Source organism: Heloderma suspectum, chromosome 1, assembly GCF_057233095.1.
Source record: "Heloderma suspectum isolate Gila_16-S chromosome 1, 16-S_ref, whole genome shotgun sequence".
Taxonomy (NCBI): Eukaryota; Metazoa; Chordata; class Lepidosauria; order Squamata; family Helodermatidae; genus Heloderma; species Heloderma suspectum.
The window spans coordinates 178934725-179003272 of NC_139458.1; the positions used below are offsets into that span (position 1 = coordinate 178934725).

General features: G+C 42.2%; 2 protein-coding genes and 1 long non-coding RNA gene across 26 annotated transcripts in view; 1 reads left to right on the forward strand and 2 right to left on the reverse strand.

Moving 5' to 3' along the window:
* Nucleotides 1-10873: 10873 nt before the first annotated feature.
* LOC146358445 (uncharacterized) lies at nt 10874-26000 on the reverse strand. 2 transcript variants are annotated; one of them, XR_014784536.1, is made up of 5 exons: nt 25688-25949; nt 16655-16760; nt 16441-16561; nt 12803-12868; nt 10874-12257 (listed from the first exon to the last, which is right to left on the reverse strand). It is a non-coding gene; the product is annotated as an uncharacterized LOC146358445 (long non-coding RNA). The 2 variants fall into 2 exon arrangements; XR_014784534.1 differs by lacking the exons at nt 16441-16561; nt 16655-16760 and having other exon boundaries at nt 11747-12257; nt 25688-26000.
* A 121-nt stretch (nt 26001-26121) lies between these two features.
* Nucleotides 26122-59683, forward strand: MARCHF7 (membrane associated ring-CH-type finger 7). Of its 22 annotated transcripts, none has more exons than XR_014784525.1 (12): nt 26122-26227; nt 32058-32220; nt 42050-42208; nt 45592-45766; nt 46678-46839; nt 49056-50163; nt 50785-50954; nt 52956-53065; nt 54394-54507; nt 55591-56014; nt 56592-56640; nt 58773-59638. XR_014784525.1 is itself a non-coding variant. In XM_084811371.1 (11 exons), exons 2-11 carry the CDS (start codon nt 32068-32070, stop codon nt 58832-58834), a joined length of 2262 nt encoding a protein of 753 aa, XP_084667497.1. In that variant the 5' UTR covers nt 26122-26227; nt 32058-32067; the 3' UTR covers nt 58835-59683. The 22 variants fall into 22 exon arrangements, 17 of the variants coding, with proteins under 17 accessions (XP_084667497.1, XP_084667513.1, XP_084667585.1 ...); XR_014784526.1 differs by having other exon boundaries at nt 58776-59637; XR_014784527.1 differs by lacking the exon at nt 26122-26227 and adding an exon at nt 27497-29024.
* Nucleotides 59684-61490: 1807 nt separating this feature from the next.
* CD302 (CD302 molecule) overlaps nt 61491-68548 on the reverse strand; it is a 24668-nt gene continuing 17610 nt past the window's right edge. For both annotated transcript variants that reach the window (XM_084811535.1, XM_084811544.1), the window contains 3 exons: nt 67039-67212; nt 63707-63733; nt 61491-62753 (listed from right to left, as the gene is read on the reverse strand). In XM_084811535.1, coding sequence (XP_084667661.1) covers nt 62560-62753; nt 63707-63733; nt 67039-67212 — 395 coding nt within the window. In that variant the 3' untranslated portion in view covers nt 61491-62559. The remainder of the gene's footprint in view (nt 62754-63706; nt 63734-67038; nt 67213-68548) is intronic.

The window sequence follows — 68548 nt, forward strand, 5'->3', positions numbered from 1 at the left end:
CTTTCAGATGCTAATCACCAGCAACTAAGCAAGGAAACAGCAGAGTGGCCTTTGCGCCGAGTAGGCAGTTGATCCCCGTTTGAAGGAGAGTCACTTGAAAACCCTGAACTTATGGGCTAGGGAGAGATCCTCCCTCTTTCCCTTGGGTCCACGGGAGGCGGCCGTTGCTTGCGCGTCAAATGGGCACTACACCTCCTTTCTGCGGCCTCCATCACTCGTCGCTCCCTGCATCTGTATCGAGCATCTAGCAAGCCTCGTTCCCGCACTTTCTCACTGCTAGGATCACTATCTATCTCAGGAATGCCGGCAGGAGGAAACTCTGCCAGCTGCTGTGCCTGTGAGAGATGAGCTAGCTCCTCTCTCACAAATTGCTGATCCTCCCCAGAATCAGAACTGCTCTGGGGTTCTATCGGCTCAGTTTCCACCCTGACATCAGGTATGACCTAAATCATATCCCTTATGAATATACAGTGAAGGTGAGGAATAGATTTCAGGGATTAGACCTGATAGACAGAGTGCCCGAGGAACTCTGGATGGAGGTCCGTAACATTGTTCAGGAGGCAGCAACTCAATCCATCCCAAACAAAAAGAAATGCAAGAAAGCCAAGTGGCTGTCTGAGGAGGCTTTACAAGTAGCTGAGGAAAGAAGGGAAGCGAAAAGCAAGGGAGAAAGGGGAAGATATATCCAACTGAATGCAGAGTTCCAGAGAACAGCAAGGAGAGACAAGAAGGCCTTCTTAAATGAACAATGCAAAGAAATCGAGGAAAACAATAGAATGGGAAAGACTAGAGATCTCTTCAAGAAAACTGGAGATCTCAAGGGAACGTTTTGTGCAAAGACAGGCATGATAAAGGACAAAGAAGGCAGGGACCTAACAGAAGCAGATGAGATTAAGAAGAGGTGGCAAGAATACACAGAAGAACTATACAGGAAAGATCTGAATGTCCCTGATAGCCATGATAGTGCGGTCACTGAACTTGAGCCGGACATCCTAGAGGGTGAAGTCAAGTGGGCCTTAGGAAGCATTAGTAACAACAAAGCTAGTGGAGATGACAGTCTTCCAGCTGAGCTATTTAAAATCCTAAAAGATGATGCTGTTAAAGTGCTGCACTCAATATGCCAACCAATTTGGAACACTCAACAGTGGCCACAAGACTGGAAAAGTTCAGTTTACATTCCAATTCCAAAGAAGGGCAATGCCAAAGAGTGTTCAAACTACCATACAATTGCACTCATTTCACATGCCAGCAAGGTGATGCTCAAAATCCTACAAGCTAGGCTTCAGCAGTATGTGAACTGAGAACTACTGGACGTACAAGCGGGGTTTCAAAGAGGCAGAGGAACTAGAGACCAAATCGCCAACATTCGCTGGATCATGGAGAAAGCAAGAGAATTCCAGAAAAACGTCTATTTCTGCTTCATTGACTACGCTAAAGCCTTTGATTGTGTGGATCACAACAAACTCTGGCAAATTCTGAAAGAGATGGGAGTACCAGACCACCTTACCTGTCTCCTGAGAAACCTGTACGAGGGTCAAGAAGCAACAGTAAGAACCAGAGATGGAACAACCGATTGGTTCAAAATTGGGAAAAGAGTATGACAAGGCTGCATATTGTCACCCTGCTTATTTAACTTATATGCAGAGTACATCATGAGAAACGCCGGGCTGGGTGAATCACAGGTCGGAATTAAGATTGCTGGGAGAATTATCAACAACCTCAGATACGCAGACAATACCACCCTAATGGCAGAAAGTGAAGAGAATCTAAAGAGCCTCTTGTTGAGGGTGAAAGTGGAGAGTGCAAAAGCTGGTTTGAAACTCAACTTTAAAAAAACTAAGATCATGGCATCTGGCCCCATCACTTCCTGGCATATAGAAGGGGAAGAAATGGAAGTAGTGACAGATGTTATTTTCTTGGGCTCCAAGATCACTGCAGACGGTGACTGTAGCCATGAAATTAAAAGATGCTTGCTCCTTGGGAGGAAAGCTATGGCAAACCTAGACAGCATAGTAAGAAGCAGAGACATCACCTTGCCGACAAAGGTCTGTATAATCAAACTATGGTTTTCCCAGTAGTAACGTATGGCTGTGAGAGCTGGACTATAATGAAGGCTGAGCACCAAAGAATTGATGCTTTCAAACTGTGGTGCTGGAGAAGACTCTTACGAGTCCCCTGGACTGCAAGGAGGTCAAATCAGTCATTCCTAAAGGAAATCAACCCTGAGTGCTCATTGGAAGGACAGATACTGAAGCTGAAGCTCAAATATTTTGGCCACCTAATGCGAAGAGAAAACTCCCTGGAAAAGACCCTGATGCTGGGAAGGATTGAAAGCAAAAGGAGAAGGGGACGGCAGAGGATGAGATGGCTAGATAGCATCACCGATGCAATGAATATGGACTTGAGCACGCTCCAGGAGAGAGCGGAGGACAGGAAGGCTTGGCGTGCTGTGGTCCATGGGGTCACGAAGAGTCGGACACGACTGAACAACAACAACAAAAGGGATGTATTATCCATTTTAGAACAAAAGAGTCAAACTTCAAGTAACATTTAGTGTTTGGACAAGATTCACCTTCTGGGTTTTTTTTATGGTTCTTCTCTTCTTTCTCTTTTCCTATTTCCCCCCCTCTCTTTCCACCCCATGTGTGTGTGTGTGTGTGTGTGTGTGTGCGCGCGCACACACATGTGCACAGTTGCAGGTGGGCAGAGTGTATGCCCGGGCCGTGGGCTGCTAAGGTTTGGAGGTGCCGAGATAATGATAAGCCAGATCCAGGTTTGCTTACAAGGAGCCTTTATTGAGTACTTACAGCGCTCACAGGCATACCCAATGGTTGGATTAGACAGCTTCTCTGAACACAGAGCCAAGGGGTATGGGTTTTATACCATACACGTTAGCAGTGAGGCAGCATGACAGCAGCAAGCATTAATTAGTGTTCATCTGCAACTTTCCCAGCGTAGACTAACAGTACTTGTTCAGAGGGAAAACAATCAGAACTTTCACAGCACAGCCACCTGTAAAGATAGCCTAAACAGAGCCTCACTTCTCAGGTGCTTCCTAGGCCCTGATAAGATAAACTGTAGTTCGTTAGCATCTTAATGTGCTGAAGCAGCGATATCGACCTTTGACTCATCTTACCAATCAAGAGGCCTACTAGAAGGAAAACTGCAGCTGATGGACTACAGTCAGAGAGCATTATGGATCTCTAAGCCCCTCTAAAACTACAGGCCTGGGGCCAATTCACAGGGGAAGCAGCAGCAGAATTATCTGCCTCCAATAGAGACTGACTGGAAAGAGCGCTGAAGCCCTATTCGGGCATTCTCTTACTCACATGATTAGCATTGCAGGAGAGGGAGCAGGAGACTCCTTGCTTCAGATCGTCCCCTCCAATCTGTGGACAGCAGCAGAGCCAAGCCAATGGAGACATGATGGAGGAGGTGGGCCCTGCTCTCCTCCTTGTGTGAATCTATCCTGAAGAGATGGCGTTTGCACCCTACTCTGGTTTGATATTTTGGGCTAACCTTTACTGATTAGGGTTATGCATGTTTAGACAGAAAAAAAAGTCTTACAACTCCCAGCGTGTTCCAGCATCCCAACCCTGGCTAGAGCATGTTGGGAGTTTTATTTATGTATTTATTTAAAAATTTCTTGCCCGCCTTTCAGGGCAGAAGCCCTCCCAAGGTGTCTCACAACAATAAAATCCATAAAAACAGTTAAAATATTAAAAGCGATAAAATATAAACACAATGAAATAGCAATAAAAACATTAAAGCTGACAATAAAACCATCAACAACAACCACAGCAACCACAGCAGTCCTATCAAGAGAAGGCCACAGTAAAATAATATGTTTTCAGGGCCTTCTTAAAAGTCTTCAATGATGGAGCATGGTGGAACTCCAATGGCAAGTTGTTCCAGAGGTGTGGGGCCACTGCAGAGAAGTCCCTCTCACACGTGTTCACCCACCTAACTGTTTTCATGGGTGGGCAAATGAGAAGGGCCTCTCTTTCTGTTCTTAAAGTGTGTGCAGGCTGATATGGGTGAAGGCAGTCCTTCAGGTAACTTGGTCCCAAACCAGTTAAGGCTTTAAAGGTCAAAACCAGCACTTTAAATTGGGCTCGGAAATACACTGGTAACCAGTGCAGCTGGTGCAGTATAGGCATTACATGATCAAATTGCCATGCCCCCACCAATATTCAGGCAGCCGCATTTTGCACCAGCTGAAGTTTCTGAATTGTCTTCAAAGGCAGCCCCGTGTACACCACATTGCAGTAGTCCAGCCTGGACATGACTAGTGCGTGGATAACTGAGGCAAGGTCCATCCTCTCCAGATAGGGCTGCAGTTGGCATACCAGCTAAGCTGGTAAAATGTACTCCTGGACACTGCATCCATCTGGGCTTCCCCAGTTAGCCCAGAGTCCAGGAGGACTCCCAGACTGGGAACTTAGTCTTTTAGCAGAAGTGCAATGCTGTCTAAGACCAACTGTAAACCTCCATCCGAAGTAGTTGGTTTCCCAACCCACAGTACCTCTGTCTTGTCTGAATTAAGTTTCAGCTTGTTCACCCTCATCCATCCCAAAACAGCTTCCAGACACTAGTTCAAGAGTTCCACAGCCTCCCTGGGATTTGCAGATGGAAACAAGAGGTAGAGCTGTAGGACTTTTCTCTGTTGATACATGCATAGGATTGCATCCTTAATGGCTTTATTTCTCACTGTTATCTCAGGGCACCATTTGTTTCTTTCCCTAGGTCTGGCACATAGGCTGGAAATTACTGAACTAGAATGATGGATTGCCATGAAATTTTTGAGGGCAAGAGTGTGAGTCCCGGACCACAAAGGGCCCCAGGTGAGGCACATCTTCAGCACCTCTCTTCATTCATTCAACCTTTGAATGCCATATTTTTAATCGCATCTGTAGCCCATTTCATGACTTTGATGCATGATGCACATGCATGATTTATCCCTGTCATATAAGATGATAAATGTGCACACATGGATCTGATCCACATGCTCACCATTTGTTGAATGTGCTCTGATGTCGTAAGTTTTCCTGGGAATAATTAACAACAACACCCAAATGTTAACACAATGCTGACCATGCAAATAAGTGTTGCCAGCTTTGCACGTGAAGATGAACTCTTTGAATCATTTGCTTCCGTTGCTGCTGAGTTGACAACCGAGGCCTATGGTGACACAACTGAAGCCCAGTGCCCCAGGTGGTTGCCTTAGTCTCCTACATCTAATAACTAAGATTTTGATTCTGGCCTTCTTTGGAAAAGATTGAATTCATGATATAGTAGCATACTTATGTGCCCGAGGTCTCCAGTGATGGAGACAGGGCAACAAAAAAGCTACATTAGTCTGTGCCTTAATTTCTAAGAGGCCAAGGTAGCGGTACAGCACATGGGCCCAAAGATGGAGAGAAATGTCTCAGGACAAACAAAATCTAACTTTGTGTTCCAAGGGGTTCTTACAAATAAAATATTTGTTCTAGCATCCCGAGATGTTTCTCTCCATCTTTGGGTCTATTTTGGATGCTCCCCCACTTCTCACCTTGGTACAGGACATAGACTACTACCCTATGATTCTGCCCCATGCACACAAGGGAGTTCAGCTTCTCCTCCCTTTAGCTGCCTTCAGGCATATGCAGAATGAGTGGTTGCAGGCAGTGGGCCTCCTTGTGCTTAAGAGCATCAAGGACACACAAGCGTTAGGATTTACTGCTTTACTGGGGTTTGAGATACCTGCCTATTTGCTGGTGCATTTGTTTTCCACTGGTCTTAGGGAGCAATCCTATGGCCGCTAGTCAGGGGCTAGACAGCCATAGGATATGTGCTTTCCCAGGAACCAATCTCAGTGCCAGCGCTCCGAGGTCGGTTCCCGGAGAACCAATCTTCCCCGCCTTCAACACTACCCGTGAGGCAGCGCAGAATGGCCTCGTGCTCCATGCTCGTAAGAGGAGTGCAGAGCGGCCAAATTGGGGCATCCTGGGGGGCGTTCTGGGACGGGGAAGGCGGAAATGCCGGTACGACACATCCTATATGTCATCCAGCAGCCTCCTCCCCCGCTCCGCCTTCCCACAGCTAGACAGCTGAAATTGGCTGTCTAGCCGCAAATGCAGGGCGGGAGACAACATGGAGGGAACGATCCCCTCCGTGCTTCTCCTGCCTTGCATTGGATAGGCGGCTGCCTCTGAGTTTGCAGACAGCGGCCTATCCCCATAGGATTGCGCCCTTAAACCCTTATCCCCTTGTCCCAAGCCTTTCTATCTCCTTCTAGCTCTTCAGTTGCTCTCCTGTGACAGGAGCCAGGCAATTCCACTGGAGGTAGAAGAGAAGTCAGGACTCACTGAAATGTGAGCTGTTTTGGACTTGGTGAAGGGTGGGGTGGGGTGAGGGAAAACTATGACATTATATATAAAGATTTGGAACTGGCCAGGGAGGAATGAGAGTTCCAGTTTCAGGCACCTGTGGCCCCTTTAGGGATAGGATGAAGAAATTTCTGGCCACTTTCACTAGTGCCATTTTCCTTTTGTGTCTGTCAGACAACTCAAGCAAGAGGGGCACAGTAACCCTTGTACCGCTCCAAACTAGCTGCTCCAGCACACAAAAGACTTAATTCTGTGCTTGACAGATTAGGTTTTCTTCATAAATAATTGTTATTCAATAAATGTGAAATCCCATTATTTAGTGAGGCTTTACCTGGGAAATATAGTCTATTGATATTATTGTTGTAGTTGTTGTTGTATGAATATCCCATTCTTCTTGGAAGGGGCTAAGGGTGATATACACGTTTCCACCTCCATTTTATCCTCTATTTAACAACCCTGTCGGGTAGGTAAGGCTGAGAGATGCTGGCTGGTCCAAGGTTACCAAGTGCCTAGCACTGCCAATCACTGCTCTTTTACTGACAGCTAAAACTGGAATTCTTACTGATGTCCACACTTCAGGGGGCCTAGCTCTTTTTTGGTATGTGAGTCTCACTCAGGCCATTTCTACATGAGGCATTTATCATGCGCTCATGATTGGCCAGTCCTGGAAGTTTGCGGGTCCTTTACACAACGTTGTCGACCTCCAGGGTGTCTTCAGTGTTTCCCCCCGGTTATCCTGCCTTTAAAAAGACTGGAGCTCAACTGGAATATTAAAAAAAACACAAAACCCTGCAATTTCCGTCATGTGCAGTGCTGGCATACCGTGATAATTCCACTACTAGATTACCCTATTCCATTGAAAAATATAGAAAGCCCTGGCAAAGCTGCTGAGAAAGGGTGTTTTCAATTCCACATCACGTTCACCATCTAAAGGAGCCAATCTTAATCGCACCACAGAAATGGAAGCAAAATCCTTGTTTAGGGCTGCGGGATTTTCCCTTAATGTAGAGACACTCTAAATTCCATCCACACAGTGGGTGTGATACAGCCAAGTGGGCAATGTTATCCCCTCTGCTTTTCTGACACCTCAGGGTTGCTACATACTTTTTGGGTGCCCAGATGAGGCTTTTACTGTGCAATTACCCTGCTTCATTCACAACATTTTACCAGGGGTCCAGACATCATTGTCTCCCATTTATAAAACCCCCATGTTTTCACATTGCTATTTCTGACATTTTTCTCATCACACACACACACAACATTAAGGAATGATGGAATAGCTGCATGTTGCCTTTTGGTTGGTAGTGCTAGGAGACATACATCTGGAAGCACCATATTTCCATACTTTTTAAAGTGGGTGCTTCTCAGCACTGTTTCTGCATCCTGTTTTGTGTGTGTTTCGTTTAAAAAGAAAGAAAAGAGAAAAAGTGCCTGCAGCACAATGTGAGTGGATTGTAGACTTAGTTCTGAGTAAACATGGTGATGGTGGAGCTATAAATCAGGACTTATTTCTGGTCGGTTTTCCAGTCCACCTTGATTTTTCTAGTCAATTTCAAACTCACCCCTTGATTTTTCTGGCCCGTTTCACACCCAAACTAGAAAACTGCAAAATTTTGCTACATCCTCAATACTCCCCTTTCTCCCAACATTTGAAGGGGCTCCTTTGATTCATTGTTTCCAAATGGTGTTTGTTCAAGGGGAGAGGGGCGCAGTTGAAATTGACAAGCTTGGAGTCAGTTTCACCTTCTTTTTAAATAAAGGAAAACAGGCAGCTCTTGCATTATTTCAGTGTCCTCATTTCAGCACAGTTAAATTTTGAGTAAAACAAACACAACTGAGCACCGATTCTGGCCTTAGAGCCAGATCTTACATGTGTTTACTCAGAAGTTCTGCTGTGCTCAATGGGATGTCTCCTTGCTATGTAAGCTCAGAGAAACATTGGGAGAAGGGAAGGGACTTGCTTTGCAGGACACAAAATGTTTCCGCAACTGGAAATGCATGGCATTATAGTTATCATTATTATCATTATTATTTACATTCCTATAATGCCCAATAGCCAAAGCTCTCTGGTCAGTTTACAGAAGTTTAAAACCTTAAAGTATGATATACAATAATAAAGGAAGGAGGGGCATTCCCAGAATATGATCCACTTTCCCCAGGAACAATTCCTCTTTCCCTGCCTCAGGTGTACATTTTCCTACCTACTCCTGCTGGAAAACTGCACTGCTGTTCCTCTTTCCCTCCTTGCCAGACTTTTTGCAGTTAGAAAACAGATGGATACAGCAGGCTGGGTAAACACGGGCTGATTGTAATAGGATCACAATGTTGTCTAGATCCTCTGTACAATTCTGTGAATGTGGCTTCCTCTCCTGGAAGCATTGGATGCCTCCCTAGTTCTAGTCCTGTATGCTGCCTTCTCCAATGTGGCACCCTCCAGATTGTGTTGGACAACAAGTCCCATCATCCCCAGCCAGGGCATTGCTAGGCACTTAAAAGATTTGGGGCCCAATCTTTCCATTGACATCAATTAAAGTCCCCCCCCAAGCTTAATTGCCATGCAGAGGGGGGATTTTGGGGACTACAGGGAACTGTGAGTCCCCTGGAAATCCCCCCCGCACACAGCAGCTAAGCTTAGGAAGAATCACCCACTGGCACCAATGAAAGGTGCTTAATTGTGATGGTGTGTGTGTGTGTGGGGGGGTAGGATTAGGAAGGGCATTGCAGCTTGTGGGAAGGGGGGGTAACCCTTCCTTCCACAGCTGCAATCCCCCTTGAAAATTCCCCCCGGCATGGCAATTAAGCTGAGAAAAAAACCTCTATTGGCACCAATGGAACTCAGGGCTCTGGGGAATCCAGCTGGGATCATTGGAAATCCACTTGGGACTGGAGCCCCATGAGCCTTGGTCTAGCAACGCCGCTGCTCCCAGCCAATGGCCATGCTGGCTGGGGATGATAAGAATTGTAGTCTACCACATCTGGAGGGCACAACATTGGGGAAGTCTGCTCTAACTGCTACAGCTCACACACAAAATATACTTACATGGAGAGACAGGATGTCGTATGCTGGCCCTCTACAATTCATCCATCAAAATTGCAAAGAGGTTCCTTGCTCCCAGCTTCTCCTTTTGGTCTGAAGTGGTTCAATTAATGGTTATAACAAATGCAAACGTCATTTCTTACACTCTTTTTAAAAATTAAGATTGAAAGAAAGCCCAGATAGGGAGCCAGTTTTTGCGGATTTTTAGTACTAGAGTTAGACTGATGTATCCACTATGCAATTTACCAAATTAGAATGGGACCCGAGTGCTGCGTGACGGAGTGAGCTCCCGTCTTCAGTCCCAGCTCCTGCCAACCTAGCAGTTCGAAAGCGAGAAATTGCAAGTAGATAAATAGGTACCGCCTCGGCGGGAAAGGTAACAGCGTTCCGTGCACCTCGGTGTTCAGTCATGCCGGCCACATGACCACGGAAGCGTCTTCGGACAGCGCTGGCTCTTCGGCTTAGAAACGGGGATGAGCACCGCACCCTAGAGTCGGACACGACTGGTTGGGGACACCTTTACCTTTTTTTTAACAGTTGCTATATAAAAACATACCTTCAAACAACCCAGCACTTGGTTACACAGAGATTTTTAATCTCATATCAGAGTTGAAATAGATAGTTTCTTGCTCTTCTGTGTCTGTAGGTTAAGGTTTAGAAAATGATAGTGAAACTCGCAATATATAAACTTCAAATCTCTCCAGACACAGCTCGGTGGGAATTACTATTGCCATAAATCCCTTATTTTAAGTGGCCTCTATTTTATAAGGGAATGTGCTTAATTTTACAACACCAGGTTTACAGAATATAACTGATCTTTCTTATTTCAACAGACCCTAGTTCTCCAGCACTCCATAGAATTTAGTTTTACTGGAGTGTCCCTTATTATTTTTGCAAAGTAAGTTTAATCTGTCACAACTGTATTGCAACAGGATCCAGTATAACGAATCAGAATTCTAGTGCTAAGTAGAAATGGGTTAGTAATCACAAACACATTACTGCTAGGTAAAAGGATAAGTGTAGCATGCTTATGAGTTCTACTACTTATCTTTATCTTTATATTGCACAGGGATCCAACGAAACATATTATAATCTTCTAAACAGAAATGGCTTAGCAAACTACAAACACATCTGTGATTGAGCAGAAGGATAAATGTAGTGTATTTGTGTGTATGTGTCTCTGTATGTAGAGTTTGAGTTCTTTTTATGTATCTTTATCTTTAAAATAATTGATTCAAATTACCATCACAATTGCATGTTAATCCGATGTAGTATGCCTTTCTGTGAATAAATGCTAGTCTACAAAGCCTGCAAGAGAGTGCAATATCATTAGCTACATTTTTTTCTTTGTATCATGCATATGTTAAAATGTATGCTAATGAGATCTAAGAAGCTTTGGAAGTTTTATGCATGAACTTTGAAAAGGCTGTTTCCCAGCTCGCCACAGACAAAAGAACAACACACATGGTATTTAGTATTTAATATTTTCCAAGTAGAAAAACACTTCAGTTAATTATGAAAAGTAATAATTCCACTGTCACTTTGTATTTTAATTCATGCATTTAAAAAAGTTGAGCACTCTAAAGTACTCCCACAGTAAATGGGGGAAGAAAGCTGCTGTAAAAGATCTGAGCATTTAACAATCTAAAATCTATTTCAAGTGTCTACAGATATTTATGATGAGACACATGATCAAATACTTTGGGGAATCTGATGAATAATACACATGTACTACTATTGTTTTAAAGGTTCATACACCCACCAAACCCAATAAAACATATGACACTGTACAATTTGGAGCTCATTATTATGAGAGTGCTAATATTTAAGGAATGATCCATCCATCCTGCCACATCCTCCCTCTCATGTGCCGTGGTACTAAACTCCCTTCCCTGTTGGATCTGTTCCATGCAAAGAGATAAGCACTTTTGTGAGTGCTACATGGACCTAATGATGCATGTAGAGGACTGACTGGATCATCCTTAAAGTATTGATATAATGCTTTTTTCTAAAAGCACGTCACATAGATTATCTCAATAATCCTAACAACGTTCCTGTAAAGCATGACAGTATTATTGTCCCCATATTACAGACAGGGGCAGCGACTGACTGAACTCACAAGTTCTGAGTTTGTGATGGATTGAGATTTGAACAAGAAACTTCCAGTTCTTAGAACTCAGTTATGCTTGTAATTTTTACTAGTTTGATACAAGTTTGTGTTCAGCAAATTTAGATAATGATTTTGAAAAAAATTAAGCAGGCTCATGAAAGTAAGATGTTCAGTAAGTTGTTGAATAAATATAGACCCACATATTGGCTATAATTCAACAGAGACAAGCTTAGGCTCCAGTGATTTTATTGATACTTATGGGTATAACTGCACTGGATTGTGGCCACTACCAGTACATTAACATAATATTATATACAATCTCTGATGCATATAAAAGGCCAGGCTGTGGATATAACACACATACACACACACAGGTTTACTGGCAATATCAACATTCATCACATGGATGAAGGTATTGAATTACTAAGTAAAACAGGATATAGGTTTGGCTGAACATAATCAGAGCTTTGTCATCATCTTCCACCTAACTTCTATTTTTGAAAGACAGATTAATGCTGAAAGGCACAGCCTACATGTCAATTTATATAAATTTAGGAATGAGCAGAGAAATGCTAAATATGGGTTGAAATCGGACTCTAGAAATCCAATAAACTAATCCATTAGGTATGGTTTACTAACTTGAGTAAATGTTTCTAGAGCAGTTCCACTATCTCGGCAACCAGCAATATATCAAGAGTAGATTTTTCCAGTGAGGACTAGAGTGTGGTTAGGATATGAGTAGCTACATTTGGAAAAGAGAGAAACAAGAGAATAATGTCTATAATTCCTGTTAAGCTTTTCCTAAGTCTAAATAAATTTCATGGAAAATGTAGTTAAATATAAATGCAATTAAATATATCCACTTTTAATATAATCTTATAAATATGAATTTGAAGTAATGCTAATATTGAAAGCAATGAAGTAGCACTAAGCCTGCTTTATTTGTGCAAAGATTTAAAGATGAAATACATAAATTAATTTTGAGAACTGAAACATGTTCGATTAACATGCATGGCGGCACAATAGAGTTCACACCAATATTAGTAACTTCCAAGTGGTATTAAGCTAACAATATTTAGATTGTGCACAGAAAAAGAAGAAAAAAAAGCCACTGCTGCAGCAGCAGCAGTGATGCGTTACATTTCTAAATAAAAATCGATTATATCATTCTAACCCAACAGCAAGTGGACAAAAAGCGAATACCTTCTGGAACTCCTTTCTAACAGTAGCCTGTGTTTGAGATTCAAATGCATTTATATGCTGGTCTTTGTTAATAGCAGTAAATACCTCATGGTTGCCAGGAATACGTTATTTTGCATGAGTCCTGCCTAGCTTTGGCATGGTGAATTCCTTCTGTGGATAAAGGAAGTAAAAAAAAATATTGCAAATGATGGTTTGTGGAGATCCTGCTCTCTGACCTTTATCTGCATTTAACAACAGCTTAAATTCCACATTTTCTCAGCATAGCAATCACACAAAAGTCTACTAAATAGGCCCCTAGAAGCTGCTATTCAGAGTCTGAGCAGCGCTCTCATTGTAAGCTTTTTCTCCCACATTTGGTTGTTTTAGGAGTAAAGTGTTACAGCATCTCTAGCTTTATTCTATTGAAGTTCTTTTTTCTCTTTCAGATCTTTTAATGGGCGAGTACAAATGCTAGTAGTCTGTTGTATATTTTCCTTCTGTTGTCTTTCTTCCCAGTAAAGATAAAATCAGCAGTTGGAATGCCAGCAATATTTATGCTCCATTCATAGCAACTAGAATAATTTTTAAACACTTTAAAAACACTTCATACACACACACACACACACTCCGATTATCTATAGCTGGGATAGTCAATTTATTTTAATCTGTCCTAAAGCATCTAAAGAATAATTGGCTACATTAATTTCTTTTTTACACAGCTTGTGTCCAATCGTATACCTTATTATGGCTGAAAACAAGAAATTGCAATAACGCTAAACAACACCACATTTTAAGGAACAGAGAAAAAAGATGGCTATGAATATAAGCAGCAAATTATGATTTTTAAACTAATAAACTGAAATCACTTGTAGGTTATAAGAACTTCAGGTTCTGGATAAAAGTGAGAATTGTGTATGACCAACATATCCTAAAAGTGTTTGATACTTCAGAACAATGAGGTAAACAAAAAGAGGCACAATAGGATGATAATTTTATTTTTAGTTGGCAAGTTTCAGAAATTTGGTAGATTTACTGGTAATTCATAAGATTTTAAGAGATCTAGCAGAATGTCATTTATATGTAAATGTCAAAGACAACTGGTGCCTTCAGTAGATCTTAAAAGTCATCCCTGTCTCCATTCTCTGAAGAGCTGCTTTGTGTATCTATAAACTCTCTCCTAACCACTTAGCATGCTAGTTTAATGTTGCAAATATCTGTCAGTGCTCAAGGATCTGACCACCCTACTCCTATGAGAATAAAATGGGAATGATGCCCTTCCTCATTCACTCTACAAAGAGTCTCTTAGATAGTTCTCTTCAACATGGAGGATTGTACTGAGCATCATACAAGGGGCCAAGATATTCTCTGGCACCTGTGGTGGAAGAGCATAGATTTAAAGGCCCATATCTGGATATATTCAAGATTAAAATGTAAAAAAGGAGGATATTTGTGCAGGGGTGTCCCCAAAGCCAAGATGTGGAGAAAAATGCAGGACCCATTGCCAGGTGATGGACACATATTTCCTAATCTTGCAGGAGATAGTAGCTACAAGAGAGCTGGGGAGGAAACAGGAAGTGAGTGTTGGCTGAGGAGGAAACAGGAAATAGGTATTCTTCTTCTATTGGGGTTTAATGGTGGATCAAGGCCAAACAGGCCCCATGACCACTACCTACTGGGAAAATGTGGAAAGCCCCAACAACTAATTCATACAAATGGGAATAGATGCCAGTAACTTTAACAAAACTTTGTAGCAATTTGAGGACTGCACTGCTAAGATTCTTAATTCAGAGAATGGACCCCATGAAAAACCTTCAACCCTCAAGCTCTTGCGCTCATTAAAAAGAAAGCCCTGTCATGTTCTTTATAACAGACAATCCCAGAGAAAATCATTTATTGTTTCATCCAGTCCACAAACCTCACAGAGAGCAGAATCAGATCTTCCCAAAACAAATAGATTGCTTCGTAAAGTGCAATCTCAATTCAAGACCCAGAACACAGCAACCTGCTGAATTTGACCACATTGTTCAAAAATCCTAAAATCATCCAGGGCTGGACAGAAAGAAAAAATTATCAACAAGCCCACTCTCCTACCATTTCTGCCAGTCCAGTTTGATTTCACGCCAAATTCAGCTTTTAACCTCTGATGGTGACAAAGGAAGTCGGATATCAATTACGTCCCAGTGCTTCCTTACATCACCACTAATGTCCAGTGAGCAGGGAACCAGATAAACCCAGTTCTAAGGCCCATAAGATACAGTTCAAAATTTAGAAGCCGTATCTCATTTACTAACAGACACTAACAGATACCTCCTTGCTGGATTGTCAACAAACTTGACAAAGAATCAGACAGAATAATTGCCCACTCTGATCTGACATCCCTAACCAATTCTAATGCCAGAGTAATAGCTGTCAGTTCAGCTGTCATGATAGAAACCCAGTCGGTTAAGCCATGTTTTTTCCGCAGCCCAAATTCAGGGACATGAAGTAAATATTGGGCTGGGAGGCAGCATTTGGGGCAGGGGTGGACCACGTGTAGCCTTTCAGATTTTTTGGGCCTACAACTCCCATCATGCCATAGCTATGTTGGCTAAGCATGATGGGAGTTGTAGGCCAAAACATCTGGAGGGCCACAACTTGCCCACCCCTCATTTAAAGGTTAGAGACAGGCCAGTTATGCCAAAAGGAATTCCCTCAGAGTTCGACTGGATGCCTGGAAATAGAGTTGGTGGAGGAAGAGGAAAGTTTGGTGGTGTTTAATTTTAGCTGTATGCACATACAGAGATCCTTTGCAGATCATGAATATGTAAATAAAGGTCTGTGTGGGAGCCAGTGGGAATGGTACAATTCTGTTCCGCACTTCATCGTGAATTCATTGTATGTCTGTATTTCAGTGCCACCTAACCCCACCTTTGACAATTTTTTCTCCTCTACACCGCTGTGAGTTTGTGTGTACTTTCCAACTGCGCATAACACTCATGCATCTCATGAAGTGTACTCTAGTGTAATCTTTAAGGGTCACAAGGCTCTTAATTGTTTTTGGTGCAACAGATTAATATGGCTCCTCCTCTGCAAATTGTTACCTTACAGGGTTGTTGCAAGGATTATAAATAGATAATGGATGTGAAATGCTTTGTATACTTGAAAGTACTAAACAAATGTTTAGTATGATTACTACATGCTGATATTTATTTATTATATTTCTATACCGCCCAATAGCTGAAGCTCTCTGGGTGGTTCACAACAATTAAAACCATAAAATACAATGCAATACAATATAAAAGTTAACAAGTGTAAAACTACAGTATAAAATAAAAGTAAAAACCAAAATAAAACCTGGCAGCAATGCAAAGTTTTAAAATACAGATTTAAAACAACAGAAACTGAAAGAGTAAAATGCCTGGGGAAATAAGGTCTTCACCTGGCTCCAGAAAGAGCATAATGTAAGCGCCAGGTGAGCCCCCTTGGGAAGCTCATTCCACAGTGGTACTGACATTTCATCATGGTTTTTGATACTGCTTTCTGGCATGGCATTCTTGGTTCTAGGAGTTAGAGCCCAGGGTTGTTGACTATGAAGAAAGGCTGCAAAGGTTCTTTCTCCCTGTTGGATATGTAAGGTAGTGGTACTAATCCAGCCACTTGCTCAATATTCACAGCTCATTTTACATTCTGTATTCCGGACTCTATCTGGGAGGTTATCACCTACCACCCTAGCCCTAAACTAAAGGCAGCTATGACTCATTCACCTCAATTTGCTTTAATTGCTGAAAAACATTCTTGCTCTGAGTGTGACCCCCTTCCTGGGGGAGATCCATCAAAGCCTTCATATCTACTGGAGCTTAATTAGGCGGCCCTCTGAGCATGCTCCTGGTAAGAGAAAGAATTAAAGGCTGCTGAGTAGAATTTTCAGGGCCAATGCAGGCAGGCACATCTTATGAGCCACCAAGCCCCACAACTCACTTGCCATGCACTTCAGCCTCAGGCTGGCAGCAAAAAACATCAAGGTCCTTGCCGGTTGTCATAGATCAGGTGCATGCAGAAGGTGGATCAGGATCTACTGGTAGATCTATGGATGATTTGCATTAGATTGACAAAGAATTTCTGGCTCCGATTAGTTTAATAATAGCAAATAAAATGTAAGTAAAAATAAATAACCAAACAAACTCTGCCATGGCTGTCCTCTGCCTCAGTACTCCTCACCTGTAAAATAGGATTATTAATTGGTTTGCCTTTTGACCAGGTTTTCTGCACCTCTGGGGGCCACTTTGAGAGTTTTATATTAGAATCCCCATTCTATAATAACTCAGGTGTAAGTTTATATTTTGCACCTGGCCTCTGATTAGTGTATTTTGGGGTTCTAGTAAAAAACAAAGTAGATACCACAAGCCCAAAGTCTGCCCACCCTGCCATAGAGGGTTGGTTGGTTGCATTTAGCTGGATGGATCACAAGTTGTGCGGGCTAATGGCTGAAGGAATCCTTTGCTGGTACTGAGCCAATTTGCAAAGTAGTTGCATAGTCATACTTTTATGTTTTGCACAAGCAAAATATAAGAACAAAATGCCATTTAATTAACACAGTTTTTAAAAAAATCTAAATTAAAATCTAAATTAAAATGTGACCCAGCATTTTAATATCTAACAACAGTAATGTACGCTTCTCTTTAAAAAAGGGGGCGGGGTTCAGCAAATATGCAAGTGCCACTAAATAAATCCTTGCTGTATTGAATGCCCTCCTTGATATTTAATTGACTGCCTTCAATTAAAACTGCTGCAACTGTTTCAGTTCTGCTGGCCCCACTGTTTCCAGAACTGGAATTCCCCCATTAATGCAAACTCAGCTGTTAAAAGCTCGTTGTGCAGCAAGGAATGAGAATAGCGAAGCAGTTCTGTGTTCTGCATCTGCGTTCATCAGCGGGATGGTTGCTCGGGAATGCCAAGCAACTGAGATTATCCACACCAAATCATATAATAGGAATTATTATTTTTTATTATTAATACCACACCTTTCGTTTTCATGAGTTTATTTAAACTGACAGCTCTCCTGATCAACATCCTGCTACAGTAGAGAAGAAACATGAGGAGATGTAGGCAGACCATAGGATCTAAGGTGCTTCGGTTCTGTGGTTTGATCGCTAGCAGGAAGAGGTTTCCTTTAATGTGTAAGGGAGCACTCAGGCCAAAGGTTAGACGCTCAGAGATCAAAGAGGGCCAGGCACTGTCAAAGTCTGGGATGGAGAACTTCTGGCCCACAGGATGGGGAACCTTTGGCCCACACGGGTTCCTCATCCGGCCCGTGAGTTCTTCCGCAAGCCCCACCCCTTCTACTTCCAAGTCTGTGAGGAAAACTCCTGCTCTTAACTCTGGCCACTGACTGGAGATAAGAGCTGGGATTTCCCAAGAAGGGCTACTTTTCTTCAGCACAGTGCAGGAAAACCCCATTCTTATCTCTGACTAGTAATTGAGGTAACAGTGATTTAAGGGCATTTAAGGTGCAACTCTATGGGGATAAGTGGCTGCCTCCGAACTGGAAGGTGACCGCCTATCCAATACAGGGCAGAAGAAGCATGGAGGGGATCATCCTCTCCATGCTTCAGCCACCCTGCATTCGCAGTTAGACACCTGATTTCAGCAGTCTAGGCGCGGGAAGGCAGAGCAGGGAAGGAGGCTGCTGGACGACACATAGGATGTGTCATACCAGCATTTCCACCTTTCTGTTCCAGAACACTCCCAGAATGCCCCATTTTGGCTGCTCTGCACTCCTCTTCCAAGTGCGGAGCATGGGGCTGTTCCCATGGGGGAAGGTTGGCGCTCCGAGGTCGGTTCCTGGAGAACTGACCTTCCCCCCCTTCTGCGCTGCCTCACAGGCAGCACAGAAAAGCCCCATGCTCCACACTCACAAGAGGAATGCAGAGCGGCCGAAATGGGGCATTCTGGGGGGCATTCCAAGGCGGGGAGGGCGGAAATGCCGGTACGACACAGTCAATGTGTTGTCTGGCAGCCTCCTCCCCTGCTCCGCTGTCCTGCGGCTAGACAGCTGCAATCAGCTGTCTAGCTGAAAATGCAGGGCAGGAGAAGCACGGAGGGAACGATCCCCTCCGTGCTTGTCCTACCCTGCATTGGATAGGCAGTCGCCTCCGAGTTCAGAGGTGGCCGCCTATCTGCATAGGATTGCACCCTAAAAGGAGCAATTGCTTAAAGGAAGCCTATAAAATCACAGGGAAGTCTCAGAGTGTGAACTGTACACAAAGTAAGGGATTGACAATGTTGGAGTTACTGGGCATATGCACAGCTGACAGTCTGAGCAGTGTCAATGATTGTGTAAATGTCTGTTCTTCTAACTAAAATCAATCCTTGACCTGAACATGTTGACAGTGAGTGACGCAAAATTACGAGAACCACATCCTTCTGCTATTGTAAATGAGAAGATAATGCATACGTTGGGGGAGCTGTATGTAGAAAGCTCCTAATTACTTTACTTCTGTTCCAAACTAAGTGAATGATTAAACGTGTTTTTAAAATATTAATTTCTAGATCCACAATCTAGTTTTCCCAGATGTTACCAACGAGAAAGGCCAGTTGGGATTAAGATATTTGTTGCTGGTTTTATTTTTATCTATTTAGTTCGTACTGTGGTGGGTTTTTAATCTACTTGATATTTAGTTTTTTGTTTGTTTGTTTTGTGTTTTATAATTTTAAGTTCTGTAAACTGCCCAAATGACTATGTTGAATGGGCTAAGTGGTGAAAACAAACAAATAAGATGGTTTGATAAAAAGGATAGGCAAATGGTAATACTTAATCCTGCTAGATGCTGAAAAAGTATGCTTCATGGAATATTTTTTCTTCCTTTTTAAAACAAACCAGTTTTGTTGCTCCTGGCATCTAAGACTGGGTCTTTGGGTTGCAGTAGGGAAAAGACAAATGCCGGGTGATGTGTCTGATGCCTATCTGCTGCTGTAGCTGAGTGGGTAGGGAACTCCTCTGCGGTGTTTTTAGTGTAGGTTCAAATGCTGCGACCTCCCTCTCTTTTGCCTGTGTCATGACTGTTTTTGCTGGGGCATGCAGTGGCTGAGGAGGGGCATGTTCCTCCTCCCTCTCCCCTGGTGGGACTCAAGCTCCAATCTTCTGCTTCCTAACTCTCTGCATTATAGAACTGAGCAGCTGGAGGTTGCTGCTGTCCGTGCGTGTCTGTGTCGGCCCTAGTTGCATGTCCTGGCCCCTCCCTTTGGCTGCTTCGCAAAGGGTCTTTCCCATTCTCAGTGGGCCTTGAACCCTTGTCCCAGGAGGCCTGTATCTGCTCTTTGCAGGCCTCTTGCCCAGGGAGCTATATGGGTGCCATGTGGTGTGTCTTTCTTTCCCTTTATGTGTTGTGCTCCAAAAATGTGTTTTTGAGCAGCGTAAGGGGTCTCAAATCCCTGCCTCAGGATTGGCACTGCTGCCTGTGCAGCTGGGGCTGCTGGAGCGGGGAGTGCTGTGACATAATAATTTGTGTTGTGATACTGGGAGGTGTGCTGAGGGCGTGATCCCATTGACCTGAGTTCCTATGAGCTTCATTGGTACAGCCCCCGCTCTGGCAGTGTTTCTATGAGGGTGCATCTGTAGTTCAGAGACTTTCCAAGTGGTATGTCTTCCTCTCTCCTCCTGCGCTGAGTGCATATAGGATACAGCAGCCGTTCTACTGGCATAACGGAAGTGTATCTTTCCCTCCACCCCCAGCATAATTGGAGTATAGGAATGATCCGCCCATGAAAGTATGACTTGAGTTTCTGAGATATGAGAAACTGTACCTAAGTGAATTCAGCAATATGTGGGATATAGAGCACTCTAGCACTTTATCTAAAACTGAAATATATGCCAACATTAACTTTGCCTTCAGTGAGTTACACTTTTGGTTTAGCGTGGTTTAGCATTTTGAAACATGAATAAGGATTTGTCATATTTATTTGACTTTGGAAAATGCTGACACGCTTGAACACCTTGCCTAAGAATGGTGTCTTTTACTGCATGTATACCAAGATTCAGCTTTCCATTTGTTGTGAAAATACTCTTAACAATTTTCATACCACCATCAGCAATCTTTACTAGTCCTCAGTGGGGTAGTGGTCATTTTGAAGTACAGGCGCTCATCAGGACTGTTCCCAAAGCCACACCACCAAGGAGAGTCTAAAAATGCAGGCAGTTACAATGAACCATATTTAAGCAGTTTGCTTCAAATGAGAAGCAGACTATAAATATTGCTAATAAAATAAATACATATTTATATCTCTACATTACATCAACAATATATTGTTTGTGGGAAAATCCATCCCACCCCCCCACCCCCGTTACTGTGAGTTGGGCAGCTGAATTGAGAGGGAACAGGGAAACCTGAGGGGAGTGGTAGATGATATCACTATCCCTGCTAATACAAAAAAGGCCTGGCACTTCGACCTTGTTTTTGTATAATTGATTTCAGTGGGTCTACTCTAAGCACGAGTAAGCCTGGATCCCACCCAATGAAATTTAGCAATGAAGCTCTTCTTCATTTGGTGATGTATCTGTTAAAGTTCTGTGGGCAAAGCTTTTGTTAAAAGCTCAGCAGTGGAGTCAGTAGTCTATGAGTTAGCCATAGCTGATAGATCATAATAAATATGATGAAAACCTCCAAGGAATGGGATGTCAAGGAAGGAATCTTGAGTTGGCATCTACCTACTTACAAGCAACAGCATTCCCCACAGCTCTGGTTGGCTGGGACTTAAAATTCAAATGGATTTAAAATTCAAACAGCCCCTAAGTATGGTGTAAGAAATAAGTGATTGTCCTAAATAATAATTTAGGATAATTATTTCTTTCTTGTGCTATACTTAGGGCTTATTTGAATTTTAAATCTATCTGAATTTTAAGTCCCAGCCAATCCAATAGTTGCATGCTGTAATGTTACCATATCATAAGGTGAGTTGATGCAACGTGATTCTTTACGGTTGTTATGCTTGTCCTGAATCCTGGTGCTTAATATTAGGCTACAATGTTGGCAGGCTAAAAAGCAGGTGGTTGATGATCTAATTGGGTGGACTCTGAAAGTTACCTAACCAGTATCCCAAAGACATTGAGGGATCAGTGTCAAACATAAACTGCTGTGATATAATGCTCTTAATCTTGCATCCTGTGTGGTCTTTATTAGAGAGATTGTCAGAATGCCCATTGTTAAGGGAACTCAGGACTGGAAAAACAGCATTTGGTGGGAACAGGATTAGGGAATAAGGGTGTCACATTAGCTAGGAAATCTAAATGGAAAGGTCTATTTCATGTTATTTGTGGAGCAGGTTTTCCAAACTGAGAAAGTCAAAGTGAGCTGAGATTGCAACTGAGTTGAGCAAAAGGTGCTTCTTCTCGTTTCCCCTCAGCCTCCTGCACCACAGCTGACTCCACTCAGCAGGGTCCCTCAACCCTCAAGGGAGCGTTTGTGTGTGTGTGTGTGTGTGTGTGTGTGTGCGCGTGTGTGTGGGGTGGGGGGGTTCTGGAGGGTGAAGAGCCGGGAGAGGAAACTGTTTCCTCTCTGTTTGCAGGGGGTTATCTGGATCCAACCCAATCTATCTCTGGTAATTGAACAAACCAGGATCACTCACACCATGGTTTAACCCTGGATTGTTTAAACTAATCAACAAGGAGTTTTGGATGCAACAAGGAGTTTTGGTTAGTTTAAAAGCAGAAGCTTCTGCTCTTCACTTTATGGCTGCATCAGACAGGGAGAGCAGTGCCAGCTCAATGGGCCAGAATGAGAGGAAGGTGAACAAGCACGTGGGCCCCTACTAGGGTGTGGGCCCTTGGCAGGTGCCCAACCATAATGCCCTGGGGGAGAGTGAAACGTGCACACCTTAGGCTTGTTCACTTAAAGCTAAACTGTAATTTAGCACTATATCTGAAAAGACCTTATCTGTAGTCAAGGAGTATTTTTAGAATATAAGACCAGATCTTTTACTTCCATCTCCGATGACCTATATGAGAAGGTGAGCTACTGCTACTTATCAGAAAGGGAACTCAGGATCCAAGACCAGTGACTTTCCACCTTTAGGGAACCCATTCCATTTTGACTTGCATGCTGAGGAACCACTCCACATCAGTGCATTGTTGAAGATTCTAAGGCATAATCTAGGGTGTGCAGCCATCTATATTGCCCTGTATAAATTGAGTTTGCACCCTTGAATGGTGGTTGATAGGCTTCAGGCTGGCAGGATCTACTTAATAGCTCTTTCTCTTTTTTTTTCTAGAACCCAATTGTTCACCAGCTGGAGGCAGGTGCAACATAGTATCTTAGGGGAGCAGACATAAATTTAGGCTTAAGTAACAGGTGCTTCTGAGCCCATGAATACGTTTTCACTACTAGAACAGGGCTCACAGTCACCTGATATGAAAATCCACTCCTGACTTTGCCGCAAGCTTTCTTCATTTCAGCAGCCTAATTCAGAAGAATGCAGAAATAGCCCAGTTGGCCATGAGCAAAGAAGACATTTTAGTTATAGACGAATTTCAGTACAGGCAAGCTGTCTTTACGTTACGACTACAGTAGCTTGTGAAAAGATTGTGGAAAACTAATTTGTGCTCATTGATACATCTGGGTTTTGACCTGGTTACGGGACTGAATCAGCCTTGGTCGCCCTGATGGATGACCTTTATTGAGAGAGGGACAGGGGGAGTGCAACGCTGTTAATTCTCGATCTCTCATTGGCTTTTGATACTGTCGACCATGGTATCCTCTTGGATCAACTCCGTGGGACGAGCATTGGAGGCACTGTAATACAGTGGTTCTGGTCTTACCTGCAAGGTCAATTTCAGGGAGTAACATTGGGTGACCATTCCTTGGCCCCTTGGCAATTGAGCTATGGGGTTCTTCAGGGTACTATCCTGTCCCCAATGTTGTTTAACATATATATGAAGCCACTGGGAGTGGTCATTAGGGGATTTGGAGCCCAGTGGTATCAGGGCTTCTTCACAGGGGAGCTTTTATCCTGCTACTGAGATTGCTCAATCACGGAAATTTGTGGGCCCTTTAGATGACATCATCAACCTCCAGGGCGTCTCCTGCACTAAATGACCTTTATTCCATTTTTAAATAGATCAGAAATGATGAGTTATCAAATTATCCAGCTTGTGTTCTGCCTTGAGTTCCCTCAGTGGAAAATGAAAAGCCACAAGAAGAGGAGTGAGATCAATCAAACATATGGAAAGGGGAGAAGGAGGGGGAAAGGGGAGCATGTGTAAAGGGAGTCCGTTGTGATCCTGCATTTAAAATGGAAGCAGAAAGTCCAATTTTAAATACAAGATTTTAGGCTGGTGTAGAGATGCTCTCAGTATGCTGATGACACACAGCTCTATCTCCCTGTGACATCTGAATAAGGTGAGGCTGTGCAAGTCCTGGATCAGTGCCTAGATGCAGTAATAGGCTGGATGAGGGCCAATAAACTGAAATGGAATCCTGGCAAGATGGAAGCCCTGTTGGTGTTTCCCGAGTCTTGAGAGATAGGCTCATTACCTGTTCTGGGTGGGGTTGCACTCCCTCTGAACGATCAGATTGGTAGTCTGGGGATATTCCTAGATCCATCACTGTTGCTGGAGGGCCGAGTAGCCATGGTGACTTGGAGTGCCCTTTACCAGCTTTGGCTGATTTGCCAGCTACAGCCGCTCCTGGATAGGGGTAGCTTGGCCACAGTGGTACAAGCGCTAGTAACCTCAAACCTGGATTTCTGCAATGCACTCTATTTGGGGCTGCCCTTGAGTCTGGTCCGGAAGCTGGAGCTAGTGCAGAATGCAGCAGCTTGGCTGCTACCGGGAGCTGCCCCTTTTCAGCATGCAACTCCTTTGCTGAAGGATCTGCACTGGCTGCCTATTTGTTACTAGGCCAAGTTTAAGGTTTTGGTAGTAGTACAAAGTCCTAAACAACTTGGGACCAGGATACCTGAGAGAGTGCCTTCTCCCTTACCAACCTGCCCGATCACTGAGGTCATCAGATGGCATGCTCCTGGTGGTTCCATAGAGAACAGCCTTCAGTGTGGTGGCTCCCTTCCTATGGAACTTCCTGCCTCTGGAGGTCAGGCGGGCACCAACACTGGGTTGTTTTCAGCACCTCCTGAAAACAGCTCTTTTCCAGGAAGCCTTCCTTGGTTAACCAGCCTTGGTTTTACTGGCACTGTTTTATTATTTATTTATTGCATTATATCCTGCCTTTTTCCCTCCAAGGAACCCAAGGTGGCATACATAATCCTCCTCCTCTCTATTTTATCCTCACAACAACAACCCTGTGAGGTAGGTTGGGCTGAGAGTCTGTGACTGGCCCAAGGTCATCCAGTAAGCTTCCACGGCTGAGTGGGTAGTAGAACCGAGATCTCCTGGTGCCCTGTCCAACACTCTAACCACTACACCACACTGGCTTTTAGAGATTCATTTTAATATCATATTTCATTCATATCTTTTGTTCATTTTATCTCTTGTTCACTGTTCTGGAATCTGTTTAGATGTGGACTGATATACAAATGTTGTAAATAAATAAAATACCTATCGATGCATACTTGTGCTAAGTATGCATCCTTAGACCAGAAAATACTTGATTCTTAATTTCTCTTGCCCTCCCCTTTTTAATAAATATATAGCCATCACATTAGTGCGCCTTCCCCAATATGGTGTGCTCCAGATGTGACTACAACTCCCAGCCAGCCACGAGTGGGAGTTGTAGTCTAACACGTACGGAGGGCATCAGGTTGGGGAAGCATTACTGTATCGACCCGACTGGAAAATTAATGTATCCAATCTCAAAAATCACTTCCCCCCCCTACCGTCCAACGTCTGGTCACTCCGAAATAAAGTCGCACTCCGTTGCACCCTAGAAAGTGGGCACAGGACGCCAGCCCTAAACAGCATGACATTAACTGAGAGAGGGAAGTGAATCTGGTTTGCTATTATAGAGCCAACAGAGGCATTAAATCAGAACTTCGCTAATTTCTCCCTGGATTCCAGCCTCTTACGTGCAATCCTGGTATGCTGTTCCTCGTGGTGCGCGCGCTCTGAGTTTTTGCAAGCTGCCTCTCCACAAGCCTGCGCAACAGACGTCAGGGGCACCTCTCTCCCTTCTTGTAGATTAGAACATCAAGGCTACGATCCCAGGCACACTTCGAGTTAGCCACGTCATGCCAGCAAGTGACGTCCGTCACCCGCCAGAAGCACCAAGGGCGAGAGCGGGAACGCCATCAGTCGGTCCTTTACTCTTCCGCTTTCCCGACAGCCTCCGGGCGAGGATTTGGCAGAGCGACGCCATCAGATGGACGCTGAGTAAGGTCCGGGACGGGTAATCGCTGCTCTCGCGAGAGCTGGTTAGGGCGAAGCCGCTCGTGGCGAGTCGGGTCCGTTGGCTCCGCGGTGATTGGCAGGCGGCGCTGGGGCGGCTCCCGCCCCGCCCATTGCTTCCGCGCGGGGCGGCCGCCATTGTCAGCGCAGCCAGCAACTGGGGGGGAAGCAGGAACGGAGAGCGGTAGAGGCGGCCGACCGACCGGCGGCGCGGCGAGCAGGTTGTGTGGCTCGTGTGTTGTGTTGTGTGGGGAGAGGCGAGCGGGCAGAGGCGTGCGAGGGGCGGTAGAGGCGGTGGGGGCGCTGCTTTGGGGCGGCTGTTGGTGCTGGAGGCAAGTGTCACAGTTTTGAAGCTGGAGTCTCCATCTTGTGTGTGTGTGTGTGTGTGTGAGAGCGAGCGAGCGAGCTGAAGCCCTTGGCCCAGTTTCCTTTCCCCTTGCAAGGCTCGGAGGAACAGACCTGACTCTGCAAACACCTCCCTGCCCAGCAGTCTGGCGCCACATATGTAAAAAAAAATCTCACGGGCATCCTCACCACCTTTTATGTACTTAGTCGAGGAGGTGAACTAGAAATCTCGCTTCACCCTTAAACGCGCCCTAAAAGAATGCGAGAAAAAAATGCAGCCGCTTCTATCACTCCACCCCCTCTTTTTCTTCGATCTTTTGTTTTGGGCCTTGTTTTTATCGCCCTTAAAAAAAATAAAAAAAAATCCAAGGAGTCTACCTGGCGGTGTACCCCATTTTGGCCACGTGACAACCCTGTGAGGTAGGTTAGGAACATAGGAAGTTGCCTTATACTGAGTCAGACCATGGGTCTATCTAACCCAGTATTGTCAGCACTGATTGGCAGCAGCTCACCAGGGTTTCAAACAGAAGTTTTCCCAACCCTACCTACCTGGAGATGCTGTGGATTGAACCTGGAACCTTCTGCATGCAAAGCAGGTGCTCTACCACTGAGCTATTCTCCTTACCTAGGTTAGCTTGAGAAAGAGTGTTTAGCCCACCCGGTAAGCTGCATGGCTGAGTTGGAATTGGAACCCCAGTTCCCTGGCTTGAATCCACTGCTATATCCCAGCCTTCCCCAACCTGGTGCCCTCCAGGTGTTGTGGACTTTAACTCCCATCATCCCCAATTAGCATGGCCAGTGGTCGGATGCTGGGAGTTGTAATCCAGAAACATCTGGAGGGCAGCAAAAGAAGGCTACTGTGTTCATTGCATCTCATGGGCTCTTGACAGTGTATATTGTCGATTACTTATATCAGTTACATGCTCTGAGACATGCTTTGATTGATCCATCCTTTAGAGTATTGTTTTCTTCCTCCTCCTCAACTATGTTCTGTCCTTAGGGGCCACTTGACACACATTCTGGAGCTGCTTGTTTTTTGTCACAAGCGAATGGAAATCTTAGAAGATTGTTCCACTTGGAAGAAATAGAAAATCTCTTTGCTCTACTTTGTCTTTCTCACTTTGTTAACCTAATTTGAATTTTGCACCCACACCCTCACTGACTGGCTGTTCTTGTTTAAGGGGGTAAAAGCCTATTGGCTCACTCAGCACCTCACAGGATTGCTGTTCTTGGATGTGTTCAGTTGATGACCAGTTGCTCACAACTGAGCATGTGACTTGTCTCCATTGAAAAGTATTGTGTTTAAGGTGGCTTGAGTTGATACAAGAAAGCTCTGGCTGTAGTCTGCTCTGAAATGGGATGCTCTCACTGCCAGTTGATACAAGAAGGCTCTGCTCTGTCTGCTCTGAAATGGGATGCTCTCACTGCCAGAATAACAACTCTGGTTCCAACCCCTGTGTTTAATGTAGTTGTGCCATGTACCACTGATTATCTCTACCCCTCTGTTTAAAATCTCTGGCTCATTTTAGAAGGGGGACTGGGAATATAGTTCTTTAGCACACCCTGGATCGTAACTGAAGTTTGGAGTAGCATTTTTCTTCTTAGAAATGAAAAGGCTGCTATCCTACTGGTAAATGGCTAATTCTAATCTGTAAGAAATTACTTTACTTTCAAGGACTGCTCTCATTAAGTGTGTTAACAAGTAAAGACAATTGTGGTAAATGGGTATGTTAGAATTTGCCATGGGAAAGATAAGAATCATGTTGCCTTATATGTGTGCAGTGGCTAAACTAAAGTGTTTTCATTATCCTGGTACTTCTAAATGTTTGCCCAGCCATATAGTTAAACTTCTGTTGGCACAGCTGTTGGAATACTTTGAACACGATAGGTGGATTCATGACTGTTAGCTCTCCTCCATAAAATAATATTTGCAGTCATTCTAGTGAAGACCTTCCCAAGATTGCCCCTTCATCTCTGGATGAGATAATGGCAAAAGTGCATTAGTAGGGAGCAAGCAGATGTATAAATTTTTCTCTAAGGAAGAACACTGCTCATTTAGATTTTTTCGGTACTGGGTAATGTGTGTTGCAATTAGGCCCAAATCCTTGCTATCGTTCAGTGTTGCAACCGCTCTTTGGAAACAAATGCTTCAAAGGAAGAAGTTAGAAAACTTTTTGCAGCCTTCACGGATGGCAGCCTCCTTGTAGATTAGCTCCTCCTATTTGCTGCTGTGTTACTGTACCAGCTTCAAATATACTTATCTCCTTTTCCTGCCATTATGAGCAGAGAAGGAGGTTGGCCTCTTCAGTTGGATATATAATTTTGTTTAGTGAAGAAAGCTTAAGTTTTCTTCACCCTCAGTTTAGTCTTGGCTAGGACTAAACTAAACGTTATGGCAGCCTGACCCAACTTGTGCTGTGTTTAATTTATATAAAGGGTGAGGGGAGAAGAGAGAAGTAAATAGCTCTTTCCTTCAAAACTATTTCTCCCTACTTGTTTTTTCCCCAGTGGGTGCTGCTTCCACTCTTGGAGCCTAGTGGGAGGAAAACAGTGGGGCAAAGCAGTTTTCCAGGGAAAGTGTGGATGGAGGATTCGGGTCCTGCCCATACTGCACTTAAAATGGCCCTCTCCAACTTTGGTCGAAACACAAATCTTACACATCATTCTGCTGAGGTAACGTTTGGTTTGATATTTAGAACTTCCACAACTGTGTGGAAATGAAGCAACAGCAACTCAGCCTTGTTTCCCATTTCTCTTTAATAAATCAGTGTTGAATTGGATTTTGAAAAACCTTTCTAATGAGACTTTGATACTGCAGGCTGCTGAGATCCCATTGTTTTAGACCTCCACTTCACTGTGTAGATATGCGTCCAAGGTTGGCAAGATTTTCTTTTAAGCTGACATTTGGTAATTTCCCTGTACACGACACTTTCTCCAAACAGACCATGATTCAAATGGATCTCTTTCTCACTTTTTTTTAATATATTCCAAAAGTAAAAAAAAGAACTTGTACAATTTTCAGTATTGTGTAGCTCTTATAATTCAGATGAACACTTATTTGGAAACTCCATTAAAATATATTGTTATGATCAAGTGCCATTCAAAATATCGATATTTCTCTTGCATTTATTCAGTCAGAGGAATAAGCTCTTCTTGGAATTCTTTAGGATGGCAGTAGCACAGAATCTATATTTTGATCAGGAAAACATGAAGACAGGGTAATCTGATAGGTGTGAGCTCTGTCAAAGTCTCTCATCAGAGGTTCTTAAGAAAACTTTAGCAATCACGGATTGAGACAACAGATGGATAAAAGTTAAAAAGAGTAAGCAGAGACAAGAATAGAAGGACAGTTTTAATAAGAGATGGAAATAAACACTAGAGTCCCTCAGGGATCTGTATTAGCTGTCAGGGCTAGCTTAGATTGGAAAAAACAATGAGATGAACTTCGTGGAGGATACGTTTATCAGTGACTTGGCTATGATAGCAAAATGGACTCTTCAGCAGAGAAGTGGTATACTCCCAAGTACTGGATGTTGGGGACAAGTGGGACAGCATCACCAATATGCCCTGTATGAATATTCTTATATTGCTGGGCAAGATGGGTCTTGAGCTGATCCAGCAAGACTGTTCTTGTAGAACAAGGTGTGGGTTTTTTTTAGTGTTAATTGTATCTCTATCAGTGATAATCAGTTTGGTTTAAGGGATGATTAAATGATAGCATTTGTTTAATCAGTGCAAGTGATAATACAAATAGCAAATCAAGGACACTGGACTTTTAAACAAAGCATTTAAAGTAGACGTGGAGTGCAATCCTATGTGGATTCCCAATAGCCTCCAACTTGGAGGCTGCCAAGTATCCAATGCAGGGTGGGAGAACTGTGGAGGAAATCTTCACCTCCACACTTCAGTCACCCTGCATTTCTGCCAGATGGGCGATTTCTCCCACCTAGTGGCAGTGCCTTAGATGGGGGGGAGAGCCTGGGGCTGCCATAGAATACATCGTATCATAGCTGCCCCAGTCTCCTCCCGCTGTCCCTGGGAATACCCCCTTTCCCCCATCTCTGCTCTCTGTTTTCCGAGCACAGAAAGGTAGTCAGTGCCGGGAGGGGGAGGGGAGTGCAGTTTCCTGGCTCGGAGGCTGGAGCCAGGAAACTGAACTATCCTCTGCCCCTACAAAGGATCTGTGTGTGGGGGCATAGGATCGCTCCCTCCATGAACTTGGAAAAGTAGTTCAATCCCTAACATACTCTGCTACTAACCTTGGTGAAATGGGTAGATGTTGTATTATTCTTGAATTGAGCCACTCAGTTCTGTAATGTTGTAGGTTAGGGGTGGGCCACTTGTGGCCTCCAGATGTTTTGGTGTACAGCTCCCATCAGCGTTAGTCAGCATAGCCAATGGTGAGGAATGGAGAGAGTTGTAGGCCAAAACATCTGTAGGGTTATAATTCCTCACCTTTGGTACGTAGATATCATTAGCAGGTGGATATCATTGGCAGGGCACGCACAACAAAAAGTCCAAAGGCATGGAAACTTTTTTCAATGGCAGCACTAAAAGAGACATAGCAAGCTCTCTCTGTTCAGAGTTAAGATAGGAACAAAAAAGTTTAAAACATGGCTTGTGCAGTAGCAGACTTTAAGAGAAAACAAGCATCTTTAAGAATTAAATGCAGTGTGCAGAATAGCAGATAAGTTTACAAAATGAACTCAGCACAAAATGAACTCAAAACTTCTAACAGAGGCAGGAGATTGCCTGAACTATTTTGAATGTGAAACTTTGAGTACAATACATTTTTTCTGGCATAGCAACACCCTCCTTGCCCTTTCCACCATCCCCTTCTAAGCTGGATTGGCCATTTTATCTCCTATGTGAGACAGAAGCAGTTTTGGGATGTTAAGGGAATGGAACACCTGATCCTATGGCTCAGCCTCCATAAACTATAGTAATAAACTATGGTTTAACGAAACTGTACATTATGCCTTCACCTTTGCAGTGGAAGGTTATCTAAATGCGGATTCTTAACATAGATGAAAAGCAAGAATGAGGAAGATGCTGAGGCTAGAAAAAGGAAGGAACTGGTTATTCACCAAACTCAATGTGTTCAAATCAGAAGAGCCTGCCTGATAAAATGTTCCTTCTTTTATAGAAAATAAAAAAAAAAATAGGAAAGGGGAACTTAGGGTGAATGCCACCATTTTAGTGACACTGATGTAAATATGTTTGATGACCAAGAACTTTTAAATCTATTTTGAGGAGAACTTATCTGTGAAAATCTGCGAATTGAATTCTGCCCCTTCCAGCCCCAAACTGCTGCTTATGTTGTGTGAAATTTCATCATGTTGGAGCACTCTCTCTTCAAAGATGGCCAGAAAGTGTTCTAGACAATCCTATATCTTCTGTTTTTATTGCTATGGAACTATATGAAGGCAATATACATAATCATCACCAAAGTTAATGAAGGACAGCATGATTAACAGGCTGCAGTTTATTTTCATGTTTCTGATGTCTACATCTTGACTGACATAGCCTTATTTTGTGACTTCAATTTAACCTTAATATGTTGGTCCTCGGGTTGGTGTATGAACACTGGGGCAAAGATTACTATTGCAAATCATATGAACACTAAAACCATAACTTCCATTGTTATATTGCTACTAAGTGCACACTCTGTTATCTAATTGGGAAACCTGAATATTTGTTTCACAGTACAAAGAAAATGGAATCAAAGCCGTCAAGAATTCCACGACGAGTATCTGTACAGCCACCCAGTTCTCGGAGTGCTAGGACAAGCACTGGAAGTGGAGGAACCAGTTTAACTGATTCATATCATATGAGAGAGACTTCATTGAGACCGGAATCTGGATGCCAGGTAAATTTATATTTGGTAATAGTACATGCTCCATCTACCGTCAGCTGCTGAATTTGTCATCTGAACACTCCATGACAACTTGGTTATACAGAAGATGGAGAATAATTTTTATCTTCTTTTTGTTTCCCTTATGATTCTCCCATTTGAGCTTAATTAGGAATTGGCATAACTAAATATAGTCCCTCTATTTATCCCACTACCTTGGATCACTTACTTATTGATATGGAATTTCCTTAGTTCACTCTGAGGTGTCCAGTGGGATTCTTCCTTGGGAGAACAGCTATTGGGTTTTATAGGAGTGTAAATTTAGGCATGTAATGCTTGTCATGAAGACCAAATACTGTCACTTGCTTAACATTTAGCATGAGGCACAGTTATTAGGTCAGTCCTGTAGATCGGTAACTCTGAACAATATACTTTTTTTAAAAAGGGCAGAATTGGTGCATGATCATAGAAAGGCTTTGGGGCATAAATGCTGAAACAATTTTTTGGTACTCCATTTATTCCTTTTTCTGCCTTGGCAAATCTAGTGTTTGCCACTTCTTCTTTTCTCTGTTGCTTTTCTCTAGTCCCTGTAGGTTAGCAATCTTCAAAATGCAGGAAGAAATGAGGTGATTTGCTTGCATGAAAAAAATAAAGTTTGCGCGCACCAAGAACTAGAACTAATCTGTTGAACATATTTAAGATCTGATCCTGAGAAGATGCCTAGGCACACCTCTGAAGTCCTGAATGTTTTCTTATGATGCATCTCTTATTTTTTGCACTGTATGAACGACAGACCTCTTCTTGTACCCAGAAGCTATTGTAAGGTTTTCAAATAAGTAAATAATATTAATATTCGTGCTGTTAAAAAATGGTAGTATCTTACAAGAACATGCACTAGTCTCCTGTTCTGCTATTAATTGGGAGCTTTTATATATTAGAATGCTGGCTGTGCAGTTGCGTGGCCAAAACAGTACTGAAGTCAATTCAGTAAAGATTCTGTTGAAAGTAGAACTACCATACGCGGTGCAAAAAATAGAAAAAAAAATATGACTCTTAGGCAACTGGGAAATAAGTTGTTGGACAAGTGGAATCCATTTTAGTTCGGAGTGACAACTTGTTAGCATTATTGGTCACACCAGAGTTCTGGTCTAAACTGGTGGGCTTGTGGAAAAAAGCAGGCAGAAATATAGATCAGTATCTAATTGATGGCTTTAAAAGTTTTGAAAAATCTAAAGCTCTAAAAAGCTTGGGAGAATAAAAATGGTGCAGAAATGACTTTAATGTAGGTGCCAAGTGAGTCTTCCTGGGGAAAGTATTCCAGAGACTGGGTACCAAAACTGAAAAGATTTCTTCCCCCATCCCCACCTGCCTTATCTCAGATGGCAGGGGCACCTGGAGGATATTCGTAGACCTTGAAAATGGACTGGGAGCCAGTGAAGTTGTTCAACATAGCCAAGATATGTTCCAAAACCTGGTCCCAGTTAGCATCTGTCTTGTGAACTCAGTTTCTCAGCTGTCTTCAAAAGAAGCTTCACATGGAATGCATTGCAGTACCAGAACATAGATAGTCAAGAGTAGAGACTATCTCTGTCCAGAAGACGCCACAGCTGATGCACCAGCTTAAACTAGTGAAATGCTCTCTGTTACCAATGCCACTTGGGCTTCCAACGCCAATGCTGAATCTATGAGCACCCTTAAATTGAGAATTTGATCATTTGGGAGGAGTGCAACCCCATCTAGATCAGAGGGAACAGCCGCTTCTTGGGCAAATGAACCACCCACTCACAGAACCTCTGTCTTGTTTGACTTGAGCTTCCATACACTGGCCCTCATCTAGTCCATTACTGTTCCCAGACACCAGGTTCAGTAACTTCACCATCGCACCTTTCTTGGATGTAAAACAAATGGAGCTGGATGTCACTTGGGGTTTTCTTTTTGGAGGGATAAGTGGGGTACAAATGTAATGGTGGCATCAGCATACCGACACCTCACCCAGTAGCATTATGTAGATATTGAATAGCATGGAGGACAAGATGGAACCCTGTAGAATAAGTGCCGTTGAATAGAGGCCCTCTAGCTGCACCTTCTGGGACTGGCTCTTCAAGTAGGAATGAATTCACTGATATACCGTGTCTCTAGCACCCAAATCTGAGAACCTATCCAGAATGATACTATGGAAGTCTCTGAGAGATCCATGAGAATCAACAGGATTGTACTTCTCTGTCTTTTTTGGCATAGGCTATGCATGAAGGTAGGGGTGGGCAACTTGTGGCCCTCCAGTGTTTTGGTCTACAACTCCCATGATTCCTCATAATTGGCTGTGCTGTCTAGGGCTGTAGGACGAAAGGTCACAAGTCGCCCATCCTTCCATTAGGGCAATCAAGGCAGTTTTGTCAATATGGCTAAACACATACTGAAATGGATTGAGATAATTGGTTTTATCCAGCAGCCATCCATTCAAGCACCTTGCCCAAGAAGGGGATATTTACAACTGGCTGATAGTTGTTGCAGTTCTCAGGTCCCAGGGAGGCTTTCTCTGTGAGTGGCCTTACAACCTGTCTTTTACTTTGGTTGGGACTACTTTGCAATGAGGCATTTATCATCCCCCAAATTTATCATCCAGTCAGTTCTCTTATGGTAGATGTAAGAAGCCAAGAGGCGCAAAGGTCTAGCAGACATGTAGTAGGCCAGAGTTCCCCAAACACCTTGTTAATGTCCCCAAACAGCAACAACTGGTGAATGGCAGCCCAGGGGACACTGGATATTGCACCTTCCCTGTGAGTTCATGCAAGAGGAGTAGTAGTTACTGAAGGGTTTTGTTGGGAATGAAACAGTTTCATTACAGAAGCAAAAGTAATGTGAGTTACACCTCCTCCCAGTCAGTGCTACAGCTGGGAATGAATAGCGTGGCTAAGATTGCATATTTCACTGCCACTTGAATAAGTACTGCTTAAACTTGTTTAGTAATGAATACTCTGCAACTTCAGTTGCTCCTATTAAGATCCTCCTTTTGATCAGCAGACTTCTTATGCAGTCTTAATTGGATAATTTTAGTAGTTAATGAAATGAATATAAATTAGTCATGAATGGCTCCATCTTCTTGCGTCCCCTTAGATCATTTACTTTTCTAGTGCAAGTTTCTAGGAAATGGCATTAAAGAAAACTCATTTCTTTTTAATGAACCCATTATGAAGTAGTAGTTGCACACTACTGTCTCCTTCACTCTCAGTCATGCTAGGACACACCTTGCACACAAGAATTCATTCAGTTAAACCATTCCCCCCATCCTTAGTGATGACTGCAGTGGAAGGGTGGGAATATGCATTTTGTAAATAAAACATTTCTAAGCAAAAGTTACACTCTATGGGAAGGAATAAGTTCAGTTTTTACCTAGCGTTAGACTGTGTGAGTCATGCAGGGTATGTGCATGTATCCCCTCCCTCCAAGGATGGGTCTTTGCACCTAGGTGTGGCTTCAGTTCTCAGTGAATTATGTGAGGTAAAATAAACTCAACTTCAAGCCACAGGAGTTTGGAGAAAGGTGGAAAACCTCTCCCCCTCCCCATCAAAACGTGGTGTGCTACGTGGTAGTCTTACCTAGCCCCGATCAGAATGGTGTCTCCAACTACACTCTTTCTCCTATACTAGTAATTGGGTGCCATTTGCTCTCATTTTAAAAGTGCTACTTTTGAACATGATTGTAGCACTTCCCCTCCTGACCCTGGTACTGGATGATCCAGCCTCCACTGAGAGGTGCAGTGCATCTGTGTGTGCAGAGTTCAGGAAGATGCATTATCCCCCCTGCCTGCCAGATTCTTAGAGTATACAGACCCCCACTCTTTTCCTTCCCACATATTCACAATAATTATGGATGTACTACTAGTAATAGACTTCCTACTGGGCAAATGCAACACTGTACTGCATGTTTGATATTTGGTAATAGGCTTTGGTGCAGACGATTGTCAATTTTCACAGCTTTACAATAAAAATCTGTATTGTTGAAAAAATGATAAATGGTGGACATTAGTATTTTTAGAACTAACCGATAAATTACTGTCCAATATATAGGATTCTTTATCCAGCTTTCCCCAGCCCGGTGCCATCCGGATGTCTTCAACTCCCATGTGGCCCAGTCAGTATGGCCAAGAGTTAGGAGTGCTGGGAGTTGTGGCTCAAAATATTTGAAGGGCACCACGTAGTGGAATACTGATTATACAATCTTAGATTTTTTCTTTAACTCTGTTTCATTTTCTCTGTACTTTCTCTTTTATCAAATTTCCTGTCATAAGCTTGTCAAGCTAGGTTAGTTTTATGAAGATTATGTAGTGCAGAATAGCTGCTTTAAAGCATTATCTTAGAAAGAATGAGCAGACATGGTTTGGTTTTCATTGGAAGAGGCATATAGGGAATTGTTTAGAGAGATAAACGTGTTGTGTACTCGCTTGCTTTTTTGGAAGTTTAGCAGAATTAAACCTCTAAAAATAGAAATGCTTCATGTAGCTACTTTTAACTTTAGCACTACTCTGTAAGACTGACCTATGAAGCAAGGAGTTGGAAGGGATTTGTAATTCCCTTCTCTCCCGCTTTTCTCAATATAGTTGCAGTAGATTATATAAGCAGACATCTTTCTGTGGAAATGTACATAAGAATGTCTTAAACATGTTGCTACTTATAAAATGGGTTGCATTCATTCAGCATTTGGAATCTTGGATAATACTTCTTTTTACTAGGGGATTATGCGACTTAGGCGGCCATCCTATACAGTCCTTACAGTGAAAAGGCAAATAATATAACCGGCTCAGCTCAATGGTCAGACCATTCCAAAGCCTAGGGGCTACAGAGATAAAGTCCCTCCTGCTAGACTTCAGTGTTCTAATCTGGTACAAGGCATACAGAGCAATCGCCACTTGTATATGGGCTGACATGGGGAGAGGCGGTTCCTCATGCATGTTGATTACAGAATCTGTAGGGTTACTCAGGTCAAAAGCAGCACTTCACATTGGGGCTAGAATTCATGTGGAGTTAGTGCTATTGGAACAACCCAGGTTGATATAAGGGTGCCTTCCAGTACCATCTGTTGTCTGATACTCACTACATTGAAATTTTTGAAGTGACTCATGGATGGCAAAATAATAGTTGGGGTGAGAGGCTAAAAAGTTATTTATTTATTTAATTTCTATACCGCCCAATAGCCGAAGCTCTCTGGGCAGTTCACAAAAATTAAAACAGATGGGAGAGTTGAAAATGTATATTCTGAGTACAAGAAATGACAGGATATGGACCATATGTAATACAAATCAGGCAGAGCTTCTCCTTGTACCATCTTCCATTTCAGTGCTTTCTGAAAGGCCAAAATATATGAGGAAGGAAGGCAGACTGGCAGGTATTGTTGTTATATTGGAAGCCTTCTTCACCTTGTCTCCTTGCAGATCTCTTTTATCTCTCAGGAAGACAATTGTCCTGGACTCTTCCATCTCCAACAGGCTGTCACTAAGGTCCATTTTAAACATGGTGCTAGATATTTTGATATTACTTGTTCAGGGTATGATGTGTTTGCTGTTGCATGTAAATTAGGGACAGCATCCAGTGGTGCCATTCCACTAGTGCAAATGACATCGCGCTAGGAGAAATTAGGTCCCAAATTATGCGCAAGGGGAGTATCCAACTAAAGTTACATTTGCGCAGTCGCTTGAGCAATCACTTTCAGGTGTTTGGGCCATCAGATATCAGTGTGTTCTGCTAGTGCAATGTGCAAACACTTACGCAACCAAAAGATTTGGTGGAGCTCTGCTAGTGCCATTTGACTGTGGAATGACACCATTGGATACTGCCCTAGGTCTTGGATGCATCTCTGTGCAAAATTGGCATGCCAGCATCTCTGCATTCCCAGTCACAGATCCCTGGTAGGTGAACATTGCAGGTGCCAGTAATGCAGTTTATATGTGATGCTGGGTGTGTTTTGTGTGTTTTTTAACCTGCCCAGCATCATGTTTAAACCAGGCCTCAGGCAGTAGTTCACCATGGTGATAAATTCTTGGACTAAGGAGGGTGAATGTTTCCTTAACAGAGTATAAATTAAGCCGTTGAGGAAGTAATGGTCCTAGAGTGAGTCTAACTCTTTTTGCCCTACTCCCCATATATCAGTGCTAGTCTTGCTGACTTAGGGCAGTACTGCTGCTGCAGTGGGGAGGAAGTCCTTGCTTCCTGGGCAAAATTTCTGCATTACTCCCCACTCTTCTGCATAACTCTGATCCTACTTGGAACATAGCTGAATGCAAGCAGAGTTCCTTCTGTGGTGGCCATCTCCTGTCAACTTCACAAAATAAATCCTATGTCTATGCCCAGAATAATACAGTTCAGAGCATGTGAACACCTGCACAAGCAGGTGGAAAAATGACACATTTCTTGATTTGTAATAGGTCACAACTAAGACAATAAGCCCAGTAGGATTTTGGTACCAGTCCTAGAATATAAATTTCTTAAGCCATCTAATGTTGTTGATTAAAAACTGCAAAAGTTGCAAAAGTTAGTCTTAACTGTGAGGTTGTTGTTCAGTCGTTAAGTCGTGTCCGACTCTTCGTGACCCCATGGACCATAGCACGCCAGGCCTTCCTGTCCCCCACTCTCTCCCGGAGTGTGCTCAAGTTCATATTCATTGCATCAGTGATGCTATCTAGCCATCTCATACTCTGCCGTCCCCTTCTCCTTTTGCCTTCAATCTATCCCAGCATCAGGGTTTTTTCCAGTGACTTTTCTCTTTGCATTAGGTGGCCAAAATATTTGAGCTTCAGCTTCAGTATCTGTCCTTCCAATGAGCAGTCAGGGTTGATTTCCTTTAGGACTGACTGATTTGACCTCCTTGCAGTCCAGGGGACTCATAAGAGTCTTCTCCAGCACCACAGTTCGAAAGCATCAATTCTTCGGCGCTCAGCCTTCCTTATAGTCCAGCTCTCACAGCCATACATTACTACTGGGAAAACCATAGTTTGATTATACGAACCTTTGCCGGCAAGGTGATGTCTCTGCTTCTTACTATGCTGTCTAGGTTTGCCATAGCTTTCCTCCCAAGGAGCAAGCATCTTTTAATTTCATGGCTACAGTCACCGTTTGCGGTGATCTTGGAGCCCAAGGAAGTAAAATCTGTCACTGCTTCCATTTCTTCCCCTTCTATATGCCAGGAAGTGATGGGGCCAGATGCCATGATCAGAGTTCTGTTAATGTTGAGTTTCAAACCAGCTTTTGCACTCTCCTCTTTCACCCTCAACAAGAGTGTCTTTAGATCCTCTTCGCTTTCTGCCATTAGGGTGGTATTGTCTGCGTATCTGAGGTTGTTGATAATTCTCCTGGCAATCTTAATTCCGACCAGTGATTCATCCAACCCGGCATTTCTCATGATGTACTCTGCATATAAATTAAATAAGCAGGGTGACAATATACAGTCTTGTCGTACTCCTTTCCCAATTTGGAACCAATCAGTTGTTCCATGTCTGGTTCTTACTGTTGCTTCTTGACCCTCATACCGGTTTCTCAGGAGACAGGTAAGGTGGGCTGGTACTCCCATCTCTTTAAGAATTTGCCAGAATTTGTTGTGATCCACACAGTCAAAGGCTTTAGCATAGTCAATGAAGCAGAAATAGAAGTTTTTCTAGAATTCTCTTGCTTTCTCCATGATCCAGCGAATGTTGGCGATTTGATCTCTAGTTCTTCTGCCTCTTTGAAACCTCGATTGTACTTCCGGTAGTTCTTGGTTCACATGCTGCTGAAGCCTAGCTTGTAGGATTTTGAGCATCACCTTGCTGGCATGTGAAATGAGCGCAATTGTATGGTAGTTTGAACACTCTTTGGCATTGCCCTTCTTTGGAACTGGAATGTAAATGGACCTTTTCCAGTCTTGTGGCCACTGTTGAGTGTTCCAAATTGGTTGGCATATTGAGTGCAGCACTTTAACAGCATCGTCTTTTAGGATTTTAAATAGCTCAGCTAGAATACTGTCATCTCCGCTAGCTTTGTGGTTAGTAATGCTTCCTAAGGCCCACTTGACTTCACTCTCGAGGATGTCCGGCTCAAGTTCAGTGAGCGTACTATCATGGCTATCAGGGACATTCAGATCTTTCCTGTATAGTTCTTCTGTGTATTCTTCCCACCTCTTCTTAATCTCATCTGCTTCTGTTAGGTCCCTGCGTTCTTTGTCCTTTATCAAGCCCATCTTTGCACAAAAGTTTCCTTTGAGATCTCCGATTTTCTTGAAAAGATCTCTAGTCTTTCCCATTCTATTGTTTTCCTCGATTTCTTTGCATTGTTCATTTAAGAAGACCTTCTTGTCTCTCCTTGCTGTTCTCTGGAACTCTGCATTCAGTTGGATATATCTTCCCCTTTCTCCCTTGCTTTTTGCTTCCCTTCTTTCCTCAGCTACTTGTAAAGCCTCCTCAGACAGCCACTTTGCTTTCTTGCATTTCTTTTTCTTTGGGATGGATTTCGTTGCTGCCTCCTGAACAATGTTACGGACCTCCGTCCAGAGTTCCTCGGGCACTCTGTCTATCAGGTCTAATCCCTGAAATCTATTCCTCACCTCCACTGTATATTCTTCAGGGATATGATTTAGGTCATACCTGAATGGTTTAGTGGTTTCCCCTACGTTCTTCAATTTAAGCCAAAATTTTGCAATAAGAAGCTCATGATCTGAGCCACAGTCAGCTCCAGGTCTTGTTTTGACTGACTGTATAGAGCTTCTCCATCTTTGGCTGCAAAGGACATAATCAATCTGATTTCGATATTGACCCTCTGGTGATGTCCATGTGTAGAGTCGCCTCTTGTGCTGTTGGAAAAGAGTGTTTGCTATGATCAGCGTGTTCTCTTGGCAAAACTCTGTTAGCCTTTGTCCTGCTTCATTTTGTACACCAAGGCCATGCTTGCCTGTTATCCTGGTGATTTCTTGACTTCCTACTTTTGCATTCCAATCCCTTATGATGAAGAGGACATCTTTTTTTGGTGTTAGTTCTAGAAGGTGTTGTAGGTCTTCATAGAACCGATCAACCTCAGCTTCTTCGGCCTCAATGGTTGGGGCATAGACTTGAATTACTGTGATGTTGAATGGTTTGCCTTGGATTCGTACTGAGATCATTCTGTCGTTTTTGAGTTTGTACCCCAGTACTCCTTTTCCCACCCTTTTGTTGACTGAGTCCTACTCCATTTCTTCTAAGGGATTCTTGCCCACATGATGACCCATATGATGGGTCCATATGATGCCATATTCATATTCATCCATATTCTTGCCCATATGATGGTCACCTGAATTAAATTCACCCATGCTTGTCCACTTTAGTTCACTGATTCCCAAGATGTCAATGTTCAATCTTGCCATCTCATGTTTGGCCACCTCCAGCTTACCTTGATTCATTGATCTGACATTCCAGGTTCCGAAACAGTATTGTTCTTTATAGCATCGGACTTTCTTTTCACCACCAGACACATCCACAGCTGAGTGTCCTTTTGGCTTTGGCCCAGCCGCTTCACTCTTTCTGGCACTACTTGGAAATTCCCTCTGCTTTTCTCCAGTATTGGACACCTTCCGACCTGAGAGGCTCGTCTTTCGGCGTCATCTCTTTTAGCCTTGTGATACATTCCATGGGGTTTTCTTGCCAAGAATACTGGAGTGGGTTGCCATTTCCTTTTGTCAGAACTCTCCGCCATGACCTGTCCGTCTTGGGTGGCCCTGCACAGCATAGTTTATGGCTTCACTGAGTTACATAAGCCCCTTCGCCACAACAAGGCAGTGATCCATGAAGGGGTAACTGTGAGGTATAATGGCTCAAACAGAAGGTTGAGTTAACTATATTGCTTTGTAGGAAACTAGCCGGTTGCATAGTTCCAGTAGAGACTGGGCAATTGGAGAAAGTGAAGCATATGAAAGCCCATGGAAGCTTCCAGCTTCATCTCCAACTCGCTACACAGGAACACGTGATCGTCCATGGTCTGGAAGATTTTTGGGAAGCAGAAACAGATTGGTAAGAGTTGTTAATTTGTCTCTTAAAGGTTTACTTTAAATGCTTTCCAAGTTATGAATAACTGCTTAATACTCAACTTCGATGTTAAACTAATTTCTCATAAGCATGTTTCAAAGAAACATGTAAGCAGTATCAGTAGTCTAGTATTGTGTTAGACGCTACAGTGGGATTGCAGAAATGTAGTTGAATCTTAGAAGGTTGAGATGTGTCTAGAAAAATTGCACTAGAAAAATCTAGCCATCTGTGAGCATATCCATGTTTGGCCATTGTGGACTTTCTGAAATACTGTTTCATCAACTTTCTCTTAAATGTTTTAGTTTTTGTCTTGCTACTGTTATCTCGTAATTTTTACAGGCAGTATGTTATTAGTTGCCCTACATACAGGGAGGCAAGTTCGCTGTAATTTTTAACCACTACAAAACATGCCTCCACAACATTATCTCCGCAAATAATTTTTCAAGTTCACCATGGGCAGACAAATCTAATTTGTTTGCTCTTTAAGTCAAATCAAATGTACTTGGGTTTTTTTCATACTGGACATAAAATCCGCTTGTGGTTACATTTTAGCCATTTCACCCATGCTACATGAGATCATCGTGTTTTAATTGGCTGGCAATAGGTAGGAACAGAGAAATAGAGGCTATAATTGATGGGTTAAGTCCCCTTGCCTCAGCTAAATTAAGTAGTCAGCCTTTTTGTGGAAAAAGCCACATTCCATAGCCATTCTGTTAAAAATACGTTGGGATTTTTAGGTAAATTCCTCAGCTTGTGGTGAGGCTTGCCTTTAACTATGATCACAGTTACATTTCTAAGTTCTTAGCAGCATGTAATATTTACAAGTGCCTATAGTTGGCTAAGCAATGTACAAAGAATGGGAGAGGCGCTTACCTAAATCTTAAAATCTAAAAGAAGAAAACAGGAGGAAGAAGATTGAGTGAAATTTAATGTGCATAAAATAGATTAGTCCTATTCAGGTGTTCCCTATAATACAATTAACAATTGCATGAATGGGAGAGCTCATACCTGCTGGCCATGCCATCTATATATTGAGAGGGAGCCTGCTCTGTGTGCAAAGACCTCCCTGTGATATGGAAGCCTCCATGATCAAGGTTCCACATTGTGGTGGGAGCCTACGCACATAGAGCAGGCAACCCTCTGCAAACAAGTTCCCTAGTCTGTGGGTGGCAGGGGAGGAGTGGGGCCATCAAGTATGGCCCTGCTCTCCCCCTCATGTGATTATTGTGAGGGAGAATAACTGAATAGGGCTATTGATTATGTGGGATGGTGTATAACTGGGAATATGTGAATAATCTCTTTTGTATGAGTTGCTTTGTGCCAGCTGTCCCTCCTCTGCATAACTGATCTGTCCACAGTCATACATATCTTGGTATCTTCTTGGCTTGACTGATGGACATTATGTTGGGCTATCCATATGCATAGTTCAAAAATTGTGGCTGCCTTGCTGGGGACTGGAAGGAGCCACAAGTATCATATTTTTTAGTGTGTGTGTGTATAAAATTCATGAACTAGTTTAAGGTGTTGGTTGTTGCATAGAAAGCTTTAAGTGGTCTGGGCCCAGGATACTTAAAAGAACATAGGCACTGTCCGTATGAATCTCACTCCACACTGATCACCTAGAGAAACTCTTCTTCATATTATTGGAAGCAAACTAATTGCCAAGTGAAGGACCTCTTTTGGAGTGGTGCCAACCCTGTGAAACCACCTTACAAAGGAGACACAACAGGCCTAATCCATTTAGCTTTTTAGGAGGTTAGTCAAAACTTTTTCTGCCAAGCATTTGGGGCAGGCTGATCTGATTAATAGTCACTGATATTAATTGGGGGTTCAGGTCTGATTTTTAGAAGCTTCTAAATATTGCTTTGTTTATGCTTTTTCTTAAAGGCAGGAAGGGGTGGGTGGGAAATGAAGGGAAACTAAGGATGGAGGCATGTGCCTATAGAGAGAGTTCTTCTAAAATGTTTTCCAAAGTAGCAAAATATAACAAAAACAAAGTGTGATAAGTACATAAGAAGGAAAATCATGAAAAGCCTTATGGTATACTAATCTTTGGGAGAAATTTGGCAACTTTTTCAAAAGAAAGTTTGAAGTTTTAAATATTATTAAAATTATTTTAAGGAGTTGGCATATTCCTCATCCTGAGATGGCAAATTAATTTTATGTATACTTAAATGTATATCCTACTTTAACAGTTACAACTCTCAAAGTGGCTTACAAAAGATAAAATAATGTAAAACAGCATAAACCTTACCAAAAAAAATCAAATACTTGTAAATGGAAAACATCATGCTAAACATCAGCAGCAAAGCATCTGAAAAGCAACAGTTTTCAAGCCTAGCAAAAGCTTGGTAAAATAAATGCTACAACTGAAAGCACACTGTTTATAGTAGGCGAAAATCATACTGTCACTGATGGCACCTGCATATAATTCCACAGATTACGTTAATGGGGAAGGCAACATATGGGGAAAAGCAATCCTACCATATCCAGGGTCTAGGTAATTTAGGCTGCAATCCTATACCCATCTGAGAATAAGTCTGTCTGCGACTTACTTCTGAGAAGACATGCATAGGGCATTGAAACTCAACACAAAGTTGGCCTGGAAACAAACTGGCAGCTAATGCAGATTAAAAAAGAACAGGTGTCAGCATGTTTGGTTCCAGCCAAGAGCTGCCCTGCTGTATTCTTTAGTAGTTGAAATTTCTGAACTGTCTTCAAGGGCAGCCTAATGTACAGCTCATTGAAGTTGAGAAGCTACCAGAGTATGTAAGACAATAGCTGTATGAACATGGAAATGGATAGTGCAAAGTTGAGAATAATTGGAGGAAAAACTATACTAGTTGAACTGGGTTTTGCTTTAAGGCCTTTTGAACTTCTTTCTGTGGTAATAAAGTGGTTATTTATATCCTTTAAAAATTGTTTAAGCAGGAAATAGATTAAACTTGTAATGATTTAAATTTCAGAGAGATTGCCTGAATAGTAAGAAAACCCCATTACTAGGAGTTTTTAAGTTGGTTTTGCAATTAAACTGGGTTAAGTTACCAGAGATGGTATAGAAATAACACTTTCTGTCTAGGTTCTGGTTGTAGATCAAGGAGACCTTTTGAACTTCCCCTCTGATTCTGTAATGTAGCCTACTCATATTGAGACTTTAAAAAAAGAGAAAGGGAATAAATTTTTAATGATAGTGCCTAATTCCTAAAGGTAAGTCTATTCTTAACATACCACTTACGTACAAGTCCTCTTTATTATCTTACCCAGACGTTTTCACTTAATATTTTTGATTTAATCTTCTCTAGTTTATTGTTGTAGACTGTGTTCTGTTTTGCAGAAAAACATTAACTGTTTCAAAATATTGTTTGTAGTCTACACCATCATCTTCAGCTCTTACACCTTCCTGGTTTGGTGACTCTGAAAGAACTCAGGGAGCATATTCTTCAAGACTGCATAACCAGCAACAGGATACTGATTCTAAGAGACCTAAACTTTCTTATACATCTACCTCTAGTGTGAGAAGTAATGGCTTAAACACAGTTTCAGGTAAGTGTATTAAGTTTATCTTGTATACCAAAGCTTGTTAACTAAGAAGTCATGCTATTATATAAAAATAATAAGGATCCTTGTGGCACCTTAAAAACCAAGGGTTGTATCCAGTTGTGTCCTTCTACTGATAGAAGGCTCTTCCATCAACAGAACAGAGAGGGAGGTGATTTTCATTGATTCCCCTTCCACCTTGTGCCACCTCCCACACTGTTCCAAAGGATTCCCCAAGCCTCTAGAGCAGATTTGAGGGAGGAGAAATGGGAAAATAACGTTTCCCTCCACATTCCTCTGAGAGAAGCCTCCACTGGATCAAAACACCTTCTGTCAGTGGAGGGATACCATTGGATACAAAACTACTAAATTTATTATTGCATAAGCTTTCATAGACTGGAGTCAACTTCATCAAATGCATCGTGCATATAGTATTAGATGTGATTATACATAATGGTTTCCAAAAGAGCTACTTGTGACAATGAAATAAATGGAAAGCTTTTATTCCCAGATCGGAGTTTCTGGCATACAATTATTCTGACCAACAAATATAAAATTGTAATAGTAAACTAGTACAGCCCAAGTTTAAACATGTTTGGTTGGCTGTGGAAGACTTACTGTATTCTGAGAGAAACACATTCAAAAGTTGCTTTTGGTTTTGTTTTGTTTTTTTGGAAAAATGGTTCATTCTTGAAAAAGTGCTCAGGACGTGTTTGGATAATGTTCCTCCTCCACCCTCTCCATGCTCAGTGCAATCATTTGCTCCCCTCACTGCACATAAGACACAACAATATTCAGAACAGAGAACTGTCATCCAAACAAGACTATGAACGTTCAAGAACATGGCAGTAAGTGCTAGGGTTTAAAACTTGTAGCAAAGAAGCAGGAAGACATAACAGCTTTAACTTATGTTTTAGATTCCTCATGGAGGTACAGTGATGTGTCCAGATCTTCACCTATGGTACTTGGATCGTTAGGAACTGAACTTGTGAGAGAGAGGAGAGAGCTAGAAAGAACAGATCCATCTGTTAGTCTTGTGGATTGTAGTCACAGGAATGGTGATTTCCCATCTTCATCATGTATGTATTGGAAACGAGAATGTTTAGGCACATTTTATGGCTGGTTCCATTTGTAGTGTTCACAGCCAGTCTGACTCTTGCTTAGTTGAAGCTACTGTTCTTGGTTTGTACTTACAAGTAACTAGTATGATAAGTAATTAGTTGTGTTGGTTGAGTCCTGAGAGAAGGATTCTACTTTGATTTTATTTTTGTTTTTTTAAAGCAGCAGGTCTGCATATATGCTTTTTTGTAAGAAAAACTGTTTTGAAGAAAGGCAGTATACTGGGCCATTGTCTTTTTGAATAGTATCCACTAGTCCTGTAACTAGTTTCAACTAATAAAATAGCCTTACTGGTTTCCAGAAAAAACACAGACTTAGAGCCAGTTCAGACAAGCTCAAATCTTCTCCACCCAATATGCATTGACTGTCGTCTTTTGTGTGACGAGGATAGTGTGTGACCCAGACTACTCATGGATACAGTAGCTCAACCCAACCTGGTGTCCTCCAGATGTGTTGGACTGCAACTCCCACAGTGCTCAGCCAACATTGCCATTGGCCGTACTGGCTTGGTATTATGGGAGTTGTAGTCCAGCACGCCTGGAAGGTGCCAGGTTGGGGAAGGTTGCAGTAGCTATTACCCAGACATGATTCTTGTAGAAGTTGAAAAATATTATTGCTGCAGTTGCAGAAATCTCCACAAGAAGGCTATGGATTGCCTGTGTCATGCACTACGCTCCCCGCGGTAAAGTGACACTGGAGACAGTTGAGACTTGCTGCATGGAGAAGTTCGCTGAATACCTAAACTAGCCTTAAGAATATCTTAAACACAGTCACATCAGTGAAAGTTGTAATTGAAAGCAAGTAGATGGCTTATGTAACATAGTAGGATGACTACAAGTGATCATTTAAAGCCCTGATATTTTAATTTGTATTGCTCTTCAAAGTTCTTACTCTGTTCTTAGCTGTTTTTTTTAGTAAAGTTGAAACACAAATATTAAAATTTCTGGCGACTGTAGCATTAATAGGAATTCTCTTTTAAAAATTAAAGTCTAGCTAGAATGAAACCAGAACAGCGCTGCTGCTGGAATTTTGAAATATCTATCAGGTAACCATTGTATTTACAAATGAAGGAACACTAGTTTTGTATCTGCACCTTGAGTTATATAACTGTGCCATTTAACTTCACCTTTGACTAGAGTTGCATTTCTGGTTTGCTCTAAACATTGGTATCAATCCAGAGGTGTCTTGTGTGAGCAGAAAAGCACTTGTGCAAGGCAACTCCTCTGAATTCCTTCGATTTTCCTGTCCTGTTGCAGCGCCCCTATGTTGACCTTCAGGAGCAGCTTTGTGGGATAGGAGCCAGGAAACCCCATTGTGCAAGTGGAGTTCTGCTTGTCTGTCTCCTGGAACCAACCCATTTGTATTTAGAAAAGTGAAAAAAACACTATAAAAGTGGATGCAGGGAAAAAACCCAACAGTTCTCCTTTATTTATACATTAGGCCAACTCGTAACTGGTGTACATTGAAAATTAATGGGTAGTATATGCTATTGTGTCATCTGCCTTCAAAAGCTGTTACTGGATGGTTGTTGTAAGGATAACTCTAATAAAAATGCCTTTGTGTCATACTAATATTATTGGATGTACTTTGCTTTTATGGAAGCTAAGTGGACCACTACTACTATAATTTTGATGTTTTCGTTGTGGCTTACAAGGAGTGGTGAAGTGTAACTTTGGATAACTTTATGTTCACACTGCCTAAAATGGTAAAATATTTTCAAAGTGGTGTGTTGTAGTGGATAGTGACCAACTAGTACTAGGAATCCCCTCTCTGCCATAACACCCAGTGGGCCTTGGGCCAGCTGCTATGTCTCAACCTAACTTAACTCACAGGTTTGTGATGCTAAAATGGGAAGGGGGAAGGATGAACCATGCATGTTGACATGACCACCTTGGAGGAAGGGCAGGATAAAAATGAAATAAATATAACCAACCTTGTTTTCAGCAAAACAAAGGTTCTGCGCACACTTACTTGAGAGAGTCCCATTGAATTAAGTGGAATTTATTTCTAAGTAAACATGCATAGAATTGGGCTTAAGAAAGGCTTTCCTTGGACCTAGTTAATAATCCAGGTTTCGTTAGTCTAGTCTAGTCTAATTTAATTTAATAGTGATACCCTACAGTTGATTACTATCTTAATAGCTAATGTTTTTTGGCTTTTATGATTCTTATGATAGATCTCCAGGAAAGATCTGCTTCTTCATATGCACAGGGAGCAAGACCAAAAGAAAACTCATTGAGCTCTTTGAGGCTGAACACATCCATGAACCGCCAGTTGCCTTCTGAACATCAATCATCATTGCTCTCTAGAGACCACAGTTGGAATTCAAGATCTAACTATGTCCCAAGAGAAGTAGAGTCTTCTGAAAGGAATATACAGCCAGAGTTTACCCATGGTGCCAGGAGAAGTGGAACCAGTTCCTCAAGCAGTTCTGAAAGGCTTATGCCATCCCAAAGGTCATTAAGTGAGCCTCCTGCAGATACTGAAGGAAGGCGTACAACAAGACAACTACTGTCCCGTTTAGCTTCTAGTATGTCCTCCACATTTTTCTCAAGAAGGTCTAGCCAAGACTCTTTGACTTCAAGACCATTAGGTTCTGAAGATTCAATTGTTCCAAGAGCTCAGGCGTCTACCCAGGCTAGTGCTACTAATACTGCTACAACTTCTGAAGGTACAGAACCTCAGACTCCTGATGTTTCTCAGGGATTTAGCTTTCTTAGAAGACGATGGGGCCTGTCAGGTGTTTCACCAAATCCTAGTACTGATTCAGAAGCTGAAAGTTACAGACAGGATTCTGAAAGTAGGAATGCAGGTTCTTGGCTATCATCTTCTCTGAGGAACAGGTGTACACCTTTGTTTTCCAGAAGGAGAAGAGAAGGAAGAGATGAAACTGCAAGAACCTCTACCTCTGAAACACCTGCTAGATCACTGCATCTTTTTAGGAGAAGAGAATCTGTTGAGGAGCCATCTTTTGAAGCACAGAATGAATCTCCTAGGCCTGCTGCTAGGCCACCGACACCTGCAGTACCTACTGGTGCTACATCTGTTGCCTCAGGCCCAGATTCTGTCCATGGCAGAAGAAATTCAGGAATATCAGGAATGTTTCCTGGTTCTCTTTTCCGGTTTGCAGTGCCCCCGACACTGGGGAACAACTTGTCTGACAACGTTATGATAACAGTAGATATTATTCCCTCAGGCTGGAATCAACCCGATGGACAAGATAATGACAAATCTAAAATGCCACCTTCAAGAGATCCTGAAAGGCTTCAGAAAATTAAAGAGAGGTAAAGTGTAACTTTGCACAGTAGGATTTTTTTAATAAACCTAAAAGAAGATACTAACATATGACATGCTGGGCTCACTGTGGGTTATTTAACCCATGATGAGCCATGGTGCTTGTTGGGCGCGTGTGGCTGCTATTGTGAACATGCAACCCTTGGTGGGGTTGTGGTGTGTCATCTGAACTTTAAACAACCTTCACATATCTCTTGGTTTGTACTGTGAACCTGGTCACTATGTCCAAGGCGATCTTCAACTTCTCTTTAGAAGCATTGGCTTGGATCCTGGGTCATTCCTCCATTCACATAAGGGTGGTGAGGGGGGATTGACTGCTGCCAGTTCCCTTTTATCTGCAGCCCCCCACACCATTCCCAGTGGTCCATCAAATCCTAGGATCAAACTTTCAGGAGGGAACATGGGATTGTAGAGGGAAGAGGGGGATATTTTGTTCTTGTAATAAAATTTATGATCTAAGCCTATGTTCCTGGGGATAGTGTAGGATCTTCTATAAATGGTATTTCTTCAATCTCACTATTTGGATTGGGAAGACTATTCATCTGTTGCAACTTGCAATGTAGGTTATTGTCTTAGACATGTGACTGATAATATTAATACCCCCCCTTTAGTCTCCTTTCAGAGGACTCAGAAGAGGAGGAAGGAGACTTATGTAGAATTTGTCAGATGTCAACTACATCTGCTACTAACCTCTTAATAGAGCCATGTAAATGCACTGGAAGTCTACAGTATGTTCACCAGGAGTGTATGAAGAAATGGCTACAGTCCAAGATTAATTCAGGTAAGGCAGGTCATGTTTAGGGGAAAAGATAATGGCTCGGATCCTGAGTTGCCTTTCCATGAATGGAAAGGATTCCAGGGCCTTTTCTGTGGTGGCCCCCACTCTGTGGAACTCCCTCCCTAGGGAACTCTGCCATGCCCCCTCTTTAATGAGCTTCCACTGTGCATTAAAAACGTGGTTGTTCAGGCAGGCATTTGGGGTTGGTTAGGGTATTTTAGAAAACGTTTTTATTGTAGAATTTTATTGTTTTAAACTGTTTTATTATATGCTGTGCATCGCCCAGAGTGGCTGGGTGACCAGCCAGATGGGTGATTAATAAATTTAATAAATAAAATACAGTCTCACAGAGGTGCCTGCTGATGGAAGGGGGAGCGGAGGCAATTTTTGCTGATTCCCCTTTCCCCTTACAATCCCCAGTGTTATGTCCCATGCTGCTCTGGAGGCAATGTACTGTGGACTTTCAGAGCCTAACATACAGATTTTTTTTATTTATTAGGATGGTTAAGATTCAGACGCCCTCACAAGGCAGTATACAAACGATACGGGTAACAAAAGCTTGATGGCTTCTTTTCTTAGGGAGAAGCAGCTCTTGTGTGTGTCGGGTGGGGGGACTTTCAAGTAGAGATGGGAATAGGGTGACTAAAACATCTGCTGCCTCCTTCTCTAATATGTTCCCTCCGGGAACATACATCTCTCTGGGAAAACCTACCATTGGGCTTTAGTTACTTGTGTATAAGATAACAAGTACCTCAGTCTTCAGACTTATCTAGTCCAGGATCATCATCTGGTAAAAGCAGTTAGGAGAGGCAGAGGAACATAGGTTGAAAGTCCCTAGTCTTGCAGAAAAATATTTGGGGGGATTAGAATGCCCCCTAATGGCCTAAAGAAGGGGTGCAGAACTTCCAGCCTTGGGCTTTGCATCTGGCCTGCAGAGGCTTGCACCACCTACCAGGGTTGTGAAGGATGAGGGGAGAGGAATTCCCTCTCAGATTGGAAGTAACAGTGGGGCAATAGGGAAAGCTTGTATGTGGCAAAGTCTGGTCCCTGGCCCAAGCGCCGGGTGGAAGATCCACCCAGAACTTCAGCCAGCGCAAATGACCATGCCCACTTGGCTTCATATGGCCCACGGAGGCTTGGGGATCACCCCCCCTGCCCCTTTTTGGTTCTGCACCCCTGGCTTAAAGGATCACAAATGGAGTGGAAATTGGCCTCAGAATGTCCTTTCTGAACCTAGCTCCACAATCCCTTCTCTTGTGAAAGTTGGGGATGTTGGAGCAAAATATAGGCTGCTTTCCCACCATTTCTAGTGGCACTACTCACTCTGTTTTTTCTTGTAGTCCTTATTTTACTTTTCAGTTACAACAGTAACTGATATATTATATTTAAAAATATCTTCACAATATGGCCACATTATAATAACCCACAATTTACCTATTTTGACCCTTCTGTGGCCACAAGATACCCATGTGGCCACAGGTAGTATGAATGATTACCCATGCCAGTGTGTGACTTCAGTCAAAAGATCATGTCATATCCATCTCAGTCTTCATTAACTGCACATGTTTGGAAAGATGCATGTACCTCATAACACCGGGCATGCTTGAGGAATTTTATCTTTGCAAATTTTAGTATGAACTGGCTTGATTTGCAACTCTCGGATTGGAACATAGCCATCCAGTTTTGCACTTCTCGAAATATGGCAGCACAGCTCTGTGCTCAAAAAGTATCCAAAAGCATTTAGAAATGTGCATTTTGAGAAAATAAGTTTAGGAATGTGTATGTAAATTCAAATTCCAGATTAAAATGGAAAATTGAAGTTCTGAGTATTTGCTCACTGGCTCCTGTACTCTTTGCACTTAGGTTTGCATTTGTATATGAAAGGGTAAACCTAGCCGAGCCTCTGTTCAATGCTGTGCTTTCATATACCTAATTGACTTGGACTTAGTTTTTCAAGAATATTTTCTATATGAAACAAAAAGTATACATATCTTGTTCCCTCAGGTTCTTCATTGGAAGCAGTAACTACTTGTGAGCTGTGCAAAGAGAAGTTGCATCTCAATCTTGATAATTTTGATATCCATGAGCTTCATAGAGCACATGCAAATGAACAAGTTAGTATATTTTCGCTAATTTGGTAAGTGTCAGTTTAGTGCTGTGACTCAGGACAACTTTTTTTTCTAGAAGAAAGTACTTGTTCAGGTCATATTTGAATTGTATAATGCCCATGTAGGACATGTTCTGTCCTCTGCCTCAAGTATGTGCGTAAAAACTGGGTTATATGTGTTTTGTAGTGTTAAATTATTTGTCTTGAGGCTTGGAAAGAGGTGGAATAGAAAGTAATATAAATAGGAAGCCAGAATGAACATTGGTAAACTGACCCCACTTGTTGACTTGTTTAAGTAAAGACTCCTGGGGGTTATGGAGCAGGCACAAGTCTTTTAAGCAGAAGCAAACTGTATTTTGACAATGACAATGGATTTTTTGTCTCTAAAGAGAACTGTGGGCTGCAGTCTTATGCTCATGGGTTGAAGCTTTATTGAACTTGAGTCAGAACTATGCATTGCTGTCACAGCAGGACGTATGATCTGGTGCTGTGTTTCCGCTGTTTGGTAAGGAGATGCCTAGTCACTGGGAGAAGCCTCTGCCCTTTGTACTGGGGCATCAGTAGCCATCAGCAGTGTTTTTTGCTGGCACTACAGAGGTTTCCCTTTCTCCTACAGTGTGACCCTGCTACACTGTAGCACTTAACACTGGCACAAACTTGCAAAAGAAAAAATGCATAGCGAGATGGTAGAAGGGAAGTGTTGTAGACCTGAGAGCCTTTGTGGGGAAAAGTGCGGGGGGAAAGAGTTGAAGGCCAGTTAGCTGGTCATAATAGTAGTGTCTTCAGTGGGATTCTTATTACTAATGGCTCAGCTGTGAGACTTGTGCATCTTAATTAACAAGACATAAGTAAAACACTTACCTTGTGTATCCAGTGCTATATAAATACTAGGTAGCATTAAGCTTTCCATATCGGTTTGTATAATTGTAACATATTTTGCTTCTGTTTTTTTTATATGTGCTGCTTAGTTAGTGTAACCATCTAAATGTAAATTATTGGAGTTTGAGGTTTGAATGTTTATCAAGGGCACCCTTTCTTTAGCAAAAAGGAGCCCAAACTACTTGCTGCTAATTATATGGATCTCAAGCTTCACTTTTCTCAAGATGGCTACTTAAGCCTACAGGTAGCCAGTTTATTGAGGTGTAGGTTTACTTGGGAGTATGATCTGTCTTGTCAAAGCACAGCCATGTTACGGTCTGAGTCTTCAATGGAAATTGCTGAAGTAACAACACTCCTGTATATGTGTACTGGGACAAAATAATCAGTGTAACATAGCACTGGTTGTGCATATCAGACAACTTAAATGTTTGACTTGATGATACCCTCTCTCTCCAGGCAGACTATGAATTTATCAGTTCTGGGCTTTACCTTGTAGTGTTGTTACACTTGTGTGAACAGCGCTTTTCAGATATGCTGGGAACTACAAGTGAGGCCAACACACGAGTCCGGGTAAGTGGTGTGAGCTGCTTCTGTGGGAGAGGCAGATTGTGATGCCTGTTAAAGCATGTTTTTTATATTCCCTCAAGATGTACACTGGCTGGAATCAGACAGGCCATGCTCCCAACTTGGGCTTTCTACCCATTCCTGCTGCAGCCCCTCATGCCTCCCCAAAAGCTGCGCATCAAGGTCAGGGGACCCTCTGGACCCACTTGCAGTGTAGTGTAGGGAATGCAGCCAGGGAGGGAAACTGGCCTGACAGGGACACACACACACAGATGTCCTCCTGCTTGCATATGGGGCTCTTTGGTTCATTGGGTTTGGCTGGTAACTTCCCAAAGTACTATGTAACACCTAATGTTATTTTAAAGAGCACTGAGACAGACTACAACGCAAAATAAGCATTGGGTGTTCTCTGACTGTAACCTGAAGTCTCTTAAGATTATATTGAGAGCTACATTACTGGCAAACTAAACCCAAGGATAAGCTTTATCCTCCATGAATTTATTTTAATTTTTACTTTCTGAAAAACTAGGCTAGTGGCCATTGTTGTGGCATGTAGTTATCTATTTTTCTGAACTAAACATCCATAAGCAGCCTCCGTTTGTAGGGAAATTGCTCCAACTCTTAATTATTTTTGTTGCTTTTCTGTACATTTTATAGTTTTTGATACGCTCTGAACAAACCTGAACACTACACATTTCCTTGCCTGACCAGTAAGAATTCCTAGAATTGTGCTTGTTTGGGAAAGGATTTTCTTTTAGTTATTTATTTAGTTATTCCAGGCATTTATATACTACAACAAAGATCTCAGGCTGCATAGTTCTGTGAGGAATGACAAAATATACATAAATTAATTCGAACTACCTAGTCACTTTTTTCCTCCTTTTACTTAAAGGAATTTCCTCTTCCTAATGATAGATTTCATTTTGTTAGAACAGCAGCACATAAGCAGATATTCTTGAAGTCTTGCTAGTTCAAAGGGTGTCCTTGGTATTCAAACAACCCAAATCCAAAAAATCTAAGTAGTTTGAGGTCTGAAAAATATGTATTTTTAGTGAACTGTGGGTGATAGTGCTCATCTTACTTATACAGGGTGTTTCAAAATGATGGACCCAATTTCAAAGCAGTATATCACCTGCACGAAGAGCCTGTACCAGTTGCATCCGGTATGGCCTCATGATTAAACGTCGCCTTAGCACACGCCAGACAGTCGTATGAGAGATCGCAAGTTCTTGGCTGGCACGACGAGTGGACTTGTGCGGGCTACGCTGAAAACTCAGAATTCTTCTCATGTTTTCCTCTGAAGTGCGTGGTCACCCTGTGCTCTTCCCCTTACATGAACAGCCTGTTTCCTCAAACTGTCGGTACCAATGATGAATGCTCTTTGGCATGGGCGGATCAATGCCAAAATGAAGTTGAAACACACGCTGCACCGCAATTGCGGATTCAGTCTTGCTGAACTGCAGAATGTGAAACGCCTTGTGTTGCGGGTTCGCCATCTTGCGAATGACTGAGGGTAGGGGCTGTTTGTGCGCTGAGAGAGGCATCTAGCGGTAATCATTTGAAACTCTGTGCCCCGCCCTTTCAAGTGGTAAGGGTTTCATTCATGGGCGGTTCGTTGCAGAGCTGGTGGTTGCAGAGATACAGCGATTTCATATCGGGTCCATCTTTTTGAAACACCCTATATATTAACCCAGGCTGAAACTTCCAAATGAATTTACATTCTGCATATGCCCAGTTTATATTGTACTTTTCTCCTACGTGCAAGTAATACTGACCAAACCTCACTTGTGCACATATGCTGACTTATATAGAGAAATGTAACATGTAAACTGATGGATCACAGTTAAGACGGAAGTCATTTCCAAGCGAGCTTTTTTCTACCTTCTGCAATTACTAAGAGATGCTAATTATAGCTGTGATCCTTCTAGCTCACATGTTTTTCTATACAAGTACATTCCTGGAGATAATTGGGACTGTTCACACGTAGGTGAAAAATGAATGCTTGAAATTCCTGAAGGACAAGAATATGGTTTAAAGTCCTTTGGTGATTTGCAACATTTAAAACTGCCTTCTTTCTGTATTGCTTCTAGTTTATTAATCTTGCAAGAACTCTTCAGGCACACATGGATGATATTGAAAGTAGGTGGTTTTCCCTTGTTTAGTTTTACGTCAAAGTTAAAAGAACAAAGGGATAAACTCAAATCTGTCTTGAAATGCATAGCGCTAAGTGTTCAAGTGTTTGAGCTGACCTGCAATTTTCATGTATCTATGACTGGCATACCTAATAAAACTGTTTTATGTAGTCTTGTACTAACTTGTAAGGGTGAAAAGGGGACCTCAGTCCAGCCCTTGTACTGAGGAAATAACTTTCAAACACAAAACCCCTAGCAAAGTGTCTTCAGGCATTCAGACTGCACTTTGCCCCCTCTTGCTTCAGGTCAGAGGGATCTAAAGGGCAAAAGAATAGATGACATAATTGAGCTAAAGTAGAGCGCTTAGAAACCCTATATTAAGCACATGTCAAATGAAATCACTGGAACTTAAAAGTGATTAATTTTGCTGGATTTTGCCAAGATCATTGTAGCTGATTCAAGCAAGTGAACTTTTTGGTGTACTGCCGCTTGCATCTGGCTTTCAAGTGGACATTAGAAAGTTGCCTAGTTGACTGCCTAGGAGGACCATAATTATCTTTCCAGGAGTGTGTACTTTTAGTAAGAGAGGTGTCCTTTAGCAGTAAATCCATTTAAGGAAGGCCTGCTGCTTTATTGGTGATGACTAATTCAGCTGTGTTTGCTATTAGCCATCTGGCTTTCCCTTTGCAGTTTTGGACAGTATATGCATTAGTCAGTTAGGGCAAAGCTATATTTTTTGCTTCTAGGATGATACATTACACCAATCATTCTCTAGTACTTCTCTCTCTTGGGACCCTTCAAGATAGAGATATACATCTACAGTTGCTTGACAGGACTGTCTGTTGTGTCCCTTGTTAGTTGGATGGTAAGAGGGAAATGAGAAACGGTGAACGCATACAGTTGTTAAGCTACAGTCATTCGTACCTCCTTGTTTCCAAAGACCTGTCTGCAGCTATATCTTTCCTTGCCCCTTTTTTCTTCCCAGTGAGTAGCATCCCAACACTTCTTGATACCAACTGATGTTGAGCTAGTCCAAGGTGCCTGGTTCTTTTTGTTCTGTTGGAGCTGGACACAGCAGGAGCCAGGAATATGTGAGCTGGCTCGTAGAGCAGTACTTTCCCTCCAGTAATTGTGGGGGAAGCACTTGTCTTCGCAGGGTGTGAAAAAGACTATTGCCAGGATCCAGCTGTCTTTACTTCTGTTTTCTAAAGGAAGAGAATGGTTTTCATTGCTTTCTCTCCTTCTCCCATGGAAGAACACTCTCTGTCCTGTCTAAATCTATCTCTAGTAGGTGCCAATCTTCTTTCTGCTCTCCTTTGTTATTTGCTCTTTCCTTGACCTCTGTTTCTACAGATATAACTACTTTAATAATTCAAGCCCTGATTATTAAATGCATTTGATTGATACAGGGTATTCCACTTATGAATTTTAGCTTCCTGTTCGAGAAGCTTTGGGAATACCTAGACCATTGACATGTATTAGGAGAATATGGATGATAGTTGTTTTCTTTAAGTTTTTACATCCCATGTCATTTAAACAACCATGATTATGTATTTAACAAATTTCCCTTTCTAGAGACAACCCCTAGTTACGCTGTGCTAGTGCTGAAGATGCCTTTTAATGTTGTTAGCAATATTCTTATTACTTCTATAGTGCCATCCATGTGCATGCACTTGAACGTAAAACCAAAGCAAAACCACACACAATGCAAAGTTCCTTTTACTGCATTGATAACAGTCTGGCTCTTATCATTATTAAGCTGAGCAGCTGTAAAACACAAAGTAGAATTCAGGTCTGGTCACTGAATATGTACCTCTATACAGTCAATAAAATAAGTTATAGCCCTCTCCATGCAGCTTAAAAAAAAACATGTTTCCTTTCACTTCTACATCTAGGTGCACGTTAAAAGCTGTTTTCATTTTAGCATAAACATGTATAGGTGCCATCAGATTTTTAATCACTTATTCTAGTGATAAGTTTTGAGGTGAGTGGTGCGAGACAAAACTATGGCTTTCAATTTAGGGAGCATCCCAGTTTGAAAATCACATACTATGTTAAACATATTCGTATTCAAATTAAACATAATTTCCTACATCTTAGATTTTTAAAAAGGTTTTTGATTGTATCCTGTACTTCCAGCAGCTTCAGATGATGATGATTCTGAAGATGGAGATCTCAGTAGAACGCTTGATGCTGCGTAAATGCAAATAGAAGGACTGGATGCTCGGCTGACACAAGTACCATCTACCTACTTTTATTTCGTAAAACACGCTGAATACTCTTAAGATTTCTGAAGTATTGCCGAGTTCAAACCTTGCTGTTGCACACTGGTATCCAGAGACCTGAACATTCAGTCTGCAAGAGTGTGTTTCTCCTTTGAGATTATGACATGTATGCCTTCTAAAAGATTTTTATGTGTAAGGAAGATTTCCTTTTGTATAAAGTTACTACCATAATCAGTTAAAGTTCTGGGAAAAGTTTCTCAAGTTTTGATCTTCTATTGGCACTATGTGGTAATATTAAGTGTGTTTGCAAGTCCAAGTCATGGGGAAGGGATAATTCTGTGTTAGCTTTCCATTTAAAAACACCTCCGGGAAGACTCATCACTTTGCTTCCAGTGTTAACAACCTAGACTGAATGAGGGAATGAATGGGTTCTGTCCAGTTAGTGTTAAGTTTCTAAGTTTTTCTTGAGGAATGTTTAACTCAAAGCAATAAACTTGCAAGGGGCTACTAATAAGTGTCAATGACGGCTTTTATAAGTATTGATTTCATAATTGCGGATTATATTTGATAATATTATGTAGAAGTTCCAGTAAGGAATTACAGCTGTAAAAACTGGCATTTCAGCATTCCTGGAAGGAATAAAACTTACGGTTTAGAATCTTAACCAAGCTATTTATCTTAATGAACCTTTTTTAGAACCCACATTCACTGCTGAAGCACTGGTTATCAATGTGTTTTCTAGTGTTGTCACTTGTTTGTTAAATAAAAATTACAATGTGTACTATTTGTCTGCCTCTTTAAAATACAGTAGACTCAAGTGATGGTGGAATGCAGCATGTTTAAGCTTTTAGAATTCCGCTTTGGTGGTCATGTCTTTATGGGAGTTTCTCTCAGTTCAGTACGTCAGTGCTAATCGGAAAATCTCTTGGGGTAGAGCAGTAGTATGGGGTGGTGTTTCCTGTGCTGATGCTAATCTTAAGGCACATATAATCCTTGAAAACCATTCCTTACCGACAGCACCGTACCTTTCAGGTTATATGAAAGGAACATGGTGTTCTTACTCTAAAAATGGCATTCTGTTTCAAACTTTGGTAGATGGTCTTGTGAGCTTTAGTCATATGAAGCACAACTACGCTGTATTAAAATGTTTTTTGACTGAATGCTTCAAAATGAATGTAAACACTGCTGTGCATAGAAGCTTGGGATCCAAAAAGCAGCAGTACAATTCCCCATGCCTCTCAGTGTTCTGCTCCAGCTCAAACAAGTTATGAAATCCCTCATCTGAAGTCCATTCTGCTGCCTTGTTCCCACTGCAGCATTGCCTTTGTGTCTCAGGTAGCTGTTCACAGAAGGAAGCAGAATAGAGCGTGGTGTTATACTGATAGGACCATCCTCCAAATTGTCAGGCAGTTTTGCCTAGTGCATTCATATAGATGTGAAAGCATAAAAGATGGGATTGAAGTCAGTATCATAGTTCCTATGGGGGAACAGCATTTGTCCCCTAGCACCACCTTTTAAAACTTTTCTGCAGGGGAGGAGGAGGAACGGAGTCTCTGCCAAACAACACCTAGTGTTCACAGTCTATGCAGGTATTCCATAAGGATAATATATTGAAAGCTGCTTAGAGTTCTAAAAATTGCAGCCCGGAGTTTGTCTTTTCAGTAACTATCTACTGAGCCTGGGGCAAATCTCTGTAGTATCATAAAGAGCTGCAGGCAGCAGGGGAAAATCTGGAGAGCTCTGCTGTGTATAGAGAAGCAACTCCATTTGAAAAATGCAAATGGCCAAGATAAAACTTACCACAGGACTTAATACTAACAGGTTAGACTGTATAAAACTGCTCCTTTTTCTATGTAAGAAGTCTTTACAGTTAAACTCAATGTGAAATATTGAATCTTGGGAAAGAACAAGACCAGTTTAACCAATGCTATATTCCTTTTCCTGGTGGTGATTGACTGGCATGTAATTACTTGAACTCCTTACTTGCTAACATTAGCTCAACTAGCATAGTGAGGATGTGATATCCGTTCTCAAGCATTCAAATGATAACTTATTGAAGTGCAATCCTGTGTATTTACATGGAAGTCTGCATAGGATTGTTGCCCAACTCTGAGCAACTGCTCAGGGCTGGCCCACTCATGAAGCAGGGTGAGGTGCCTGCATGAGGTGTGACTTGCGCCACTCCCCAGCCAGGGAGAGCCCACTGCTAGCTCCAGCGGGTGCTCTAGAGAGTGCTGCCAGCCACTTTCCCACCATGACATTTCCCACAGTGAGAGCACGACCAGTCTGGAGCAGCTGTTAGCCCTCTGTTGCAGCAGGCCTCCAGATCAAGATCTCATGAGATCTTTGGTTGGGTCTCACAACACAAGGCTCCGCCAAGTTCTCGCAAGAGCCCCCACATGGCAGGAAAGGGAAGTGGGGGACGGGGATAGGCATGCCATCATGGCAGGATGGGTGGCAGCACAATTTCTGCTTCAGGTGGCAAGAGCTTGTGTCAGGCCTGCAACCACTAGTTCAGTTAAATTAGCTGCAATTTAACATATGGTAAACTGCCCAGTATTGTCCCTTGAGTGATTCCTTGATTTGCTCAGCCATTTTAGGAATTACCCTTGAGAGATAAAACAAACACATACCTCTGAACACTTTGCTACAGTATTTTATTGTAAACATTGGATTGCTTTATGTACACAATTCTAGGAAGGCCTCTTTCCTGTTTTATCTTACAAAACATCATGCTCTGCTTTCTATCTGTTCTCAAAAGAACCAATGCTTATATAGTAGACTTTAACAATACCAGAATACTAAACACTTATGAAAATATACAGATTGCAACTGTAGTGTATATGTTCATGGCTTTTTTCCATTTCTCTGTATACAGACCTAGTTGACCTTCAGTTATGGAGAATATGAAGGTATAATCCACAGGTTTTACTGTTTTGCATTGTCCCCACCATTCATGATCTGGAGTGAGTTGCTACATGCTCCTAGAAGCACTTGTGGCTTCTTTGTCCAAATACCACTTTGGTGAGCAGGCCTTGAACTTAACAGGATTGTGATGGAACTTATGGGAAAGGCAAAGGTTCTTGCAGATGGTTTCAGCCTATAGCTGGAGTTCTTAAAGTTCAGAAACAACTCGGTATTGTATAACCATGGCTTGTTGGCTTTAGTAGTAGCTGCAGGTTTGAGCATCAAACTCTGAGCCTGTTTTAGGTGATGTATTGACTGACTCTTCAAAATAGGCTTAGCGCAGTGGCTTTTAGATGCGGAAGACTGTCTCCTCCCTGGGCAGATCCCAAAGGGTTTCCGTACACAGTTGCCCTCTGGATTTGGGTGATTTGTAAACAATGGGCTTGATCTATCTGAACTGAAGTACCTTAAAGTCCCAACATTTCTTTAAAGTGCTTAATTTTGGCTGAAGCCCGCTAATTTTTCATCTTGCAGTCAGACTTTAAAGAAACTCCAAAAAGTATGTGAGAACCTTTGCATAGTCAAAAACATTATAGAAGTGCAATTTGTGAAAAAGTACAATAGTTGCAGAGACAGAAAATTACTTCATATGATTAAGAGCAATTTCATTAACAACTGAAGCTTTCAAATTAAGATCTTCACATGGAATAGCAGCGTCAAGGTTTAGTTCATGATTGCTCTCAAGTTATGTTGTTGCTCCTTTCTGTAATTATGTATTCATGCATAAAAGCAATTTAGGTAGTATATTCATTTTCCTCATCTATAAGCACAGCTTCGTCACTATATGGAATTTGAGTGGTGGAATTGTGTATGGTATACCTTGCTCCAGAATAAACTCTTCTTTGGTAAAGGAACCAGAGAATTGCTGCAGACACTGCCACAATAACTGTTGAAGTTATAACTAAGGTAGTTGGCCAAGCTGTTTCACCTGTAAAAATACAGTGATTCCATCAGAGATGCATAGTCAAATTATGTATACTGCAGCAACAGTACAGTTGTAGATGTTTATCAGCTGTCAGACTAGTTTAGAACTCCTAATAGCAGTTACTGGATCTTTCCTTAGGTTAACTTACTTTATGACTTCTACATAGTCTTTCAATTCTACAACCTACTACAGGAGAGCAAGGTACAGTACAGTAGACAATGTTCCTAAACAGCTGAAGGTTCTTAACTTTTAACCAATCCCCTACAATGTGGGAAGTTGTGAGGGATGGTAAACATTAAGGTCTACAAATGTTATGCCATGTTCATGAGACAAACACGATACTTCTATTTCATCACCTTTTGGCTTCCACATTACCTTGTCTTGTGCATCCTAGCCAAAGGTGCTGGTTTTCTATAAAGCAGCATCCACTGAGGACCAGTATATTTATACAGGATTTCCTTTTTAACTACTCTTGCTGTTTATTCCTGTGTAAACAACTTACCTGGCACCAAATCAGGGTGATACTCAGGTCAGCAAAAAGGCTGACAATACAAAATGCTGGGTGTGATTTACTACTAGCTTGTAAGAACATTAATTGAATCTGAAAGCAGAAAATCTGTGGTACACATAAATAACAATGAATGGAGACTGTTAACTATACCACTTGCATATCTAAACAGAACACATGGGGTTGAAGCCATATTTAGTCAAACCTAGAGTAGACTCACTGAAATCAATGGTGTCTGAATTAGTCCTGACTAACTTAAGTCCTCTTGATTTCAGTGAGTCTACTCTAGATATGACTGCATCTAGATCTGACTGCATCTAGATCCAACCCATTGTAAGTGAATACTTCAGTTTTCCTATACAGTTAGAACAGAAGTTCTCAATGAGAAGAAAGTACCCTCTGATCCGAGCTTGACTACTTGTGAACATGAAGAAAACAGGTTACTCACCCAGTAAATACTTCTTTTCATAAAGACCTACAAGCAAAAGAAAATAAAAAGGCACTGATGTGTACTTATTTTAAAAGAAATAGTACATTGTTTTAGCTGAACATGGACCTTGATTCAGGCTTTTATTCACATTCTAGTACAAATAGTTACCCATTATAACATGCAATTTGGACTGAGTTGAGCATGTTTATGAACTGACAATGAATTAAACTATAATTTGATTTTCTGATTAGTTTCTATAGATACAGATATACACCATATGAGCTTTTATAAATTTACTAGCTGATATACGCGGCGTTGCCCGGGATGTAATTTTGTCATAGGCACTATTTGTTAGAAACACATTAAGGTAGGTTTACGCTTCTCGGAAAGGCCCCATAAGAAAGGTGAAAAGTTGAATCCACCAGACTTGATTAAAAAAGCACAACAATTATAATGAGCAGATTGAATAAAAAATACAACTAAAAATGCAAGAGACTGAATCTGTAAGCACTACTACAATATAATCCACACTGAATCTCATACCACTATTAAAATGTTCAGCAGAGGCTTCCTTGCTGGATATTGCAGGAACAGGGGAGAGAAACTAAACTCTCTCCACAGTCAGAAAAGAAACCATAACTAAAGGGGAGGGAACAAACGGCAGCAAGGTGAAGGAAGTCAGAGTGAATGGGGGAGAGACCAATAGAATGAAAGATGGCCAATAGGATGACTAATAGCTGCAATCAGAAACCTGGCCTGTACCATGATTGAGAGGGTGTACTTGTTAGTAAGGGAAAGTATAAACAAAGTAATAATGTAATCCAGTGACTCCTGTCATACACTCTGGCAAGTGAGAATGTGAACTAAAAGGGGCAGCCACTCTAGGGCCAAAATGGCAGGCTCAGTGGCCCCTGCAGTGCAATTAGGCCAAGGGCAGCTCCCCCTTATGCCCTGTCTTACAGATGGCCCTGCAGCCAGCCACAAACACACAAACCCAAAAATCTTCAATTCAGTACACGTAAAACGCCACTATTTTGCCCTTCATTTTGCAATTGCCTTCTCAATTCCCCCCAGTTCACTCTTTTATGAATAAAGCCCTAAGTCTCCATGCCACTGTGTCATCCCAGCCCCTCAGACAGGCGAGCACACACCGCACCACATTTCACATTAGTGTTAATCACACACTACTAACAGATACATCTGGCATTGAAAGGGGTAAAGATATTTAACACTAACTTGCTTGCTCGCTGGATATTGCAGGAAGAGGGGAGAGAAACTAAATGCTCTGCACAGTCAGAAAAGAAAGGGTGAGTGAAGGGGAGGGAACAAATGGCGGCCAGCCAATGCAAGGTGAAGGAAGTCAGAGTGAATGGGGGAGAGACCAATAGAATGAAAGATGGCCAATAGGATGACTCACAGCTGAAATCAGAAACCTGGCCTGTACTATGATTGAGAGGGTGTACTTGTTAGTAAGGGGAAGTATAAACAAAGTAATAATGTAACCCAGTGACTCCTGTCATACAGTCTGACAAGTGATAATGTGAAGTAAAAGGGGCAGCCACTCTAGGGCCAAAAGGGCAGGCTCAGTGGGCCCCTACAGTGTGATTACACCCAGGGCAGCTCCCCCTTATTCCCTGTCTTACAGACGGCCCTGCAGCCAGCCACAAACACACAAACCCACACAAATTTTTGACTTATATATATATAGAAGATTATAAATTAATACAGTCCAAACAGTAGCAATTATACCAATTCTAAACTGATGGAGTCCAAACGGTAGTGATCCTAAACCTGAATACAGTGCTCTCTGCAGGCTCTGAAGAATACACAACTCCCAAACAAGAAACCTCTCCCATTCAGTTCAGGCTGTAATACACACACACACACACACACAAATAAACATATGGGACTGCCTCTGTATTGAACTATACCCTTGTGATATGTGTAAATATTAGAGCCCCTGTCTGACAACCAATCAAACTTACATTCATACAGAAGTGTTAGAATGTGAGCAGGACCCTTTATTATGTAGTAATTGGCCCAATTAAAACATTTGGGATCTTAAGAAATGAAACATCATCCTTTGGTTCTATGCCAGGAAACATACCAAAGCCACCGCCTTTCCAAAAGAGTATTTCATAATCTTTTTTGTGAGCAGTGCTAGTATTGCCATGCTCTCTAAGATTTCCCCCAAAGCTTGTAATATGTAGATGTTTTTGTAAATTGCCTGATCCTACTAGTGTTCATGCTCTTTGGCATGAAAAGAATCAACCTATATATAGCTAACTTTTCTCAGATCTGCCTACTTCCCCTCCCTAACTATATGTGAAGTATTACTGGGCAAACAACTGTTCTATATTTCCCTTGAATGTCTGTCATTATTTATCTCTTTCTAATTAACTTTGTTAAATAAGGGCAGAACCTTAATGCCCTTTGAAGGAACGCTCCAGTGTCAGAGTGCACCCAATGCTCTGCTGGCAGCCCAGCAGAAGGAGTGATAGAGGCAATTTTTGCCTCTCTGTCCTTGTTATTTCATCTAGATGGGCATCTGAGCTTGTCTAGGGAAGTCGTGCTGCTGGGGGCAGCACCAGGGTTGAAGAGGACACAGGATACTGTAGATCCTGGCCTTTCCTCACTTGAACTCCCCTTTTTTGCCTCCCTGAAGTAACCTCAGGAAGCAGCCACCACAGTTCTTTCCATGGCGGCTGTGAGAAGGCAAGGGAGGGAACAGGACTCGGAATCCCCCTCCAGAAGTCATAGGAGGGTCTATGGCCTCAGGAGGGGGAATCCAGAAAATCCTATGGTCCCTGGGATACTCTTCCAGGGGCAACAGGACTGCTCTCTAAATAAATAAAAATTAGGAAATATGTGCCTCCTATGTGCTTAGAATTTGGGTTGGATCCAGAGTTTTCACTCTGCCAGTGGGGGTGTCCCCAAGTGAAGTTCTCAGGATACTCCTGCTGGCAGGAAGGGGGGGGGGGAGGCAGTCTGTGGTGATCCCCACTCCACTTGCAGATCCCAGCACCACCTTCCCCACTTTTCTGAAGGGTCCCCAAACCCACCAGAGCAGATTTTCAGAAGACTGCAGGAGGAGGGGAATTGGTGCTCCTCCCCTGTTCAGCCAGTGGAAAAACTCCACTGGATCAAAAGCCTTCCACTGACTGAAGGAGCCTTTTTGTTCGTGGACGTTTTTGCTGGATCCAACCCATTGTATCTACTGTAGTACTAATTCCTTCCAGGACATCTACCTGCAAACCTTTAAACTCTCTAGGAAATCTAGCCATTTCTAGCACCAAGTAGAAACATTTTACAGTATATCAATAATGGCGAAGTCTTAATATGGATCTTACTGGGAGCTTCACACAGAATCTCAGTCAGTGGGAGTTGCTCACAGCCTGTTTTTTTCCATCCACCTGAGGTAGTATGCATAGTAGCACAGGTGTCTAGGAGCTCTTTGTTACTTTCCTCCTCTATCCAGTTTGTAAAATTAACTTTCGATTTATCATACCATTGGAAATCATCATCTGCAATAAAATAAAATGGAAAAACTATAGAGGTTTTTGTTGTTCAAAAAGACAGGCCAATATAACAAACCACTTTAGATGCCATAATATTGATAGTGACAACTTCCACACAACCTCCCCCCCACCCCCTTCAATCACCAAGAGTCTTTTGGCACCTTAAAGAGAAATAGTTCAATCCTAGTCCAGGGGTGGGCGATAGTCATTGCATAGTCCACATGCGGCCCCCACTGCCCCGGCAGTAGTGAAATTTTTTTTTAAGGAAACAATGGTATCCATAGTGCTACAGAGAGCTAGAAGGGTCAAATTTAGCTTTGTTTGCAAGCTAAATTTGGCTGTTTTAGTGTTCCGTATCAGCTACGGAACACTGCAAGCGTTAAATTTAGTTTACAAACAAGCAAAATTTAACCCTTGTAACATTATGGAGTGATTTCTCATCGATTCTGAAAACTTTTCGGGGGTAGTGGTGGTGGTAGAAATATCCTGCAGACCTCCCACAGTTGCCCAACCTTGTTCTAGAAAATAAGCCCCATTGAGCTCAGTGGGGCTTACTTCTGAGTGAACATACTTAGGATTGTACTATAATGGATTTATTGTGCCATATGTTTTTGTGGACTCAAGACTTCATCAAAAGTATTACAAAGTATTAGTCGGATTACAAATGAGGATAACACTTCACAGAGGTTGATCTGCACATTGGCCAATAGTTCATAAGATCTTGATCAGGGGTAGCCAAATTTATTGGACTGTGAGCACAACTGGCAATTTGTCCTGGGCACCACCACAAAATGGCTGCCACGGGAAGCATAGAAAAGGACAAGTCACGTGTCCCAAAGACTGAGCCTTTTCTGTGGTGGCCCCCACTCTGTGGAACTACCTCCTTAGGGAACTCCGTCATGCCCCCTCTTTAATGAGTTTCCGTCGTGCATTAAAAACGTGGTTGTTCAGGCAGGCATTTGGGGTGGGTTAGGGTATTTTAGAAAATGTTTTTATTGTAGAATTGTTTTAAACTGTTTTATTGTATGTTGTACATCGCCCAGAGTGGCTGGGTGACCAGCCAGATGGGCGATTAATAAATTTAATAATAATAATAATAATAACATAAAGCAAGGTGGGGTCTGATCTCCAACAGACTAAACAACTCCTTTGAACCTGCAGTTTTCAGCACCATCAGAAACCTATGTCACAGCAATCCCAGCTGCCAGTAAGAAAATATGTTAATTTTTTTTTTTTTTTAAGTGGGAGGGATAGGACACCTTGGCGGCACCAGGAAAGGCGTCTGGGGGGAGATTCTTGCCCACAGGCACCACACTGCCTATCCTTGATCTAGATGCTCCCT

Bases quoted from the DNA above. Each gene is read 5' to 3' on its own strand.
- MARCHF7 (XM_084811371.1), top strand. From the start codon at position 32,068: ATGGAATCAAAGCCGTCAAGAATTCCACGACGAGTATCTGTACAGCCA. The intron at 50,164-50,784 runs GTAAAGTGTAAC...CCCCCCCTTTAG, and splicing joins CTTCAGAAAATTAAAGAGAG to TCTCCTTTCAGAGGACTCAG. The intron at 53,066-54,393 runs GTTAGTATATTT...CTCTCTCTCCAG, and splicing joins GAGCACATGCAAATGAACAA to GCAGACTATGAATTTATCAG.